The sequence below is a fragment of the Pan troglodytes genome, chromosome 1 (assembly GCF_028858775.2).
Source record: "Pan troglodytes isolate AG18354 chromosome 1, NHGRI_mPanTro3-v2.0_pri, whole genome shotgun sequence".
NCBI lineage: Eukaryota > Metazoa > Chordata > Mammalia > Primates > Hominidae > Pan > Pan troglodytes.
Window position 1 is genome coordinate 58,219,053 of NC_072398.2, and position 72,089 is coordinate 58,291,141.

The window sequence follows — 72,089 nt, forward strand, 5'->3', positions numbered from 1 at the left end:
TGATGACTGTTATTTGTCTGGTGTGTGAGCAGAAGAAGAAATTAAAGATAACATTTTGCAGAAGAAAGGGAGTGGGAAGCTTTTCCTCTTTATTTGGTACAAATTTCAGTGTGGTTCCCCTACTTATCAGATCTACTTATTAGAATGCCACTCATTTTTAAAACAATTAGCGGTTATTTTAATTGATAGGATAACAGTATTTTCAAATCCTTTATAGACGATTATACTTTTTTCGTCTTGACCATTTTTATTTTTTTCTTTATATTTTTATTTCAAGAATTCACGGGGTACTTGTGCAGGTTTATGACACTGATATATTGCATAGTGGTGGGGTTTGAGCTTCTAGTGTATCATTCACTCAAATAGTGAATATTGTACCCAACAGGCAATTTTTCAACCCTCATCCCCTTCTCACTTTCTGCCCTTTTGGAGTCCCCAGTGTCTGTTACTGCCCTTTGTAAATGTCCATATGTATCCATTGTTTAGCTACTACTTACAAAGGAGAACATGTGGTATTTGCTTTTCTGTTTCTGAGTTATTTCGCTTAGGATAATGGCTTCCAGCTTCATCCATTTTGCTGCCAAAGACATGCTTTCATACTTTTTTATGGCCAAATGGAATTCCATGGTGTATACATACCACATTTCCTTTATCCAGTCATCTGTTGATGAATACTTAGGTTGATTTCATTAGTTTGCTATTATGAATAGTGCTGTGGTAAATATACAATTGCAGGTGTCTTTTTTACGTAATGATTTATTTTCCTTTGGGTAGATGCCCAGTAGTGGGTTTGGTGGGTCAGGTGGTCTTTCTATTATTAACTGTTTGAGAAATCTGTTTTCCAGTGAAGTAGTACTAATTTACATTCCTTTTTCCTCCCATCCTAGGCAACATATGTTAGTTTCCAACTTGATTGGTGTGAGATGATATTTCATTATTATTTTAATTTGCATTCCTCTGATTAGTAGTGATGCTGAGCATATTTTCATGTTTGTTTGCTACTTGTATATCTTCTTTTGAGAAGTACCTATTCATGTCCTTTGCCCACTTTTTAAAAGGGTTATTTGTCATTTTCTTTTTGAGTTGTTTGAGTTCCTTGTAGATTCTAAATATTAGTCATCTGTTATAATAGATGCATAGTTTGCAAATATGTTCTTTCATGTGGTAAGTTGTCAATTTACTAAGCTGATGTATTTTGCTGTGCATAAGCTTGTTAGTTTAATGAAGCCCCACTTATCCATTGTTGCTTTATTGAATTTGCTTTTAGGGTTTTAGTCATTAATTCTTTGTTTCAGCCAATGTCCTAAAGAGGTTGTCCTAGGTTTCTTCTAGGATTTTTTGTAGTTTCAAGTCTTAAGTGTAAGACTTTAATCCATCTTGAGTTAATATTTTTATGTGGTGAGAGATAGGGGTCCAGATTTTTTCTTCTGAATACGTCTGTCCAATTTTCCCAGCAGCATTTGTTGAATCGGAAGTACTTTCTCCATTGTATATTTTTGTTGACTTTGTTGAAGACTGGTTGGTGGATGTATATGACTTGATTTCTGGGTTCTCTATTCTCTCCATTCTGTTCCATTCATCTATATGTCTATTGTTATGCTTGTGCCATGCTGGTTTGGTTACTATAGCCTTGTAGTATAATTAAAATCAGGTGATGTGATGCCTCCAGCTTTATTCTTTTTGCATAGGATTGCTTTGGCTATTCAGGCTCTTTTTCTTGGTTTCATTTTATTTTTAAGATTGCTTTTTATAATTCAGTAAAAATGATGTTGGTAACTTCATAAGAATTGCATTGAATCTGTAGATTTCTTTGGGCAGTATGGTCATTTAAATAATATCAATTATTCCAATCCATGAGCATGAGAGATTTATCTATTTGTTTGTGCCATCTATGATTTCTTTCAGCAGCATTTTGTAGTTCTCCTCATAGAGATCTTTTACCTCTAGTTTTTGTGTGTGGCTATTGTGAATGGAATTGAGTTCTTGATTCTCAGCTTGAACATTATTGTTATATAAAAATGCTACTGATATTTGTTGATCTTGTATCACTAAGGTCATTTATTAAGTACAGAAGTCATTTGGATGAGTTTTTAGGGTTTTCTAGGTATAAAATCACAACCTCAGTGAACAGAGATAATTGATTTCCTCTTTTCCTATTTGAATTCATTTTATTTCTTTCTCTTGCCTCATTGCTCCAGTACAATGCTTAATAGGAATGGTGACAGTGGACATCTCTGTCTTGTTCCACTTCTTAGGGGGAATGCTTTCAACTTTTCCCCATTCAGTACAAGGTTAGCTGTGGGTTTGTGGTGTATGGCTCTTATTATTTTGAAGCGTGTTCTTTTGATGAATAGATGGTTGAGGGTTTTTATCATGAATGGATATTGAATTTTACCAAATGCTTTTTAGTTATCTAATGAGATAATCTTATGGTTTTTGTTTATAACTCTGTTTATGTGGTGAATGACATTTATTGATTTGTGTTCGTTGAACCATCTATGCAGCCCTGGAATAAAACCCACTTGTTCATGATGTAGTTATTATTTTTTTGATGTGCTGCTGGATTTGGTTTGCTGGTATTTTGCTGAGGATTTTTAATCTATGTTCATCAGTGATCTCTGCCTAAAGTTTTCTTTTTTGGTTGGTGCTTGACTGATTTTCATACCAGGGTGATCTTCCTTTTTTTAGAATGAGTTAGAGACTCATCCCTTCTCATTTTTGTTGTTGTTGTTGTTGTTGTTTAATTTCTGTAAGGCTGGTATAAGCTCTTGTTTGTATCTCTGGTTAAATGTAGCTATGAATCCATCTCATCCTGGGCTTCTTTCTTTGGGAGATTTTTGATTACTGTTTACATTTCATTACTCATTATTGGTCTGTTAAGGGTTTTTGCTTCTTCTTGGCTCAATCTTGAGAGGCTGTATTTTCCATAAATGCCACCTATTTTTGTATGGTTCACATGTCTGATGACTTTCTGTTTGTTTTCCATTTGCACATTTTGATGATCAGAAAAAACTCAAAAGAATAATAATATTTTGTGACACATAAAAGTTACGTAAAAGTAATGTCAGTATTCATAAATTAAGTTTTATTGTAACACAGCCATGCTCATTTACTTAAGTATCATCTATAGCTAACATTTGTGTGACAATGTCAGCATTCAGTATCTGTCATAGAAAAGATGTGGTCTGCTAATTTTGAAATGTTTATTACTTCTACTTTTATGTAAAAAGTTTGTTAATTCCTAGATTGCTGTATAAAGAGGACTTTGCTATCTGGACATTCTATTTGCTTTGCAAAAACAGAATCAAATTGGATCAAGCTAAAGTTGGAGTACATTTTAAGGATACAGGGATGATTAATAAAATAGAAGGAAAAGAATAGGGTTGTACTCAGAAACATACCAGGATCTCAGTTTAAATGGCCATATAAAAACTCTAGTTTGTAACTTCCGGTTCATCAACTCCATTTCATTTACTCTACTTGGAAAAGAGTCTCCTGTTTCTTCAGGCAACAAAGTTTTATGTATATATATATAAAACTCATACCTCACATACGTATACACTTTCTATATTCAAGCTTCTAAACTTATGTATTACTTGGTCAAGCTACCCAAGCATATATTGTTTCTTGGCCTCAATTCACAATTCCTGGGAAGATTACTCACTGGATAAAATGCAGTCAGGGTTCCTCCTATAGGTCAAGTAACAATATCTAAGGAAGGTAGTCATATTGTAAAAACATAGTTGGCCATAAATTTCTCCATGTCCACATCATCATGCATGTGGAAGGTGGAATTCCTAAGATTATCATTATGTGGTAGATAAGCCATTATATTAATCTAACAGTAAAAGTAATATTGGACACGATCATTACACATATTCCCACACATAAAGTTAAAAGGTATAATGAAGATATCAAATTATTTTGGGTGGACTTCAACTCTTTCTCTTTTGACATCAGAAAGAGAGAAGGAAACCCTTTCTCTGTTTATTTCCCAAAGGGAAGTCAAATAGACAAAATTATGAATATGCAAAATACACTTGATCAAAACAGAAGCACACAGAGTTAAACAATAAAACTACATGTAACTACATACACAAAAAAATCCATGGCAGCAATAGTAATAGTTTGTAGTGTTTATTTGTCTCTCACATTGTACAAATATTTCTAAATATTTGTTTTGTATTATATATTTCATCTAACTGTTACAATAGACAATGGGGTAGGTAATATGAGGACCGCCATTGATACATAAGAATTATCTGGCTTAGATAAGTCAAGTAACTTGACTCAGGCTGCACAACTGTAAATGTGTCATGTCTGAAAACTAATACTGCCCCCTTCTCTACTAATCTATTTTGCAGGATGGAAGAATTAACAGAATTTTAATTCATCAAATATATATATATATATATATACACACACACACATATACACATATATATACACATTATATATACACATACATATACATATATACACATATATATACACATGTGAATTTAATAATTTTATCTTGGGATACTAGTTTCTAAAATGTTTACATAAAAAAGGTAATACTAATAATATATACTTGTTTCAACTAGACAATTTTATCAAAACTGATTAGAGGGCCAGGCACGGTGGCTCACACCTGTAATCCCAGCACTTTGCGAGACCGAGGAGGGTGGATCACTTGAGGTCAGGAGTTTGAGACCAGCCTGGCTAACATGGCAAAACCTCATCCCTACTAAAAATACAAAAAAATTAGCTGGACATGGTGTCAGGCGCCTGTAATCCCAGCTACTCAGGAGGCTGAGGCAGGAAAATCGCTTGAACCTGGGAGGTGGAGGTTGCAGTGAGTCAAGGTTGCACCACTGCACTACAGCCTAGGCGACAGAGCAGGACTCTGTCTCAAAAAAAAAAAAAACAAAAAACAAAACAAAAAAAAACACTTGTTAGAGAACAAATGAAATTCTGCATGCAAAAATTATTACTGTATCTGTGAAGGAAAAACTAATACTTTTAGTGTGACTTTTTGTTTCCTCAGTCAAATTTAATTCAAAATGAATGAGAAACGTTGCAAATTTCTGAATAATATTAAAGTAATTTAATATAATTATTGATACTTAATATTAATATTGATAATAATAGTCAGAATGTTCCTAGACTGCTTCTTGTTTTGCAGCTTAGCAAACTAAACAATATATATTTTAAAGTATAGTTTTTCTAATATTTTAAATTAGTCGTATATTTGGTAAATCACATACCTTTAGCCTTGTTTTTTTTATGATTCTGAACACATTTTTCACCATTTGAATAAAATTTAGCTCTTCCTCAAATTTACATTTGCCTGAATGATTTCTTTCAATTAGAGAATTGCATACGGTTCTCTCAGTTTCATTTCTGGGTTTAACACACTTGACAAACTTCACCTTGGCAATAGTTTAGAATTTGGTTTATTTTGACAGAAGGATATATGATCTTGGTGAAGAAATCCGCTGCCTTTCAGAGTAGTATAACTAACTATTAAAAAGATGTATATCAAAAGATGTTAATGCCTTAATCAAAATGGTGCTTACTCTTGATAAATTGTATGCGTAACTTTAAATACACATACAAATATATTTATTGAAGTTTTATGCAGTGTCATTCAATATTGTTATTTTAAATATCTGATGAGTTTCTCATGCAGCAAGAAAAAAAGGAAATATTCCCATAGGATGCCTAATATATTGAAATTCAGAAAGATAAATTTATTTTCATAAAACATTATATGAATGGAAACTTTATAACACCCCATGCTATTCATAGAAGTGTTTACTAGACCACGATGTGCCTATGGGTATTATCATTTAAAAAACTTTCCTTACTTCTCCTACTATATTATACAAAAGCCGTTCCCAGAAAATACAAATTTGATGAATAAATTTAGCACTTTATATATTGTTTTAATATCTGTTTTCTAGAACCAGATGTTCTTCTAATTTATTTTAGGCCTAATGAGCAAAGGCTAGAGGTATAGCACATGCTATAGAGCAATGGCTTTAAAAATTTTTGTCTACAACTCATAGTAAGAAAATGTATTTTACATTATGACCCAAAGTACACACCATTAGATATGTATACAATAGATATGCATACATATCTAAACAAAGAAAAAAAACTGAGATGGATTAGATGTGATACATTCTCATTTGAATTGTATTCTATTTCATACCATCATTTTCTGTTCTATTTTATTTCACTTTATAATGTTGTTTGAGGCCCAATAAGTAGATTTTGCAAAACACAGTTTGTAAAACACTACTCTAAAACCATTTATCTAGAGGCCTAGATACTGCAACCTCACTCCCTCTAGTGTGAGTATTTAATACTGGTTTCAGTTTATCTGCTATTATGAGTTGTTAAAATTTCAAGAAGAGAAAGAAGTACATAAACTTACTATTTGTAGAGAAGACTGTCATCCATACAGTGGTCCAGAATATTGTAAGTGTGTTATTTGAAAGCTAATTTATTAAATCATTAGAGACTTTAGAGACTTGAGCCAACCAACCTAAAATGTTGACAACTCTATGCTCCTCCAAGAAAAAGATGAGTGACATTTTTCAGTAGTAGAATTATTGGCATAGCTCATCTCTAAAGCAGATACAACTCAGAGAAAATCAGTTACTCCCATTCAACTATGAAGAATACAAATTTTAATAAGAAGTGAAATTTCACAGTCAAAAATGAGGGGGAGTGTAGTAAGAAGGATATTGCTAATTTATTAGACCTGTCACTTACATGTCCACTCACGCGATGACGTCCTTTTAAGTCTCAGTGAAGTATGAAGATGAAAGACTTTTGAAGTCATATCAAAGAAAAATAAGTTCTTGGACATAGAATACAGGTGCCTGAATTTAATGTCTTTTCAGCTTTCACTTTCAATACTCATTCATAATTTACCAATATAAACTAGTACAATTAATGATAATTGTGGTAGCACTTTTCAGGAAAACAATTTTAATTACTAAACCATCCCTGATTCGGTTACTGAATGCAAAAGTGATCTATTTAACAAATGAAACAGATAATTTTAATGTTAAAAGTTTAAAATCATTCAATAAAATGTACATATTAAGTTGAAAGTATTTTGATATCTATACATAGTTAAGATATATAAAATTGCAATCTCTAGACACATTAAATTTCTTTAAAATTATATGTTATTTAGAAAAAATCATATATATAAAATTATTATGCCTTATTTTTTAATCATTCTTTGAATTTTATTTGTTGCAAAGAAAAGCATGTTTCCCAAAGTTCATACCCTTCTAAATGACTGTATACAATGGTAGAGGGAGATTATTTTCATATCCACTTTTTTCCCTCCATATATTTGCTTCAATAATTATCTATAATAAATAGATAATGCTGTATAATTATGATATATTTATTTTAATATTACTGAGAAAATAATTTTACCTTAGGATGCTTGACTATTGCTTGTTTCAAGGATTTTTCCCCAAAAAAACTGCTTTTGTCGAATATCTTTACTGAATATTATTTCCTGTTTAATCTGTTAATTTCTGACAGAGAAATGTTGATGTTGCTCACTATAGTAGTGGTTACATCTCTTTTTTCAATTCTAACGTTTTTTTCTCATATATTTTCACGTTATGTTTTTAGATGCATGTATTTTTTTTTCCATTGTTATGTCTTGTTTGATAATTGCACTGTTCATCATTATCTTAGGTCAGTGCAAAAGTAATTGCAGTTTTTGCTATTACTTTTAATATAACATCCCCCCTTTTTATGAAATTAATATTGTTATTTTAGCATTTTTAAAATTAATGTTATCATGGCATATCTTTCACCATTCCTTTATTTAAATTTATCTGAATGTTTATATTTAAATCTGACTTATTTTGGACAACATATAGTTGGATCTCTTTTATTAATCCACAATTATGATCTATCTTTTAGCTGATATATTTAGACTCTACATATTCAGAGTAATTGTTGATATAGCTAGATAAATGATGACCATGTTTGTGACTGTTTACTGTTGTTTGCTTTTGTTCCTTGTTTCTTATTTTCTCTCTCATTTTTTGACTTCTATGATTTTAATTGAGCATTTTATATCATTTTATTTTAACTCCTCTTAGCTTACCAATCATACTTAAAAATGATCATGGTTGCCCTAGCATTTACGATATCCATTTTTTAAGTAACTAATTCCTTGTTCAAATAACACTGTACCACTTCACATAGAGTATAGGTATCTTATAACAGAATATCCCCAAATTCCTACTTTCTGTCCCTTGTGAAATTCCTATCATTCACTTCATGTATTCGTATACTGGAATCATTCAATGTATCACTTCCATTATTGTTTTTAATAAACAATTATCATTAGATAAATAAAGAACCACAAAATTACTTTTTAAATCTATTCTGTCTTTGATGCTATGCAATCCTATACATAGATTCATTTATGGCCACTCTTATTTGTCTTCAGCTAAAAAAACTGTTAAAATTTATTGTGTGGCAGGTCTGCTAGTGATAAAGTTTCCTATTTTTGAGTGTCTGAGTAATTCTTTATTTCTGCTTCACTTATGAAGAATAATTTTATTGGCTATATAATTCTAGGGGCTTTATTCAAAATATTAAATATTTTCTATGTATTTTTCTAATTTTTGACAAGAAATGCCTTGTAGTTCTTATATTTGTTCTCTTTTAGTAAAGTGTCCTCCCACCCCTGGCTTGTTACAAGATTTTTTTCTTTGCCTTTGGTTTTCTGCAACTTGAATATGGTATGTAGTTATAGGTTAAATTCGTCCCCCCCTTCCAAGTTTGTATGTTTAACCTATAAACCCCAGTACCTCTGAATGTGACTTTATTTGGAGAAAAAAAATTTACAGAGCTAATTAAGTTCGAATGAGGTGATTCAGGTGGGTTGTAATCCAATATAATTGGTGCTCTAATGAGAAGGGGGAATTTTAAAAGACATCAATAAAAAAGGATAATGTGAAGACACAAGGAGAAGCAAGCTGTCTGTAAGCCCAAAAGAAAGGCCTGGAACAGATCCTTCCATCATGGTCATCAGAAGGAACCAATCTTGCCTTTATTTCCAGAACTCTGAGAAAACAAATTTATGTTGTTTAAGCCCCACAGTCTGTGGTAGTTTGTTATGCCAGCCCTCCAAACTAATACATACACCAAGTTTTGATGTTTCACGTTCATTTTGCTGTTTATCCTGCTTGTTTTAGAGACAGCTTTCTGTATCCATCATTAAATTTGGAAAGCTTTTAGCCATTATGAATCAAACATTAATTCTGATTTATTTTCTGTTCTCTTTCTGACATTCCAGTTACACCTTTTGGAACTGCTCAATAGTTCTTGGAGGTTCCATTCTTTCCCTCTCCCCATTATAATTTTTAATTTTGGGAATTTTCCATTTAATTAATTTTGGGAATTTTCTATTTGAACTTCACTGATTCTCTCTTCAGCCATATTAAGCCTACTGCTGAACCCATCAAAGGTATTTCTTCATTTCATTTCTGTTGCAGTGTTTTGGTTGCTAGTACTTCTTTTTGATATTTTTCTTAGAATATTCACCTGTCTGTTTACCTTCCCCATCTGTTTTTTTATGTTGTTTACTTTGCCATTAGTTATTTTAAATTTCTTATTTAATTCCAAATTATGTCTTTTACAGTAGTCTGATTCTGATGTTTGGTCTATTCCTACACTGTTGGTTTTCTTGCCTGTTGGCATTCTTATAACATCTTGTTGTAAATGACACATATGTGTAATAGGAACTGAAATTAATTGGTCTTTTGTGTGACAACAATGCTAATACGGCTATCAGTGGTCTCTGTCTAATGTTTCCGATAGCTGTAGTTGTCACAGACTTAAAATTCTTTCAGTACTTTTATTTTTGTCTTACCTGTTGACTTTGGGCACCCCTGAATACTCCTCCTTGGAACAACTATTGCAGGTGCTTCCACCATAATCCACTGTTATTGTAATGGAGCCCTGTTTGTGTAATGATAAGGTATGGAGAAATGAGTACATTCTGTAAACTTCCAATTAAAGCATCATTTTTTTCATAGACTTATTTTTGGAATTGTGATCTTCAATGGTATTTTGATAATTTTTGGAGCAGTGAGATTCTTCTTTATGGTACTACAATGGTAGTTAAAGATCACTACACATTTGTCAAAACCCACAGAGTGTACAACTCTAAAAGTGAACCTTAATGTAAACAATGGACTTTGGGTACTACTGATATTAATACATCTTTATCAGTTATAACACATATACCACTGCAATGCAGGATGTTAATAATGGAAGAGTTGTGTATGTGTAGGGGCAGGAAGTATATGGCAACTCTGCTTCATTTTGCCATGAACTTTAAAATGCTCTAAAAATAAAGACTTTTAAATATTTTTAAACCTTTACTTTAGTAATATAGTTGTTGATTTTTCCTCCTAACCCCTGCATTTTCCCAACATATTTATTTGGCCACATTCCCAATATATTTATTTGAAGCTCGTACCCTTGTCAATTATTTTCTCCCTTTTAGATAATATAGGAAGGCTGGAGGGTTTTAATAGGAGGGCTTTTCATCTCCCTAACTGGGAGAAAGCACTGAAAATTCTTTTCCCCAGAATAGTGGGCCTTCGCTATAAAGAAGTATCTGTTGTATTTTGCAATGATTTATCCTCCCCTTCTCCTGCCAGAGCTGTAAGAGAGGTCTTCAGATTTGAACCATAGGGACCAGGTGATATTCCCGGAAACAAAGTCTAAAAAGTGTTGCCCTTCCCTAAGACCATGACTTTCAGGAGTTTTTTTGTTTTGTTTTCTTTGTTTTAATTCTCATGCTAGTATGCACTCAAGCTCCATAAATGTGTCAAAATTTCAATTTTACTCTTTCTACCAGTCTGTAGCTTGAGGTACTTTGTCCCAGGTAAGATTATCTTGGTTGTGACTCTCAGGAATCTAGTGTGCCCTGTAGCCTCAGTTCTCTAAGTGGTCCAAGAAAAGTCATTGATTTTAGTTTGTCCAATTTTCTCTTGTTGTAAGAGTGGGAGTGATGAATTCTAAGCCCTTCATATGTTGCAGCTAAAATTATAAATCTCCACTTCTGTAGAATATATAAATATGATCATCTCAGAAAAAATTATTTTTTAAATTACTAGATTTTTTTTATCTCCTTCAACCCTCCACTCTCAAACTCACCCTGAGCTAGGCACATGGTAAATATTTGAAAAATGTATGAAATTTGGTTGAGTGAATGAGTAAATAGTTAAATAACAAATTTCAAAATAAAAAATTTCATAGTAGAAAAGAAAGACTTAAAATACGAATTTGTCGGGTTTGGGGTGTCACTTGCTTAAAGTTCAAACTCAAAGATGGGCCCTTTCTCTCAGCCCACATCTTGAATTCAGTACATCACATTTTACCAGTTTAACTTGTAACAGGAAGTATGGGAGAAACAGCTAAGTTAAAGAAAAGCCTTTATAATAAGAGGCTGAATTTGAAATTCATTTAAGCTGCCCACACGATGGCTCCTAATTCTGCTGCAATGAGTTCCAAAGGTTTTAGTAATTCTCAAGTTAGGCAAGTCCTCTTAAAGAGTGTGGCAGCTCATGATGAAAAGCACATCACCTACAAAGAGGAGGAGTGATCCAAAACAAGGCTGTATGTTGAATTTTATTTCGGCAGAAGCTCAGCCTTTGCAGTATCACAGTTTAATTACATGTTTTTTATTATCCATTTGTGCCCTTGACTCATGTATGACAACAATTTTTGTGATAAAACCTTTGGAAAAAATGGAGCGTCAGTAGAGTGTGTCCAGCCAACGTCCTATGCCTTCCAAATAATATTACATGCAGGTATCAGGGAGAATAGGTTCTTCAGGAATAATTAGATTCAGGAATTCCTTAGCCATACTTTTTCATTGTTTTTCAAACATGACAAGAATTCCCTCACCTCAAGGCCTTTTAATTTTCTGTTTCCTCTGCTTAGTATGGTATTCCCTGTATATAAATATGGCTTATTCCTTCACTGTTTTAATATCAACTTATTATAAAGGACATTCTCAATCACATTATAAATAATAGTACCATGCTTACACAAATCATTAATATACTTCAATACTTTCCCCTCTCATGATACCTTTTTCATTATAATGTTATCATCATCTGGCAAACTATGTATTCATTTTTTCGTGTTTGCTATATCTCCTTCAACTAAATTATGCATCTCAAAGAAAAGAAAAGGCTTCATCTTGTTTCTCACTGATGTATTTGTATTACCTAAAACAAACCACATATGTTGATATAAAAAAAGACACGACTAAAAATTGTAAAACTTAAGTGCTACCTATTTTTCATACCAATAAAAGATGTAGAATGATGTAATGTATGTGGACCCCTAAGGCTAGGGTAACTAGAAAGAATATGATTTTTCATTTTGGATGAAAAATACATTTACTTTTATGGCAATATTGCTTGGGATATTTTCACAAATCAAGGGCATATTCCACCTGGTAACCCTCATTTTTATTTGTCTCTTTGTTTATAGAGATTACTGCTTCTGGACGGGTTTTCTGTTTTGCCTAGGGAAGACAACACAAGGAGTTCTTTCTATTTGTCTCTCATTTGTAAATAAATAATATAGTTAACTCACAAGTCAGAAGCTATGTTTAAGATATTGATCTAATAAGGTTCACAAAAATATAGGTATGTTAATTTTGTTTGAGATTTTTGCAAATAGGGATGCTTTTGCAAATATTCATTCATGATGATCTTTGTTATACTTGTTCAGTGGGGTCCAAGTGAGATACAGAATAATACATTTTCTTAGTTTATCTTTTCTAATTTTTATGTTCTGATTTATTTTCTTCAGTATGGTGATATATTTCCAAAATCATTTCAAATTCTGTGGATGATGGAATAACTTTTATTTTACTTCACCAGGGTTCTCACAGGCTAGTTTTATGTGCGTACATTTGAATACAATGCACACTTCCATGAACTCTGATATAAATCCCGGGTCTTCTGATTGCTGCTCTTGAATTTAAATGAATTAAAATCAAAAAGAAACACAACTATGTTATATATAATTTTTTGGTATAATTGTTTTTACCAACAAGTGCCTATTTTAATATATGGTATTATACCCTTTGTGGCTATTTGGATTACATTTTTTGAGTCTCCATGAATCTTTTGTACTCATTACCATAGTGACCCCTATCCCCTGAACACTGTCCTCAATGAGAAATAAGTGTAAATGCATCAACTGGCTATTTTTTATTATGCTATTTTCCTTTTAGCCTTTGTTGCTGAAGGACATGCTGACCTATCTACTCAAACAGAAAAAAAAAAAAATCAAAAGAAAGAAAGATGAGAAAAAAAAAAGATCCTGAGGCAAAGGGGACTACATGGTCAAACATATTAGTTTTGGGAGCTTGAACCCTAGCTTCAGGACAAGTTTTTATATCCTTAGAGATTCCAATTTTATCATATGTCACGATAATTATAAAGCCAGTATCCAAAGGAACATTTACTTCAGTAACTTGAAAAAAAGAAAAGAAAGAAACCAAGTCAGTGTCAGAGATCAGAAGAACCTGTAGCCAAAATGTAAATAGTTCACTAAGTACTCCTTACCAAGGACTCTAATTTTCAACATTGTTGTCCTTGACCTAGAGAGCACGTATCTAAAAATGTATGAAAAGCTTTGCTCCAATGCTGACCAGAGCAGAATAATGCCTCTAAAACAGTTTCAAAGTGAAAAGAAGAAAGCAATAAGCACAGTGGTTGGTAGATTGGAGACTGTGGGAATATACACTCAAAGGAAAGCCTTCGTATCCAAATGAAGAGAAATGAGGAAACAGCACTGCACACAGGCCCGGGTGTAGCTAGATCTGTTTTGACTCAGCTTATTTTCCCCATCACTGAGAAGGGGCAGCTGTACCATCAATCATAGTCAGATCATTTTTTCTCCGTTAAATAGACAACTTGTCAGGTAGGTAACTAAATGGATGTTATGCTCCAACAATGTCACTTAGGAACAGAATCAACACTGTGAGTGTGACTTTCACAATACAACATTTCATTACTAAGACGGTAGCAGTTCCAAATAAAGCTCCGAGGGCAATTTCCCAACAGCCATTCAGTGAAGTCAACATCAGTTGAACTTTAGCAGAATGGAAAATGTTACTTCAACAAAAAGTCGACCTGATTGAAATAGTTTCCCTAGTAGCTTATTTATTCACACAGAATACTTATTAGGGGTACCCTGCATTGTTTTAAGAGGGTCAGAATTGAATCCATACTTTAAACATAAAACTAAGCTATTAAAAATCAGATGGAGTTTGAAATTAGTATTGAGTTTAAACTGTGTCATGCCAGCAATGTGTTTCTAGGGAGAGGTTTACATTAAAATATATTTTGCTGCCTATATGTGTCTTGAGAAATGACTATTTGATTTTGTTACCAATTTTAGAAGTAGAGCATCTTCTATGGTACAACTCGTAGTGGGGCACTTCAAAACTTCTTCAAAGAGACTTTCTTGAATGAGTAGATGATATCTTGAGCTATTTGGTGTACTTTATAGTTTTGAAAATTGCAAATATTTCAGAAACATTTTTATTTCTAAAGGAAAAATAAAACTGTGGCATTGACTATTGCATCGAAATATATTTATCTGTTAGGAAGATACTATGCAAGGATGCTAAAAATCTCCAAAGGAAACAACAGTCATGTGTATTTAACAATGGGGATATGCTCTGAGAAATGCATCATTAGGCAATTTCCATTTCATTGTTCTGCAAATAACATAGTGTTTACTTACACAAATCTGGATGATATAGCCTAGTATATAAGTGGGCTGTATAGGATACCCTATTGCTCCTAGGCTACTAGCCTGTCCAGCATGTTACTGTAATAAATTCTGTAGACCATTGTAACACAATGGTAAGTATTTGTATATATAAACATTATCTAAACATAGAAAAGGAACAGTAAGAATATGGTATAAATGATTTCAAAATGGTACACTTATACAGGCTATTTAACAGGAATAGAACTTGAAGGGCTGTCAGATGCTCTGGGTGAGTCAGTGAGGGAATGTGAAGGCCTAAAACATTGCTATACATTATTGTAGACTTTATATGAACATTGTACGCTTAGACTACCCTAAATTTATTTCTTAAAAATATTTTTCCTTTCATAATAAATTAACCTTAGTTTACTGTAACTTTTTTACTTTATAAACTACTTAATAATTTTGACTTTTTGGTTGTTTTATAACACTTAGGTTAAAACACAAACATATTGTTCAGCCATACAAAAGCATTTTTTCATATATCTTTATATGCTATTTTCTACTTTTAGATTTTTCTTTTACTTTACTTTTTTACTTTGTAAACTTTTCTGCTAAAAACTAAGACACAAGCACACACTAGGCTTACACAATAAAACAAAGCTAGGCTTACATAAGCAGTAAGAATCATCAATATCACTGTCTTCTACCTCCATATCTTGTCCCACTGAAAGGTCTTCAGGAGTAATAATGCACATGGAACCATCATCTTCTATCATAAGAATACCTTCTTCTGAATACCTCATGAAGGACCTACTTGAGGCTGGTATAGAGTTCATTTCTTATATAAGTAGAAGTACACTCTAACCATAAAAAGTGTAGTAAAGTAAATACATAAACCAGTAACAGCCATTTATTATCATTACCAAGTATTAGCTATTGTTCACAATTACACGTGCTATGCTTTTATATGACTGACACCTAGTAGGTTTGTTTATACAGTGTCACCACAAACACATGAATAATGCATTGCACTACAACATTATAGCATTTATGATCTCACTAGGAATTTTTAAAATATAAATTTTTCAGCTGTATTTTTAAATTTTTTAAACTCCTATGTTTAAAATTGTTTAAATTTCTATTTTAAAATAGAAAATGTTCAGCTGTATTATAATTTAATGGGATCACTCTCGTATATGCAGTTTGTTGTTGACTGAAATGTTTTGTGGTGCATGATTGTATATGTTATAATCAAGGCATCCGCCAACCTTTTAAAAATGATACATTACCAGCCTTTTACATCAGTTAATTAAACAATAATAATGACCTAAGATGCTCAGTAACTAGATGCTCCATCAATTGATACAACAAAATCTGACAGTATTCTTAAATGTTGTTTTGTGAGATTTTAAGGAGCAAATTTGATTCTGACTAATAAGCATAAGCTTAGCATAAGGGACATGTTTAGATCACTTGATATTTGGATAACATTCTTTCTCTCTCCCTCGCTCCAAAGACATTGAAAGAGAAGACAGGATTTTGTAGACAATGATGTAATCAACACACACTTCCTACCAGAATTATAATGTTTTAATATATGTATGTATCCATCCATCCTTTGATTCATCTACCTATCACATAATGCATCCTTCTGTCTACCTTCTTGTCATCTTTCTGCTTAAAACCATGTGTTTCCTTTCTTCTGTGTTTAAGTTGTAGATGACTTTACCAACCAATTGTTCAATTAAAAATATCTACGGTACTCTTTTGGTTTATGCTTATTGTCCCCCTAATGCTTATTTCCTAATGACAATAAACAGTCAACAATGAAAGGGACATATTTTAATGTATATAGAATTGTCTTATTTAATTTGTATGTAAACATTGTTTTTATTAATTAAATCATATACTGAGTACAATAAGTCAGTTCTTGAAAAAAATCTTTGCTATGGTCTGAACATTTGTATTCCCCAAAATTGATATGTTAAAATCCTCATCTGTCCACATGATAATATTAGGAGGTGAGGGCTTTGGGAGGTGATTAGGTTATGAAGAAGGAGTCCTTATGCATGGGAGTCGAGCCATTATAAAGGAAGCTTAGGAGAGCTCCCCTGCCCTACCATGTGAGGATGGAGTCAGTATCATCTATAAGAAAGTAGGCACTTGCCAAACACTGAATCTGCTGACACCTTAATCTTGGACTTCCCAGCCTCTAGAACTGTGAGAAATAAATGGTCACTGTTTATGAACCATAGAGTTTATGTTAGTTACAGCAGCCCAAGCCGACTAACTTGCTCGCAATGGAATTTTTTAGTAAGAAAAAAAAAGGGGGCTTAATATTTCTGATCAACCCATGCTTCCATAATTTGGAATATTTAAATCTTCATTTTTAATACAGTGGGTTATTTAATTAGTAACAAAATACAAAGTGTAGGTTGAGTTTCTGCTACTAAAAAATTACATTGCACACTTGAGATAAACAATAATAAAAGAATAATATGTGGATACTGTCCTCACATTTATAATGTAGCTATGAAGAAAAAAACAAATATACAAATATGAGTATGAATTCATATTAAACAAATTTTAAAATTCAGACCCTTTTAATAATCATCTAGACTTTAATTCTTTCTCCATGATTTTGCTCAAATATTTTGTTATTACTATAGACAAAACTGCCCATTGTCTAAGATAATAACTACCATTTAGCATGGTACATAAAACCTTTCACACACTTGAGTTTCCTTAATTATACCTTGAGCATATTTTTAATTCCTATTTTCACTTTGAAGGAGACAAACTAAAGCACTTTTTATTCCTGCAAAGTATTATGGCTTTGAAAGTGTCCTTGACTTGAAATACCCATTCATATATCTTTCTTACTTGTCCTTATATACTAATCTCTTTGTAAGGAGACAGTTCCCTGACTTCCTCAGGCAAATCTAGAGACTCCTTTGTGGGTTTTCTGCCTCTCTTATCTATACCCTACATTATAACATTACAGTGTAATTTGCACCTCTAGTCAATAGACTGGATGTTTCTTGCTGGCAAAGACAACGTCTAATTTGTTCACTGCTCTGCTATTTACCGCACATTTCATGCATAGTACATATTTAATAAATATTAGTATTGAATAAATCATTCTACAGACCATTTTTGCCAGTAAAATGTCAATTGAGAGAGGAACTTACAAATTTTTCTACATTTCAGTAAGATACTGAAGTATGATGCATAGCAGAGGGCACGTTTAGTAATCCAGAGAGCTGATGCTTTGTAAAGTTAAACTGGTCTATTCTAAAAAGTTTATGCAGGGGCATTTTCATAGTGATCCTATCATTATACCATTCCTAATGCTCAATGTGATTCAGCACAAGAGAGGACCTGATTTTCACAAGGGTTCTCATTTTATGCAAGCTCAGAATAGTAACGTATAAAATTATCATATCATTTTTTTCTTTGTCTTGGGAAATATAATTATTTCAACAGACCAGAAAACTAAGCAGTATGATTAGCATATTTTTTTAAAGTCAGAAACAGTAGGAAGTCAAATAATAAGCAAAAAGTGACTTGACGAGTGTGGAATCAGTATAATGTTTGAATGTTGAATTGCATTAAGCTAATCCATGCTATGCTCGTCGCCATAATACAGTTATGAATGTCAATGGCACTATAATACCCAACGATTGGCTGAAACTCCTTCTGACCTCACATGTGCTTGGATGATTAATATGTACATTTGTTCTGTAAGTATTTGTGTCTCACCAAATTTTCTTCTGATTGTCTCATCTTTCCTTAGTTAATGAAAATTAATCAGATTTTAATTAAGTATAACACATCTGAGAAGATTGCTAACATTGATACAATATGCTCCACTTTCTCTCTCAAGGTATAAACAAGCCAGGAAGTTCAAAATCTGCCTTGGTTCTGTGTCTTGCCTGCTGTCAAACATCATTTTTAATTTCTTAAAGCAAAACGAATTTTTTTACAATTAACATAAAGCAATAAAAGTAGCCAATAATGTATATAGATATGTTAAATGCACATATTTAAAATATCAAAGTATCTCCAATATTTTTTCTTCTATATAAATACAGGTAGGGTCAGGCGCAGTGGCTCACCACTGTAATCCCAGCACTTTGGGAGGGCAAGGTGGAGTCAATCACTTGAGCCCAGAAGTTCGAGACCAGTCTAGGCAACAGGCGAGACCCCATCTCTACAAAAAATAAAAATATTAGCCTGGCATGGTGGTGGATGCCCATAGTTCCAGGTACTTGGGAGGCTGAGGACTACTTGAATCCAGGAGGTCAGGGATGCTGTGAGCCATGATTGAGTGACTACACTCCAAACTGGATGACAGAGCAAGACCCTATTTCAAAAACAAACAAAATAATAATAAATAAATAGACAAACAAATAAGTAAATACTGGTAACTCATTTACAATGAAACAGAACAGAGAGCCCCAGAATAAACCATGAATATATGATGAATTGATCTTTGATAAGGGTGCCAAAAGTACACTATCGGGAGAAGGTGATTTCTTTAAGAAATGATATTGAAAAAACTGGACATCTACATGCAAAAATAAACAAAAAAGGACCTCTATACCACACACATAATTGAATCAAAATTAATTGAAGACTTACTTAAATATAAAACCTGAAACTGTACCACTTCTAGAGGAAAAGTTTCTTGGCCTTGGCAATGATATTTTGAATGTGTCACCAGAAGCAAAGGCAACAAAAGCAGAAACAGTCAAGTGGTACTACAACTAACTAAAAAGAAAGAGAAAAATCATCCTAAAGAAATTAATCAACAAAATGGAAAAGTAACCTATAAAGTAGAAAAACATATTTGGAAATTATATGTTGTTAAGTTGTTAATTTGCAAAATACATTTAAAAAGCCTAGAATAGCAAAAACAACAAATAGCTATATAAAAACTCCTATGCTGAATAGCAAAAACAATAAAAGGCAACAACAAATCTAATAACCTAATTAAAAAATGGCCAAAAGGTTTGAACAGAAACTTCCACATACAAATGGCCAAAAGGTACATAAAAACATGCTCCAGGCCAGGCGCGGTGGCTCATACTTGTAATCCCAGCACTTTGGGAGGCTGAAGCAGGTGGATCACCTGAGGTTGGGAGTTCAAGACCAGCCTGGCCAACAGGGAGAAACCCCATCTCAACTAAAAATACAAAATTAGCTAGACATGATGGCACATGCCTGTAATCCTAGCTATTCCAGAGGCTGAGGTAGGAGAATCGCTTGAAACTGGGAGGAGGAGGTTGCAGTGAGCGGAGATCATGCCATTGCACTCCAGCCTGGGCAACAAGAGTGAAACTCCTGTCAAAAATAAATAAATAAATAAATAAATAATCCGGCTGGGCACAGTGGCTCACGCCTATAATCCCAGCACTTTGGGAGTACAAGGCGGGTGGATCACAATGTCAGGAGTTCAAGACCAGCCTGGCCAAGATGGTGAAACCCCATCTCTACTAAAACTACAAAAATTAGCTGGGTGTCGTGGAGGGCACCTGCAGTCCCAGCTACTCAGGAGGCTGAGGCAGAGAATTGTTTGAACCTGGGAGGCAGAGGTTGCAGTGAGCCGAGATCGCGCCACTGCACTCCAGCCTGGGCGACAGAGTGAGACCCCGTCTCAAAGCAAACAAACAAACAAACAAAAAATAAATAAGTAAATTTAGAAAAAGCTCCAAATTATTAATTATCAGGAAGATGCAAATCAAAACTGCAATGAGATACCACCATACTCCTGTTTGGATGGCTATTATCAAAAAAGCAAAGGATAAGCTGAGAATGTGGGAGAAAGAGAACTCAAAAACCATTAGTGATAAAGTTTAATAATGCAACCATTGTTAAGGTTCCTCAAAACATTTTAAATGAATTACCATATGATCCAGCAATTTCTCTTTTGAATATATACCCAAAATAATTCAAGTCAGATTCTAGAAGTGATATCTGCACTCCCGTATTTATTGCCACATTGTTCACAATAGCCAAGATATGGGAAACAAAGAAGTGTCCATCAACAGATGAATGGATAAAAAAAAATGTGAAACATGCAGTCAATGAGAATGTATAATAGAATATCATTAAGCCTCAAAAGGGAAGAAAATTAGCCATTTGTAGCAACAAAGGTTAACTTGAAAGGCATTATGCTAAGTGAAATAAGCCAGTCACAGAAGTATAAATAGCGTATGATTCCATTTTATATAAGGCGTCTGTAATAGTCAAACTCATAGAAGCAGAAAATATAATAATGACTTCCAGGGACTAGGAGGTGAGAGAAATGGCCAGTTGTGGTTCAATAAATATAAAATTTTAGTTACTCTAGATAAATAAGTTCTAGAGATCTGTTGTACAACCTAGCACCTATAGTTAAAAATATAGTATTGTGTACTTCGAAATTGTAAGGAGAATAAATATCATGCTAAATATTCTTGCCACATATAGACACACACAGAAAAAGAGAAAAGAAAAAGGAACACGAAGAAAATATGGAAGGTGTTGGATATGTCTAATGCCTTGATTGTGGTGATAGTATCACAGGTGCTTGCATATGTCCAAACTCATCTTTAGCATAAATGCATTAAGTATGTGCATTTCTTTGTACATCAATTATATCTTAATAGCAAGTATGCATATACTTAACATATGTTGCATTGGATTGTTAATACGCATGAGTGCCTTTATGGAAATTTTATCCTTCTTCATGTTTTCTCAAATAACAGTTAATATTCAGCTGCTATTTCATAAATGACCTCACACACTGAAATGTAAGTGAAGTGGCAAACCAAGATAGAGAATAACTCAATGTGCTAAATGAAGTGTGAGCAGACAGAAGAATTATAAACAGGTTTAATAGAAGGTGCAGAATATGTAGGAGGAAAGACTTTCTATTTTTTTAAAAGTGCTGCAGCCTTTGAAAATACATTATATGTTCAACTTACATACATAACTTTATATCAATTTCTCTCTGAAAATTTTGAAAGTAATTTTTATTTCTTATTGACATTAAAAAATCATGTTTTAAGAATTTATCCTATTGTGATCGTAGTCTATTATGTGTTTTCTAAACAATTCATTTATGCACTCTTAAATAGTAAGCATGTTTATGCCATTTTTTCTATTAGCAATTACCATCACCTAAATTCAATTCGCAAGCTGTTCAGAGAATACTTTGTTGTCTCTGCCTTTCTATTACTGCTCCTCAATTTCCTCCTTAAAAGTTATGTCTTAGATTATGAAAAATTGCATGATGTATAGGTGATTCTTTATAGCAGATTGGTATCTAAGGGAAATAAATAATGCAAGACAATGCATCAGATCCACCTTTGCATTCAGAAAAAAAATTGACTTGAGCCAGGATTCATGAATTTAGCATTTTCCCTTCCCAGCTACACCAGGAAGTTCTTGTAACCTCTGTAAGATTTCAATTAGCATAGAAATTCCAGGCTTGTAATATGGTACCCAAATGAGTTTTTTGAAAGGGTAAGAAAAAATAAAGTGTTACAAACATAATTAACACCCAATGCTAATGGGACTGCTATTTGCTCTCATATTACTTATTCCTTTGTTTATTATATGAGATGAGTTATTAATTATATATAGATGAGTTATTAAGGGACTATCAATAGATTAGTTTCCTGTAAATTATTATTTTTCTTAATGACTTTTTTAAGGAAAAAATAATAAAATTTGCCTAAGTTCTTAACTATACCTGCAGTCACAGAGTAAAATTCCTTATAAATATTTTCAATTTACAACGGAATGATCAGTTTTCCCAATTTTAACTGTGCCTCTTGAACTAATAAAAAATACCACATTTTAAAAATGTACATAATATCTTATTTGGTAATAACACTTAACATGAGATCCACCCTCTTAAAATTTAAGTGTACAGTACATTATGAACAATAGTTACAATATTGCACAACAGTTCTCTAGAATTTATTCACCTTGCTTGACTGAAACTTTAATTTATTGAATAATAACCCTCCCATTTCCCACTCCTTACTGCCACTGGCAACAACCATTTAACTCTTTGATGAAATGAATTTGACTATTTTAGATATCTCATCTCAGTGGAATCACACAGTATTTGTACTAATGTGACTGTGTTATTTCACTGAGCATAATGTCCTCAAGGTTCATTCATGTTACTGCATGTTTCAGAATTTCTATTTTTAGGCTAAATAGTATTTGTGTGTACATACTACATTTTCTTCATCCACTCATCTGTTGATGGACATTTATGTTTTCATATCTTGACTGTTGTGAATAGTGCTGCAATGAACATGGTAGTGCTATATTTTCAATACTCTATTTTTAATTATTTTGGTTAAATACTCAAGAGTGGGATTGTTTAGTCATATGGAAATCCTATTTTTAATTTTTTGAGAAATTTCCATATTGTTTTCTACAGTGGCTGGAACATTTTGCATTCCCAATAGTGTGGAAGGGTTTTCATTTCTCCACATCCTTCTCAATATTCGTAGTCTTTTGTGTGTGTGTGTGTGTGTGTGTGTGTGTTTCAGAATAATAACCATTCTGATAGGCATGAGGTGATATCTCACTGTGGTTTTCATTTACATTTCCTTCAGGATTAATGGCATTGAACATTTTTCATATAAACTGGTTCATCATTTGTATTTCTTTTGAGAAATATCTATTCAAGTTATTAGTTCCTCTTTAAAAATTGGAGTAACTAGGTTTTCTGTTTTTTTGCTATTTAATTGTAAAAGTTCTTATATAATTTGAAGAGTAATAGAAAATTATAGTATTGGTGTAATGACAGTTATATAGACCAATGGAACAGAATAATGAGACCAGAAATAAATCTATGCATACACAGTCAACTGATCTTTGACAAGAATGGCAACAACACATAATAAGGTAAGGGAAGTCTCTGAAAAATTGTTGTGGAAAAACTGGATATCCATGTGCAAAAAAATAAAATTGGAACCTTAACACCATACACAAATATCAAATTAATGTAGATTAAAGACTTAAACATAGATCTAAAACTGTAAACTCCTAGAAGAAAACACAGGGGAAAAGTTTCTTGTTATTACCATGGGTAATAATTTATTAGGTATGACCCCAAAAACACAGAGAGAAGCAAAAGTAAACAAGTGAGATTGCAGCAAACTAAAAAGCTTCTGCACTGAAAAGGAACCATTAACAGAGTGAAAAGGCACTTCATGTCTATATAAACGGGAAAAATTTGCAAATTATATACTCACCTTATTAAAAGCTTAAAGTCAACCTTTAATACACACAGGCTTTCAAAGAAAGTTGAAGTCTTCACTTAGTAAGATACACCACTGAAGAAGAAATGAATGTTGTACGCTAAAGCAACTACTAGTCCTACCACAACTAAAGGGTGTGCGTTCACACATACATACCTATAGTTTTCAATGTGGATGTTATTAACAATCACTAGGAAGAAAATGAATCCTCATAACAAATCTGTGTGAAAACACCTTGAAGCCTGCTGTACTGATTGCAAGGCTGCCTTGCCAAAAGCAAACACTGCTGTGAGAAGGGGAGCAAGCTCTCTATCATTTCTTTCAGTTTGTTTTCATAAATTTTAAATTACTCCTTCTCAAAAAATCATTAAGTTTTGTTTGTCAATTGTTGAAACTTATGTTGGAGAAAGCTGTTATGCCCCCAAATCTTTCTCTCCAAATGTACAATGTTGTACTTAACAGATGGGATAAAGCAATTTACAAATAATTCCAAGTTACACTGTGTTTGCATGGTACTTAAGTGAGACATTTCACAAAAATAAAATGCTGCATTTTGATTAGAATCTAACCTATTCAAGACATTTTATGAATAGCTGTATTGAGAGGATCAATATGTTCATTTTGGAGGAGTATAAGTTTATATTAGACAAATTTTTAATGGTAATGCAAAACTATTTTTTATCTTATAGCTGTGAGAACCAGTCATCATGATACATTTGATCATTTTAAGCACTGTTCTCAAAAAACTTATCTCTCATCTCATATTATACATTTATTTATGTTAATAAATGAAGTAGTCTGGACCCATATTCCAGTATAGTATGATACTGGCAGCTTCCAATTGCATATTTCCTCAAGAACCTATGGCCTTTGAGAACTTATCAATCTTTTATTTCTCATTACATTTTATTAAAGATTATTGCTGATTTTAATATTTTATTCAGCATTTCAATGATATATATGTGATATCAATCAAAATGTGCCAATATCACTTTTTACTGACTGATATGAACAAAAATGTGCTCTACTTTTTAAAGTCTTTAAAGCAGAACTTCTATTAAACTTCACATGTGTTCCCTCTATCACCCAGCACATCTTTTACAATAGTAGCTTCAATGAAAATTCACTGAAGGTGTTCAACTGGCCATATAAAATAATGATACGAAAGTAATACATTTGTGACTTAGTAATATTGAACTGAGCATTAATAATTTTCAAGGCATTGCATATGCAGTACCTTGTTTAATTATGTGAAAACCTTATAGAGCTGCTATTTGTTAGTTTTTTTTGTTTTTGTTTTTGTTTTTGTTTAAGATGGAGTTTTGCTCTTGTTGCCCAGGCTCGAGTGCAATGGTGCGATCTTGGCTCACCGCAACCTCCACCTCCTGGGTTCAAGTGATTCTCCTGCATCAGCCTCCCAAGTAGCTGGGATTACAGGCATGCACCATCATGCCTGGCTAATTTTGTATTTTTAGTAGAGATGGGGTTTCTCCAGGTTGGTCAGGCTGGTCTGAACTCCTGACCTCAGTTGATCCGCCTGCCTCAGCCTCCCAAAGTGCTGGGATTACAGGCATGAGCTGCCACACCCGGCCTTGTTAATATTTTAATATTGATTTTTACAGGTAAAATACATCAGTTTAGAGAGACTAGAATTAGAGTTTTTGAGATAAAAAAATAAATCTTTTTGAACTGCTGTTTCTTTAGTCTCTGTAATTTTTTTTCTATAAAATAACTTCCTCTTCTCTCCACTTTCCAAGAAAAAATACAGCTACTCTTAAAGGATATATTTCCACAATATAATTAGTTCATTATGCAGAATTTTTTATTCAGCGTTAACCTCATGTTTTCAGGGCTGAGGTCTAATTGGCTCATTGTAGCTTTTCTCCTGTGACAATAAACTATAGTGTATGTATATGCTTGTGTGTCTGTGTTTTAGGGAGAAGAGCGTCTTACTGAATTAACAAAGCAGATAAGAGACCATTCTTGTTCAATAGGGTGATACTATGGCAGTAGGTCTAAATGTCAAGAATGTTTCAATAATGAGTAGAATTGAGTTGTTACAGCCTCTAAGACTTTCATTTTTTATTGAGATACAATTTACATGTAACCAAATGTAATGATCTGAAGAGTTTGATTTGATAAGTTTTGATAGCAGCATATATCCGTGTACCCCAAACCCGAGTGACGTAAAGATATATAGTGAAGATAAATAACATTTCCACAAACGAGGAATTTTTTTGGCTGTGCACCTTCCAGTCATTTTCTTCCCAGGCTTTGAACCAAGCATTTTCTTTTTTTTTTTTTTTTTTAAATTATACTTTAAGTTTTAGGGTACATGTGCACATTGTGCAGGTTAGTTACATATGTATACATGTGCCATGCTGGTGCGCTGCACCCACTAACTCGTCATCTAGCATTAGGTATATCTCCCAATGCTATCCCTCCCCCCTCCCCCCTCCCCACCACAGTCCCCAGAGTGTGATATTTCCCTTCCTGTGTCCATGTGATCTCATTGTTCAATTCCCACCTATGAGTGAGAATATGCGGTGTTTGGTTTTTTGTTCTTGCGATAGTTTACTGAGAATGATGGTTTCCAATTTCATCCATGTCCCTACAAAGGATATGAACTCATCATTTTTTATGGCTGCATAGTATTCCATGGTGTATATGTGCCACATTTTCTTAATCCAGTCTATCATTGTTGGACATTTGGGTTGGTTCCAAGTCTTTGCTATTGTGAATAATGCCGCAATAAACATACGTGTGCATGTGCCTTTATAGCAGCATGATTTATAGTCACTTGGGTATATACCCAGTAATGGGATGGCTGGGTCAAATGGTATTTCTAGTTCTAGATCCCTGAGGAATCGCCAAGCATTTTCTTACTTTTATCACTGTAGGCTCTCAGTCCTAATACTTCATATAAATGGAATCATACAGTTCTATTTCTGGTTTCTCATATCCAAATTAATATTTTTGAGATACATTCATATTTTGTCATTTAGAAGTAGTTTATTTATTTCTATTGCTAGTAGTATTCCATTGTATGACTGTTACACAAAATTGCTTATGTATTGTTTGTGGACATTTTGTTTGTTCCCAGGATTATCTCTTATGAATAAAGCTGTTGTGAACTTGCTTTTACAGCTCTTTTTGTAGACACAGATTTTCATCACACTTAGAACAATTGCATGATTCTCACTGCAGACTAGCAGCAATGAGTACAAAACATTAATGCTTTTAGCTAAATATAAGAAAGATCTTGGGAAATAGCTACAGTTATTCAAAAATGTAATAAAATATTCCATGATCCAGCTATTTCTACAGGATTTAAAAGGTTCAAGGAGAAACTAAAAAAAATCTTAAGTGTTAGGAGGAATTTTTTGCATTTCTGGAAATTAGGGATGTTACCATCTTTGTACTTTTTCAACTCCAGCATTCTAAAATGACATGATTATGGTATTTAGTAAATTTAGTAGATTGAGTATATCTAGTACATTTACTTGATGTTTTAAAACAGGTAATTTATTTAATGCAAATCATATGTTTTTTAAGGAAAGTAAATTGAGACATAAAAATAGTTAAAGAATGTAAGTAGAATGTTAACCATACTGAGAGAAAATTTATACTTGCATCATTGCATTTGGGGAAAAATAGTGATTGCTACATTGAAATTAACTTATACAAGATTTTGCACAGAGAACAATTTTTGCAATATTCAGATTTTTTTTACATATGGAAATGCAATTATTTTTTAATGTTAATAGATACTCAGCATCAGTGAAAAATGCTGTATAGTTGTTAGAGATTGCCAAAAATTTAATCTTGAAGAGAACATTTTACAAAGCCGACAATATCTGCATATATGCAAGTCCTCAGGGCATTTGTGCACACAACTGCTAGCATGCATATACAAAGCTCTTATATTTGTGTTTCATAGTAAGAAAAAAAGTATTCCCAAATGACTATAAGGCACATAAGTAAAAATTAAAATTTATGAAGCTGTTGAACCGTGATTTACTAAACTTGAAGTTTTTATTTTTTCTCATTGTACCAAATTTTAAAGAGTGTTATTTAACAAAGTGGCTTTGGTTTGTGTGAGTGTCCTTTCAACATATTCTGGTAATCTGACTTAGCAGCAGGGCTTTTGCCATTGACTCAAACTACTGCAAAAAAAGAAAAACTCTAAGAAACGCAATTGTTCTGTGAGAGTCCTCTGTGGGAAGTAGAAATGAACAATGTGTTGAAATGTAAATTTCCTTCAGATTCTTACAAATGCTGATCTACAGGGATTTCACTTTTCAAGGGAATCTTCTATATTTACTACTCTACTTGTTAAATTTTAACTCCCTGGGCCAGGATTTGTCAAATGATCAGAGAACTGTCACCACAGGGCTAATTCAGGCATGTTCCCACACTTGTTACACTGCATCCATTTCTGTCTAATAGTAAAAGACTGTGTCTGGAAAGTGGTGTGAAAGAGATTTTAAAAATGCAGCTTTTAAAATATTTCCATTGCCTTAATATCATAAAAAGTTAATAAAAGGGGCCATTTTTGGGACTTAAGGTAAAAGCCATGGATACATCCTACTGTATGTCATTCCTCTCCCCATCCACAGCTTAATCTAATGTGTTTATAACGATTAATTAAATAAGTGAAGCAATTTTGAATTTGAAAATAACTTGGCAAGTTCCTTAGAAGATTCCTAACTTGTTCTCAGCTGCAATGTCCTTGTAGAGGTAATAGACTGCTGCCAGGAACCGTATGAACTTCAGAGATATTTCTTTTGAGCATCAGATTCTGTAGATAATTTTATCCCCTACTGGATATATTCACTATATAGTATGTGTACTCATGACACTTTAGGTTAGTAGATTTCTTCACGTGTTTTCTACATCAGAAGCTTTTGGTGATGAGAAGGAGGATTTTCTGTCTTGCCAATACCATTCCCTCCTATCAACCAGAACATCTTGTTAATCTGCTTTGATCTGATTCCTTATAGTATTTCCAGGTAAAAAGAGAATTGTATAGTGAATATATACATATATACTATACAGGCACACGTGTGCATGTGCACACACCCACACACCCCAATTGTATATGAGTTTGCCATTAATATCCCAACTACAAACTTGTGTGAGCCAATCTCTCTGATATTTCATTATACAAATAGGAAGGTCTCCAATTACAGAGAAAAATGTCTATATCTTTATTGACGTCTACATCTGTGAATCTAGCTATAAATGCAGCTTAGATTTAGCTTATTTAATTATAGAAACTGTCATTTCCTTTTGTTGTAATGAATATGCATCTCTTGTTATCTATCTCTGGTGTCTGCTGCACACAATATGGGAAACCATGGAGCATTTTGAGAAGCTGACATAATCTGATTTATAGTATAAAGTTACTATTCTTGGCCACTGTGCTATAAATATAATATAGAGTGCCACTTGTAGAAGCATGGAAAACTATTGCTCAATTAGCTCAACAGTATAGGTAGGAATGACAGTAGATTGAATTGGCAGTTACGAGCAGTAGTTAGGTGATGCCAACATTTTAAAAGAAATATTGACTAACTAGATTTCCAAAAGATTAAATATGGCATGTAGCAGCACTGAACATACCATTAGTTAAAACTGTATGGTACATACATTGGATATAAAGTAAATAGAATTTGTAGGTATGATAATTGCAGGATGGGAGGGCAAGCAACAGAGTAGAGAGTCTCTGTGGAGGATAGTCACATTAACTGAGACTGTAGAAACTAGAAAAACAGTTTTGAAGGAGAAAGTTGTTTGTAATGAAATATTTACCTACAAATCTTGTTGTTAAGTCTAATAAATTAGTGATTCTACTGTTTTAAAAACTCCAAACTCAACGGTTTAAATTAACATTTTTAAAATAAATGACTATTACAGGCTCATCAATCCTGAGGTAAGAGTCAGGTAATACTGCCTAGGCTCAGGTCAGCTGGACTGAATCGCATCTGAGGGTTGTTTGCTGGTACATTTTGAAAACAGCAGCTTGGCTTGCAATAATGGAGCAGGTCCAAAGTAAAAACCAGCAAGTTTAAGAAAATAACAGTAAGTAAAGAAGAAGTAAAAGAGTCAGAAAACAATGCAACATATATTTTTTGCATTCTTGCATAGATTCCAGAAGACCTAGGTAATTAAAACATGTTAGACTCTATTTTTAATAGAAATACCATTACTTGAAGTTTATATACTTAATATTCAAGTGTAGCTCTGTTGCTTAAAATATAGCTTTGGGGAAATAAACGCAATAAAAATTACATTCTATGAAATCCCCAGAAGACTGAGAATATTTTATGTTATATTCTTAACTCTATCCCATGGCTATGTTTAATTAAGAAATAACTAGTGTGTTTTAAAAATAAATTATACATTCTAAACACACACACATGCAGACATGTGCACACACACACGCACACACACACAAGCACTGAGAAAGGCTCAAGATTTGTATACCCCTGGATAGAGCTTATATAAATTAAAAAAGTAGAATACATTATCAAAAATTTAAAATAAAAAATTGGTAAAGATACATACTTTATGATTATTTCCTTTTTCATTATACTTTAAGTTCTGCGATACATGTGCAGAATGTGCAGGTTTGTTACATAGGTATACACGTGCCATGGTGGTTTGCTGCACCTATCAACCCATTATCAACAACATTACATATTTATCCTAATGCTATCCCTCCCCTAGCCCGACACCTCATGACAGGCCCCAGTGTGATGTTCCCCTCCCTGTGTCCATGTGTTCTCACTGTTCAAAATGAAAAATGTGGTGTTTGGTTTTCTGTTCTTGTGTTAGTTTGCTTAGGATGATGGTTTCCAGCTCCATCCATGTCCCTGCAAAGGACATGAATTCATGCTTTTTATGGCTTCATAGTATTCCAGGGTGTATATGTGCCTCATTTTCTTGATCCAGTCTATCACTGATGGGCATTTGGGTTGGTTACAACCCAAATTTGATATTGTGTATAGTGCTAAAATAAACATATGTGTGCATGTGTCTTTATAGTAGAATGATTTATAATCCTTTGGGTGTATAACAAGTAATGGGATTGCTGAATCAAATGGTATTTTTGGTTCTAGATCCTTGAGGAATTGCCACACTGTATTCCACAATAGTTGAACTAATTGACATTCCCACCAACAGTATAAAAGCATTACTATTTCTCCACATCCTCTCCAGCATCTGTAGTTTCCTGACTTTTTAATGATCACTATTCTAACTGGTATGAGATGGTATCTCATTGTGGTTTTGATTTTCATTTCTCTAATGACCAGTGATGATGAGCTTTTTTTCATGTTTTTTGGCCGCATAAATGTCTTCTTTTGAGAGGTGTCTTTTGATATCTTTCACCCACGTTTTGATTTTTTTTTTCCTGTAGAGTTGTTTAAGTTCCTTGTGGATTCTGGATATTAGCCCTTTGTCAGATGGATAGATTGCAAACATTTTCACCCATTCTGTAGGTTGCCTGTTCACTCTGATGATAGTTTCTTTTGCTGTGCACAAGCTCTTTAGTTTTTTAGTCTTTGCCCATGCTTATATGTCCTGAATGATATTGCCTAGGTTTTCTTCCAGGGTTTTTATGGCTTTAGGTCTTACATTTAAGTCTTTAAACTTTCTTGAGTTAGTTTTTGTATAAGGTGTAAAAAAAAAAAGTCCAGTTTCAATTTTCTGCATATGGGTAGCCAGATTTCCCAACACCATTTATTAAATAGAGAATACTTTCTCTATTGCTTGTTTTTGTCAGGTTTGTCAAAGATCAGATGGTTGTATATATGTGGCATTATTTCTGAGGCCTCTGTTCTGTTCCATTGGTCCATATCTCTGTTTTGGTACCAGTACCAAGCTGTTTTGGTTACTGTAGCCTTGTAGTATAGTTTGAAATCAGGTAGCATGATGCCTCCAGCTTTCTTCTTTTTGCTTAGGATTGTCTTGGCTATACGGGCTCTTTTTTGGTTCCACATGAAATTTAAAGTAGTTGTTTCTAATTCTGTGAAGAAAGTCTTTGGTAGCTGGATGGGGATAGAATTGATTCTGTAAATTACTTTGGGCAGTATGGCCATTTTCATGATATTCATTCTTCCTATCTATGAGCATGAAATGTTTTTTCATTTGTTTGTGTCCTCTCTTATTTCCTTGATCAGTGGTTGGTAGTTCTCCATATAATTTCTATCATTTTTTAGTTGAAGAAAAATTAAGTCCTCCATATTTTCCTCTTCAGTATATCCTTCTCTCTTCTATCCTCCCCCAAAACTTAGTGATTTCAAAGAAGTATTTATTTAGCTCATAATTTTCAGGTTTGTAATTTTTGGCTAGGCTCAGCTGGACAATTCATCTGGTTTTGACAATGGGACCCCTCATATCTGTGGTCAGCTGTAAATGGTAGGCTAGTCATCTCTGCTACTCAGTATTGGCTGACTGTTTGCTGAGATGCTTTTATTCTTCTTCATGTGGTCCCTCATCCTGCAGCAGGTTAGTCAAGCTTGTTCTCACAGCAAAAGCAACTCTATCATGAAAGCAATTAAGATTGCAAGCAGAAGCATACAGAGCCATCTTAAGGTCTCAGCTTAAAACTTAGAGGTCTAGGCTTAAAACTAGCACAACATTACCTCTGTAGCATTCTATTGACCAAATTAATTGTAATGTCAGCCCAGAGCTAGAATGGGTCGGAACTACACAGTTCTAGATAGGAGATATAGATACAGAGAGACTACCATCAATGCATTTTATCTAACAGACTTTCCACAGTGCAAGTCAGATTCTCCATAGGAGTTTGTAGCTTTAAAGAATTCAGGCCAGGCACAGTGGCTCACGCCTGTAATCCCAGCACTTTGGGAGGCTGAGGTAGGCTTATCACGAGGTCAGGAGATCGAGACCATCCTGGCTAACATGGTGAAACCCCGTCTCTACTAAAAATACAAAAAAATTAGCCAGGCATGGTGGTAGGCACCTGTAGTCCCAGCTACTTGGGAGGCTGAGGCAGGAGCATGGCATGAACCCGGGAGGCAGAGCTTGCAGTGAGCCAAGAACGCACCACTGCACTCCAGCCTTGGTGACAGAGTGAGACTCCGTCTTAAAAAAAAAAAAAAAAAAAAAAAAAAAAAAAAAAAAAAGAATTCAAAACAAGTATGAATTCTGCTGTATTTTGTACCTTTTAGAGTTAAGGAATATTTAGAACCTGCCTAGCATATTGCAAAATATGTACACTTCAGAATCAGATAGAGCTGGCATTTGAATCTCTACTTGGACATAGTTATGTACTGTTAAGACCATTTTATTTTATGTAAGTTATAGAGAATAATGCAGATTTTCCAAGGTATTGGGGGGATGTTTTAAAGCATCTACCTCTTATTAGGTACTCAATAGATTCTACTTAATTTTATTACCGTATGTCTAATTTTAGTTCCTCATGGTGGAGTATTAGTCCATTCTCACATTGTTATAAAGAACTTCTTGAAAGTAGGTAATTTATGAAGAAAAGAGGCTTAATTGACTCATAGTTCTGCAGGGTATACAGGAAGCATGGCTGGAAGGCCTCAGGAAACATTTATTCAAGATGGAAGGGCAAAGGAGAGAAGCAAGTACCTTCTTCACATGATGGCAGGAGAGAGAGAGAGAGCAAGTGGGGAAGTGCCACACACTTTTAAACCATCATATCTTGTGAGAACTCACTATCACAAGAACAGCATGGGGAAAATTCACCCCCATGATCCAATCACCTTCTACTAGGTCCCTTCCCCAACACTGGGAATTACAATTCAATGAGATTTAGGTGGGGACACAGAGCCAAACCATTTCATTCCACCCCAGCTGCTCCCAAATCTCATGTCCTTATCACATTCCAAAACCAATCATGCCTTCACAGCAATCCCCCAAAGTCTTAACTCATTCTAGCATTAACTCAAAAGCCCAAGTCCAAAGTCTCATCTGAGACACGGTAAATCCCTTCCACCTAGGAGACTGTAAAATAAAAAAATGAGTTAGTTACCTCCAAGACACAATGGTGGGGGTGGCGGCACATGCCTTGGGTAAATGCTCCCATTCTAAAAGGTAGAAATTGTTCAAAACAAAGGGGCTAGAGGCCCTATACAAGTCTGAAATCCAGCAGGGCAATCATTAAATCTGAAAGCTCCAAAATAATCTCCTTTGACTTCATGTGTCACATCGAGGACATGCTGATGCAAAAGGTGGGCTCCAAAGTCCTTGGGAAACTCTGCCTCTGTGACTCAGCAGGATATAGCCTCTGCAGCTGTCTCACAGGCTGGCATTGAATGCCTGTAACTATTCCAGGCACATGGTGCAAGTGTCAGTGGATCTACCATTCTGTCTGGAGGACAGTGGCCCTCTTCTCACAGCTCCACTAGGCAGTGCCCCAGTGGGGACTCTGTGTGAGGGCTCCAACTCCACATCTCCCCTCTGCACTACCCTAGTAGAGGTTCTCCATGAGGATTCCACCCCTGCAGTAGATTTTTGCCTGGACATCCAGACATTTCCATACATCCTCTGAAATCTAGGCAGAGGTTCCCAACTTCAGTTCTTGCCTTCTGTGTACCTGCAGCAGGCCCAACACCAGGTAAAAGCTGCCAAGGCTTGGGACTTTCACTTTTTGAAGCAATGTCCTGAGTGCACCTAAGGCCCTTTTAGCCAAGGAGCTAGAGCAGCTGGAGTGCAGGGTGCCATCTCCCAAGGCCACACAGAGCAGCAGGGCCCTAGGCCTGGCCTACAAAACCATGTTTCCTCTTAGGCCTCCAAGCCTGTGATGGGAAGGGTTGCTGTGAAAGTCTCTAAAATGCCCTAGGGACATTTCTGCCATTGTCTTGGCTATTAACATTTGGCTCCTCAGTAGTAGACTGAGTAAAGATCATCCTCAGCAATGCAGTGGGCCTCATCTAATCCAGTGAGGACCTGAATAGAACAAAAAGGTGAAGAAAGATAAATTTGCTCTCCCAGCTTCAGTTGGAACATCCATTTTCTCCTGCCTTTGGACATCAGCACTCCTGATTCTCGGGCCTTAGGACTTGGTCCTGGACTCACACCGTTGGCTACCCTAGTACTCAGGCCTTTGGGTTTGTACTGGAATCATACCACCAGCCTTTCTGAGCATACAGCTTAGCAGAGTATGGGACTTTTTTTTTTTTTTTGAAACAGAGTCTCACTCTGTCTCCCAGGCTAGAGTGCAGTGGCATGATCTTGGCTCACTGCAACCTCTGCCTCCTGGGTTCAAGTGATTCTCCTGCCTAAGCCTCCTGAATAGCTGAGATTACAGGCACCTGCCACCACACCTGGCTAATTTTTGTATTTTTAGTAGAGCCAGGGTTTCACCATCTTGGCCAGGCTGGTCTCAAACTCCTGACCTCGTGATTCACCCACCTCGGCCTCCCAAACTGCTGAGATTACAGACGTGAGCCCCACCATATCCAGCTGAGTGTGGGACTTCTTAGCTTTCATAATCATGTGAGCCAGTCCTTTGTACTAAATCTTTTTTCAATATATCAATATATGCACTATTAGTTCTGTTATACTGAAGAACCCTGACCATTACACTTTCCACCTTTGTAGGTACATTCTGTTCCCCTTTTTAAGAAGGGGAGTATGCTTCCCCTTTTCTTAAATTTAGTTTGGTTTTATGAGGTCCTTTAACCAGCAAAATATAATGGAAGTGACGATTTGTCAGTGGGCACTAAAAAGACTGGCAGGTTCTGTTTTCACTCTCCTGGATTCCTGATGCATGAAGAATTCTAGGTAATTGTATGCAGAGATTATTTGGAATAGAACTGAGATTCTTCAGCTAATGGTCAGTCCAAGCTGATCTTCCAGGCGAATGCAAACATATGGGTGACCCTATCAGGCAACATGTGGAGCAGAAAACTTCTGAGCTGAGCCCAACCAAACCAAAGAAGTATAAAAAAAGAGTAAATCATTTTTGTTTTGGACCACTAAGTGTTGTGGTGGTTTGCTATTCAGCAATACGTAATAAAAATGTAAATTACTATATAGAATTGGGGTGCTGCCATAACAGAATTCTAAAGCACTGACTTTGTCTTTGGGGCTAGGTGGTGAGCACACGCTAGAAAACAGAGAGAACACTGATAGGGAAAGTTAGAAAAGCAGAGAGATGATGGCTGCTGGAGGTTTTGGAAAATGCGACCATTTTTAGGTAGTACTTCTCATTTTGTACCTTTTAAAATGTATTTCTTGAGTTTTCTCAGATGTAAGTTAGCTTTTAAACCTTCTTTCTTTGGTTCTCTTGGATTTCCTGACTATTTTAACATTAGTCAAAGTGAAGATATTTTAGTTTGCTATAATGAGTTTTAGAGATGATTTTTTAAAAAATTCCCTAACTGTCCTCCTTGTGTATGTTAGAATAGTTCTTTCACATTTAAAAAGGAAGTATGGCCAATCAACTTTTAAAATACGAGTTCTGTGATCTTACATCTCAATGCTCTAGAACATTTTTTTCACAGTATCTTTGGTTTAATGAAGCAGCTAAATATGGGGCTACTTCTCTTAAGTAAATTTGCTTTTGATCCAACCTGAAAGTTTAGATATGACCATGTGACTATTGCTGGTCTTATTCCAGGACCATGACCGAATGTAATAATAAAAGAGCACTATTTAATGAAGGTGGCCAAGAAGTGTTAGTGAGGCTCACTCTGTCAATGGTTTATTATTTTCTTCTCAAGAGTGCTAGATTGCTGTTCCCTGAAGCCTTGTAGAACACTGGCTTTCAAATGCTTTAGGGCTTCTGATGAAAATAATTCAAAAATGTCCAATGTGGTTTATACTTATTTTTTATTTCTTATAAATAAGTGTTATCATTGGGTTTTCCCCAGGATCTATATTAAATATAGGTTGTATGGTGAAATGTAAGAGATAAAAGTGAAGTGGCCACCAACCAGTATGCTTTCAAGGTTGATGTGGAATGGCAAGCTCTGGAACTCTCATACATTGTTGCAGAAGTTCTGGCTTACTTTGTTGGTATGGGCAGCAACTGGCCACTTAGCTCTTCTGGCTCTCACCAGATCTCCACTTTCAAATTATCTGAGTCCTAAGTGCAAAACATGAGGAGCTCCATGGTAAATCATGCTAGCTCCTGCTGGTTCTCTACATCATCAAGGTTGGAGGCAATGAGAGACTGATGTGGATCCCAGTGTGTTCTCCTGGGTTCCAGTTTTTCTTGACTTTCACCTCCTTCACATCCAAATTTTCATTCCCTTTAATGACCTTTATTGATCTACAAAACTTAAGGCCCAGTATCAGATGTAACAGTCATATGTAAAGTCTTTGATAGAATTATTTACCAACTCCCACCATTGCCTAAAATCTAAAGTATAACTTTCCCTATAATAAATTCCTAGTTTCACATCACTCATAACAATTATGTGTCCTTCATAAAACTCTAATGTACAGGGAATACACCAGAATGATTAAAATAAGGACTCTAGGATTTAACTTTTTGAGTTTGTATTCAAGTGTATCCTCTTCCTGGTTGTGTGACCATGGACAATTTCCTTAGCTGTTCTGTGCCTCAGTTTTTGCATTTGGAAAATAAGAATGACAATATTACAACCACATTGCCTTGTTGAATCAGTTAAGACTTAAACTATAATTAGTAAATACTGGTAATCATTAGTATTTACTTCTTATATCATAAAATTATAAACTATTTTGTTTCAGGAAAGATATTAATTCATCATTACTGTCTTCATTCAATCAGTTTAAATATTCCTGATATTTGTATAATGAAAATGTATCAAATCTTTTTTTCAAATCTCAATGAACATTGTTTCCTGTAGGCTCATATTCAACTATGTTTAAATTAGGTTCTGAGATAGAGAGATGTAACCATCCTACATGAAGTAGCTATTTAACCAAAAATCAGAAAATTTTTTTTCTCTAGCATTTAGCACAGTGCCTAGCACACAGTATCATTCAATGTGTTTTTGAATGAATTAATAATTGGTTGTATTTGAACTATGAAATAATTAGCATTCTTATAATTAATAACAATTCATACCCCCATTTATGTTTAAGAATAATTGTGGAACCATTAGAAAAATCTTTTTCAAAAACAAAGTTTAATAATCATTACTCACTACCCTAAGAAATAAAGAGTTGCTGTGTTTGTTTACATCTTTATATTATTCTCTTCATTTATATCGTACTTTATGCCTTTGAAAATTACTTGAGGCACACTTCAAATTCTGTAGCACAGCTATGAAAGGTACAGGGCTTCCTGAATATTGCATCTGAAATCAAGGGGGAGAATAATTATGTTCCTGTTTACAGCCCAAGTTATCTCCAGAAGCTCAGTTGACTAAATTATAGGTAAATTTCAAAAGCTACTTATGGAAGTAGCTACAAGTTATTCCAAGTCAACTGGTCAGCTGGACAAGATTCTAGTTCTTTTTTTTTTTTTAGTCAGAAAACTGAATTTAATTACATACATGTATGAATATTGGAGAATAACATCTAATATACAATATAGTTTTTCTTTCCGTATAGAAAATTAATTTCTTATCAGTTTATTTTGGATACTCCATCAATTATTTTGAGGAACAGTTGTCCTGTAATAGGGCCATAATAATATCCTTCCTGACAGAGGAATTACAAGTGAGGGTAGGTCAATGATTTAATATATCACACAACAGAAGAAAAACTGAAGCTTAATGGATTAATGAGTAGATCACTGAGTTACTATAATGAGTGGCAGCTATCTAAATATGCTTTGGTTGTTATAACATAGACTAGGTAGTCTCTTTAAAAAAAAATAATAACTTCTCACAGTTTAGAGGCCGGAACGTCCAAGATTAAGGTGCTGCTGTTGGATTCGGTATCTGCTGAGGGCTCGTTTCCTGGTTCATAGATAGCTGTCTTTTCCCTGTGTCCTCACGTAGCACAAGGGGAAAATGAGCTCCCTGGAAATCTCTTTTTAAAAGGCCACTGCTGCTACTCATGAAGGTTCTACCTTCATGAGCTAATCACTTCCCAAAGGGACTACCTCCAGATACCATGACATTGGAGATTAGGGTTCAGCATATGTATTTGGAGGATGGGGGTTGGGACACAAAAGTTCAGTCTGTAGCATTTTGTCTCTACACCACCTTCTGCCCCCATTCAAGTTCTGCTCACATACCCTCAACTCAAAAGTCTAAGTCTCATCTGAATATCAGCTAAATTAGATATGGGTGAGACTCAACATACAATTCATCCTGAGGCAAATTCTTCTCCATTTATGAACCTGTGAAATCAAACAAGTTATATGCTTCCAAAATACAATGGTGTGACAGGCATAGCAAAGACATTCTTATTCCAAAAGAGAAAAAAAAAAAAAAAAGGAAAAAAAGAAAGGAGAGACAGATCTGAAGAAAGTCTAAAACCCAATAGGGCACATTTCATTAGATCTTAAGGCTAAAGAACAATCCTTTTTGACTTAATGCTCTGCCCTACAACTCCAACTTTCTGGAACTGTTGGTGTGGAGGTCCCACCTACCAGACCCACTGAGGTCGGGATCCTGGTCCCATAGCTTAGCCAAGCAGGGGTTGGGCCCCCAAGACACTGGGCATTCTTATTGCCCTGACTTTGAGTGGCCCTGCCTTCATAGCTTGGCTAAATGACCCCAGAATTTCTCTCTGTCTGTGCCCCACCCCCATGGTTCCCCAGAAGTTTGGTTCCATCCCTCTACATCTAGGCGGAGGCAAACATGCTCCCAGGGCTCATGCCTTGCACACACAGGTGCAAGGCACCATAGGGACTCTGCCAAATTTGCTGACTATATACCCCAGAGAGGTAACCACTGTTGCTTATGTCATACCTGGACTCACCGAAGCTATACTTAGGGTGACCAAGAAGTGCAGCTCCTGAGTTCTGGGAGTGGATCCTGTGATGCAGCATGCACCTAGGTCCTGCAGTGCTGGTTGGCATCTCCTTTGCAATTTTCCATTGCTCCTAGCTTTTGTTGAGATGGCTAATCCATACTATTTTCCCCCATGTCTTTGATAACCCCAGAGGCTCCTGTTGAGATGGCTGACTATTCCCTTTATCAAATGACTGTTTGGCCACACCCTTAGTGTTCTCTCTCAAACCAGCTTTCTCATTCTTTACAATAATGATATGCTAAGAATTTTTCAAAGCTTTAAGTTCTACTTACTTTCTGGTTAACAATTCCATTTTATGTCATTTCTCTCTTCTTACATTATACTATGCACAGTATGAGAAGTCAGCCCATTCCATACAACAGTTTGCATAGAAATTTTCTCTGCCAAACATCCAATTTCATCACTTACAAGCTCTACCTCCCACAAAATGCTAGAACAGAAAAACAATTCAGCCAAGATCTTTGCCACTTTATCACAAGGTTGACTTTTTTTTATAGTTTGCAATAACATGTTCCTAATTTTTATTGAAGCCTTCATCAGAATGGCAGTTACCATCCATTCCTCTGCTAACATTCCATTCAAAGGCACTTAGGTATTCTCTAAGAAGATTGAGTCATTCTCTATAGCTCTTCTCTTTTCCTTCTTGGCATTCAACAGACTCACCCTTAACAGTCCATGTGCTGCAATGTAGGCTTTTATTTTTTTATCATGCAATTCAAAACTCTTCCAGCTGCTACCACCTATTACCGAGTTTCAAAGCTGCCGCTACATTTTTGGTTATTACAGCAGCAATCCGATTTTCAGCACTATTGTCCCACTGTTTATATAGGGGTTTTGCTTTAAGCCATGTTGATCTCTCCTATTTTTGGCTATGTAATTTATGTATAATTAACCTACCTCTGATAACAATAGAAACGCTAATGACTTAAGCCAGGTTCTCACTGATCACATTGTTTTATTCTGGTTTAAATATTTTCCCCTTTCCACAATAAGATTGAGGCAAAAAACATGGCTGTGTTGAGTAGTTGAGAATACTTTCAGCATATTTGAGTTTTTGGTTGGTTGGTTGTTTTTTATTGTGTTAGAAATGAAGCAAACCTGAGGATGTTTTCTCACCTGGAGAAGCAGAGGAGAGAGATTCACTTCCACATAGAGTTGCCACTCTGATGATGCTGCTGGCCTCTGATTCACTTTGTCTGGAGCCACTCTTCCTTTGCACTCTGTAAGATCAGGAAGAACACCTAATGGATGCTGGGCTTAATACCTAGGTGATGGGTTGATCTGTGCGGCAAACCACCATGGCATATGTTTACCTATGTAACAAACCTGCATATCCTGCACATGTACCCTGGAACTTAAAAACAAAGTTGGGAAAATTTATTTTCCTATTTTAGTGTATTTGAAGTATTTTGTAACTTTTATTGTCTTTCTTTTACCAGTTTGAGTGAATTTTTTTCTTACTAGCTATGGTAGGCAGAATAATAGCTCCTCAACAATATCATGCCCTAATTACTGGAAACTATAAATATTACCTTATAATGAAAAATGGGTCTTTGCAGATATAATTAATAATCGAGATAAAGAGATTTATCCTGGATTATCCAGGTGAGCCCTAAATGCAGTCACAAGTTTCCTATAAGAGAGAGGCATAGAGAGATTAAACAGACAGGAGAGGAGAAGGTAATGTGAAGACAGAGACAGAGATTGAATGATACAGCCAGAAGCCAAGGATTGCAGCAGCCAATACAATCTGGAAAAAAGAAGGATGGATTCTCTCGTAGAGACTTCAGAGAAAGTGTGGCCTTACACACAATTTGATTATAGTCCAGTGATAAAAATTTCAGATGTATAGTCTGCAAAATAATGAAGCAATACATTTTGGTTTGTGGTAATTTGTTAGAAAATTAATTGTAATTGTTGTGGCAGCCACAGAAATACAGTGCACTTATGATTAAAATATTTCTAATTAAAAGTCAATAATTAAACACAAGTCTATTTAATGCCAAAGACTTTTTTCCAAAATTAATCATTCATGGAAATAGGATACAGACAAAAGGGAAAAATACTATTTAAAAACATTTTGCCTTGTATGTGTTTTGTGGTGTGTGTGTGTGTGTGTGTGCATGTGTTTTGTGGTGGTGATGTATTTGTGTGTGTGTATGTGTGTGTGTGGAGAGAGAGAGAGAGAGATTTCTCTTGAGAGAGGGAGAGATTGAGAGCAATTCTTAGAAATTCTCATGCTCCTGACAAAGAGATTTATCTATTTCTCATTTTAAAAAAAATAGAGAAGGAATATCTGAGGTCAGTAAAGTTGTCCGCATAAGCCTCATGCTGAATTACCTTTATCAGTTAGATAATTTGATGTTGTACTGTGTCATTTTAAAATTTTAATATTTTGTTTTATTCCATCTCATCTTTGTTTCTGAATGCTCATACTATAGTTCTCACTTTCTTCAAAATGTGTAGCTCTCCAGATCCCTAAGTTATCAAATGAGTTCAGTGTTTATTTACATCTCAATAGCAGTCTTTCCTGGACACCATTCTTGATGCTGCTGCATGTGCTTGAAGCATACTTCATCTTCTGTAAAACAAGTGTGAAGTAGAATATATTTACATAAAAAATAAAATAGAAATTCAGCACCGCTCTATTTTATTAAAGTACCTGCACATAAACTGATTTTTGTTAAATTTTCATTAGCATTTTCAGTACATATTAATTATATTTTTATATAAAATTCGAATGGACATTTAATATACTAAATTTCAACACTACGTTTTTGTGAACTTTTTCAATTTATGTATCACATAAAAATACAGTGAAAATACATTAAAACACATTTAGATTTGAGGAAAACAAAATATCAAATTGTTTCACAAAATAAAAGTCCTTGTGGTTAAAAATAAGCTGTGCATCTTATAATCCTATTATTATTTTTTACAGAAATTAATATATTCTTGTGTTTGTTCATAAATAATGATGATTTTACATTTAGTTTATAATTTCTAAAATGTGGCATGTGATCATTAAAGTCATACCCTCCTTTTTTGATTTCCTGTTTTTTGAATACTTCTTACGTATCCTTCTCAAAACCATTGCAATTGCAGTGTAATTGCTGTTTTCTTCATCTAAACTATCTTCCCAAGACTCCCCTTTAATCTTCTCTTCACTTATGTAAAGTCATCTTACCAAAAAGATCTTCTCTGAACACTGTCTGCAATACTTTTCATTAATTCTTCTAACGTATTCTTCTCACGCATTCTTCTCAGAACCATTGCAATTGCGATGTAATTGCTGTTTTCTTCATCTAAACTGTCTTCCCAAGACTCCCCTTTAATCTTCTCTTCATTTATGTAAAGTCATGTTACCAAAAAGATCTTCTCTGAACACTGTCTGCAATACTTTTCATTACATTCTATCTTATTTCTATCCCATTTTCTTTTCACTGACTATCTAACATAGTACATGTTTGTTATGTTGTTAAGTCTGTCTCCTTACCCGTCCCAAACCCCCAACAACATTCTGTACTCTCTGAACCATATACACTACTGTACAGAGCAAACAGTGACTGTTTTACATATTTATACCTCTAGAACTTAAAACATAACTGGGACAAATTGAGAACTCAATCATTTTTGTTGAATCAATAAAATAACAGCTGTCTGCTAAATGTATTAATATTTAATAAATATTGTAACATGAATTGGTGTATAAAGATCAAGATAATGAAGACTTATTTACTCACCACCTTCAATTTTATCACTTCTTCACATCAGTATTACAGTTGGTGTTGAAGCTTACTGGGTAGACTGCCCATGTAACTATATTTCTCCATGGTAATAAATACCATCATTAATTTTATGTTTATCTTTTTGTGTATGTTTTTGTAAGTTTAATACATATTTCTGCATCCTTACAATGCATAGTACTGTGTTGTATGTTTTTCACAATTATAGAAATAGCATCCTACTGCATATGACATTTTATTCTTCATTCAACTTTCCTTTTTCCTTCAACATTTTTAGACTATATCAGATGTTTTTGAAGGCAGTTGTATCAGTGTATAACACTACAAGTTCCTTTTGTTTCTTTTTGTTACTGTCAGATTTCAGTTTTGTCTATTTAGTAGATGTTAAGTGACAATTTATTGCTTTTTAAATAGATTTCCCTAAATACTGCTGAAATAAACATTCATGTTCTAATTGCATTGAACTTCTTCTTCTGAGATGTAGCTGAGAATCCACTATATGCTTGATCATTTTATTATTTTTTCCTTATTTATAAGTGGTCTTTAATATTCTGAGTAATATGTTTTTATTGTAGTAATCACTGTAAAGAGTGCACTGAAATTGTGTTTTTCATTTAATTCTATTTATGGGATCTCTTATTATGCAGAATAATTTAATGTTTCTAAATATGTTCATAACTTTAAAAAACTCAGATTCTGCCTAGCAGGAGAATTGCTTGAAGCCAAGAGCTCAAGATCAGCCTAGGCAATATAACAAGACACCATCTCTACCAAAAATAAAAAATTAAATATTTAGTAGGGCATGGTGGTGCATGCCTGTAATCCCAGCTACTGAGGAAGCTGAAGTGGGAGGATTGTTTGAGTAAGGTATAATTGCACCTCCTCATTTCAACCTGGGTAGCAGATCAAGACCTTTTCAAACAAAACAAATATTTAACAATTAAAAAAAATAAATTGGGATCCTTTATGATATGCTCAAAAAATTCTTGCCATCTTAAGAGTCAAAAAGCTATTCTCATGTACTTCTTCTAATATTAGTTCTTTTCTTTTCAGTTTCTTCATTAAAGTAGACTTTATAGTTGAGTTTAATGTGAAGTAGGGAAACTCACTTAGTTATTTAAAATGAGGACAACTATTTGTCTCAGCAAAATTAGTCAAAACTCATTCATTAATTTATAACAAGTAATTTTGCTTTGGAAATGAATCAAATTTCCATACATGTGTTAATTTGTTTCACTGTACTAATTTTATTCTAATAGTTGAAGTGTGTATCCCTCTTTTAGTATTGTTAGACTTAAATGCTATAACTTTATAGTATTCCTTGTGAGTCAAGTTCCACCATCTTTTTTTATTATTATTATACTTTAAGTTTTAGGGTACATGTGCACAATGTGCAGGTTAGTTACGTATGTACACATGTGCCATGTTGGTGTGCTGCACCCATCAACTCATCATTTAACATTAGGTATATCTCCTAATGCTATCCCTCCCCCCTCCCCCTACACCACAACAGGCACCGGTGTGTGATGTTCCCCTTCCTGTGTCCATGTGTTCTCATTGTTCAATTCCCACCTATGAGTGAGAACATGCAGTGTTTGGTTTTTTGTCCTTGCAATAGTTTACTGAGAATGATGGTTTCCAGCTTCATCCATGTCCCTACAAAGGACATGAACTCATCATTTTTATGGCTGCATAGTATTCCATGGTGTATATGTGCCATATTTTATTAATCCAGTCTATCATTGTTGGACATTTTGCTTTGTTCCAAGTTTTTTCTATTGTGAATAGTGCCACATGGTACTGGTACCAAAACAGAGATATAGACCAATGGAACAGAACAGAGCCCTAAGAAATGATGCCACATGTCTACAACCATCTGATCTTTGACAAACCTGACAAAAACAAGAAATGGGGAACGGATTCCCTATTTAATAAATGGTGCTGGGAAAACTGGCTAGCCATATGTAGAAAGCTGAAACTGGTTCCCTTCCTTACACCTTATACAAAAATTAATTCAAGATAGATTAAAGACTTACATGTTACACCTAAAACCATAAAAACCCCAGAAGAAAACCTAAGCAATATCATTCAGGACATAGGCATGGGCAAGGACTTCATGTCTAAAACACCAAAAGCAATGGCAACCAAAGCCAAAATTGACAAATGGGATCTAATTAAACTAAAGAGCTTCTGCACAGCAAAAGAAACTACCATCAGAGTGAACAGGCAACCTACAGAATGGGAGAAAATTTTTGCAATCTACTCATCTGACAAAGGGCTAATATCCAGAATCTACAATGAACTCAAACAAATCTACAAGAAAAAAACAAACAACCCCATCAAAAATTGGGCAAAGGATATGAACAGACACTTCTCAAAAGAAGACATTTATGCAGCCAAAAGACACATGAAAAAATGCTCATCATCACTGGCCATGAGAGAAATGCAAATCAAAACCACAATGAGATACCATCTCACACCATTTAGAATGGCAATCATTAAAAAGTCAGGAAACAACAGGGGCTGGAGAGGATGTGGAGAAATAGGAACAGTTTTACACTGTTGGTGGGACTGTAAACTAGTTCAACCATTGTGGAAGTCAGTGTGGCGATTCCTCAGGCATCTAGAACTAGAAATACCATTTGACCCAGCCATCCCATTACTGGGTATATACTCAAAGGATTATAGATCATGCTGCTATAAAGACACATGCACATGTATGTTTATTGCAGCACTATTCACAATAGCAAAGTTCCACCATCTTTTTCTCCACCTTAAAAAATTATCTTGATTATTTTGTTCCACCAGTCTTCCATGTGGCTTTTAAAAGTTGCATGAAATTCCATTTAATTTGAAATTATATTAAATGTTTGATTAAAATGTTAAAACACTTTTTCTTTCTATAAGATACTATTTTTATTCATTTAAAAATTATTTGATAAAACAATATAATTTTTTCCATAGATTTTTTTGTCAAGTTTTATCTTTTATCTTTATACTAAGGTAGTGAAATCAAAAGTAAAGTTTCCGGATCTATACAGAATGTGTTCAAATCCTAATTCCGGCACTTTAACCTTAAAAACTTACAATCACTGAACAATCGATACATCATTTGGAAAATCCTAGGAAATAGAAACAGCAAACATATTGACTTATATGGTTGCTGTGATGATTAAATGAGTTAATAAATGTAAATTACTTAGATTATCACTTGCCAATATAAAAATAACTCAGTATTTATAAACAATTATTGGTCTTTGCTAAAATTTAGATGGTGTGATATTTGTAAATAATAATTTATTGTTAAGGATGTATATACAGCATGTATTATTTTGTGCTGATCTTTAAGCAAGTAATCATGAAAATTTATCTTGTTAATTATTAAAATCTACCTATAGATTCACTTAGATTTTCATGACAATATTCTATATCTAAAAATATGGGCAATCCTGACTCTATCAATTTATAGATTGCTAATTCATCTATTCATTAATTTTTCTGGGAATATAGTAGGTACAATTTCTAGTATAATATTTAATCCAGAATACAAAATATTTTTATTGACAATCGTCAACATGTTGTACCATAAATAGCTAGATTTATTCACTTCACAATTTATACATACTTCAAAACATCATGTTGTAAGTAAAAAATACATACAATTTTATCTGTCAATAAAAGAAAGAAAAGAAAACTAATTAGAACATTGGTAGGAAACACTTTTCCTCACTTCAATGCATATGTGAATTAATATGTTTTACGCAGGTTTCAATAGATTCACTTATGTCCCTAGATTGCACTTGTATTAGTCCATTTTCATACTGCGATGAAGAAATACCAGAGGCTGGGTAATTTATAAAGAAAAAGAGGTTTAATGAGCTCACAGTTTCACGTGGCTAGGGAGGCCTCACAATCATGGTAGAAGGTGAAGGAAGAGCAAAGGCACATCTTACATGGCAACAGGCAAGACAGTGTGTTCAGGGGAACTGCCCTTTATAAAACCATCAGATCTTGTGGGACTTATTCACTATCACATGATTCAATTACCTCCTACAAGCCCCCTTCCACGACATGTGAGGATTATGGGAGCTACACTTCAGAATGAGATTTAGGTGGAGACACAGCCAAACCATATAATTCCACCACTGACCCCTTCCAAATCTCATGTTGTCATAATTCAAAACACAATTGTGCCCTTCCAACAGTCCCCTAAAATCTTAACTCATTTCAGCATTAATCAAAAGTCCAAGTTCAAAGTCTCATCTGAGACAAGGTAAGTCTCATTAGCCTATGAGCCTGTAAAATAAAAAGCAAGTTCCTTCCTTCCTAGACACAAATGGGGGTACAGGCATTGGGTAAATACACCCATTCCAAATGACAGAAATTGGCAAAAACAAGGGTCTACAGATCACATGTGCGTTTGAAATCCAGTAGGGCAGCCATTCAACCTTATATTTCCAAAATGATCTTCTTTGACTCTGTGTCACTCATTCGGTCACACAGATGCAAGAGGTGGGCTCCCATGGCCTTGGGCATCTCCACCTCTGTTGCTTTGCAGAACACAGCCCCCCTCCTAGCTGCTTTCATGTGCTAGTGTTGAATGTCTGTGGCTTTTCCAGGCTCACAGTGCAAGTCGTCAGTGGATCTACCATTCTGGGATCTGGAGAATGGTGGTCCTTCTCACAGCTCCACTAGGCAGTGACCCACATTTCCCTTCTGCATGACCCTAGCAGAGGTTCTCCATGAGGGCTTCACTCCTGCAGCACACTTCTGCCTGGACATTCAGGGATTTCCATGCATCCTCTGAAATCTAGGCAGAGGTTCCCAAATCTAAATTCTTGACTTCTGTGCAACTGCTGGCCCAACACCATGTGTAAGCTGCCAAGGTTTGGGGCTTGCACCCTCTGAAGCAATAGCCTGAACTGTATATTAATGTTTTTCAGCCATGGCTGAGACACAGGCATCATGTCCTGAGACTGCACAAAACAGCAAGTGCTTGAGCCCTGCCCATGAAACCATTTTTCCCTCCTAGGTCTCCAGGCCTGTGATGGCTGTGATGGGAGGGGCTGCCTTGAAGACTTCTGACATGTCCTGGAGACATTTTCCCCATTGTCTTGGCAATGAACATTTGGCTCCTTGTTATTTATGCAAATTTTTGTAAGTGGCTTGAATTTCTTCCCAGAAAATGGGTTTTTCTTATCTAACGCATTGCCAGGCTGCAAATTTTCCAAACTTTCATGCTCTACATCCCTTTTAAATATGAATTCCAAATCTAAACAATATCTTTGAGAATGAATGATACTGAATGCTTTTAAGAGCACCCAAGTTACCTCTTGAATGCTTTGCTGCTTGGAAATTTCTTCCACCAGATACCTTAAATTATCTCTCTCAAGTTCTAAGTTCCACAGATCTCTAGGGCAGGAGAAAAATGCTGCCAATCTCTTTAGTAAAGCATAGAAAGAATCACCTTTATTTCACATCCCAACAAGTTTCTCATTACCATTGGGTATTACCTCAGCCTAGACTTCATTGTCCATATCACTGTCACCATTTCAATCAAAGCCACTTGAGCCTCTAGGAATTTCCAAACTTTCCCACATCTTCTATCATCTGAGACCTCGAAGTATCTAGGAAGTTCCAAACTTTCTCACTTTTTTCTATCTTCTTTTGAGCCCTTCGAACTGTTTCAACCTCTGTCTTTTGGCCAGGTCCAAAGTCGCTTCCACATTTTCATGTATCCTTATAAGCAGCACCCCAGTCTACCAGTACCAATTTATTGTATTAGTCAATTTTCATACTGCTATGAAGAAATATCCAAGACTGGATAATTTATAAAGAAAAAGAGGTTTAATGGACTCACAGTTTCACATGGCTGGGGAAGCCTCACTATCATGGCAGAAAGTGAAGGAGCAAAGGCACATCTTACATGGTGGCAGGCAAGAGACTGTGTGCAGGGGAACTGGCCTTTATGAAATCAGCAGATCTTGTGAGACTTATTCACTGTCATGAGGACAGCATGGGAAAAACACGCCCCCATAATTCAATTACCTCCCACTAGGTCCCTACATGACAGGCGGGGATTATGGGAGCTAAATTCAAGATGATATTTCAGCCGAGGACACAGCCAAACCATATCAGCACTTATAATTATGATTAAATTCAGTTTTGTCTAATGTTCTGACTTCACTTTCTGGTCTGTCATGTAAGGAGCATAGAAATCACCACTCTCACTCCATTCTAACACATATAAAGCTGAAAAAACTGAAAAGTCGGCAACTATTTTTAGACTCATAAATGATGTCATAGAGCAAACCCTTGACCCCAAAATTGGAGAGAAAGGTAGGCAAATACAGAGAATCACAACTTAGCAGAGCAGAATCCCATGAGCAGAAACTTCTGCAGGAAACAGTGGCAAGGTAGAAAAACCCAAACTGTAATTGATGAATGGCTGGAGGCTCATTGTAGACAAGTCTGAAAGCCATAAACCTCAGAATGGCAGTAATATGAGGAGGTCCCTACACTTCTGTTTTACCTCTAGGAGCTTAACCAGGTTTCTCACAGTAAATTTTAGAGAAAAATCACCTTGTGTTCTGTCAAGGGGAAAGTAAAATAAACCATTTTGAAATACACTAAAGCATTATGTTTTTCTTTAAAAAGTGTGCCCCAGAAACTATTTAACCAGAATCTAACATGCTGGAGTTTCATCAAAACCTAACTGCACTGGGGAAAGAGAAATATCCAACTCCACTGTAATCATCCTGTTTCACCTAATTGGGAGCAAATAGAAAAACAAAGAAAAAGAAAAGGAAAATGAGGCCTTCTATGTTGCCCAGTCTGGTCTTGAACTCCTGATCTCAAGTGATCCTGCTACTTTAGCCTCCAAAAGTGCTGGGATTAGAAGCGTGAGCCACAGTGACCAACCCTGAAAATTCCTATTTCAGTCTTAAGTTTTTTGTCATGCAAACCTCATAGAGCTAAATATTCTATATCATATCACATCTTGAACATCATGTACTCATTTTTCATTTTTCATGTGGCTATTTAAAGAAATTATTCATTAACTTCACAAATATTTATTGAGTACATACTTTATGCTGAACTCTGTTTTATGTGCTTGGAATGAGTTAACAAGAATAATGTAAATCTCTGCCTCATGGGATTATAGGCTGTTAGGAAGGTTAGTGTTATAGATTTTTAAAAAGAAAAAATCAGAATAGGTTATTTTCCTGGGATGTTAATAGAAAAGCAGTACATTTGGATTATTTTGGGCAGTGCTATTGAAAGTGTGTTCCATAAACCAAAGCCAGTCCATGAATTATTTAATATAAATTTGTAATAATTATCTGTCCCAACATTAAGGCTGTGTGGCAGATCATGCAAAAAGCAAATGGTTAAAGACAACAAGAAGTCAGTTGTATAGTCTGATGATCTGATCCGGGTTTGATTCATCTTATCTGAACTTGCTCATGAATTTGCTAGCAGTTTGATGTGGTTTGTCTGTGTCCCCACACAAATCTCATCTTGAACTGTAGTTCCCATAATCGCCACATGTTGTGGGAAGGACCCAGTGTGAGGTTATTGAATCAAGGGGCCGTTTACCCTGATGCTATTCTCATGATAGTGAGTGAGTTCTCACAAGATCTGATGCTTTCATAAGGGGATTTTTCCCCTTTGCTCAGCACTTCTCTTTCCTGCTACCCTGTGAAGAAGGTGCCTTTCTTCCTCTTTGACTTCTGCCAGAGCTGTAAGTTTCTGGATGCCTTCCCAGCCATTCAGAACTATGAGTCAATTAAACCTCTTTTCTCTATAAATTACCTAGTCTCAGATATTTCTTCATAGCAACCTGGGAACAGACTAATACAGTAAATTGGTACTGCTAAAGTGGGATGCTGCTATAAGGATACCCAAAAATGTGGAAGTGACTTTGGACCTGGGTAACAGGGAGAGGTTGGAATATTTTGGAGAGCTCAGAAGAAGACAGGAAAGTGTGCAAAAATTTCAAACTTCCTAGACACTTGTTGTAAGGTTTTGACCAAAATGCTGATAGTGATATGGACGATGAATCTAGACTGAGGTGGTGTCAGGTGGAGTAAAGGAACTTATTGGGGACTGAAATAAAGTTGATGCTTGCTATACTTTAGCAAAGAGACTGGCAGCATTTTGCCCCTGCCCTGGAGATCTGTGGAACTTTTAACTTGAGAGAAATGATTTAGCGTATCTGATAAAAAAATTTCTAAGGGGAAAAGCACTCAAGATGAAGCAGGGCATAGACGTTCAGAAAATTTGCAGCCTGATGATGCAATAGAAAAGAAAAACCCATTTTCTAGAGAGAAGTTCAAGCCAGCTACAGAAATATGCATGTATAATGAGGATCTGAATGTTAATTTCCAAAACAATGGGGTAAATGTCTCCAGAGCATGACAGAGAACCTTGTGACTGCCCCTCCCATCACAAGCCTCGAGGCCTAGGAAGAAAAATTACTTTCCTGGGCCAGGGTCAGAGTACCCCTGCTTTGTGCAGCCTAAGAAGTTGGTGCCTTGTTTCCCAGCCATTGCTAAAAGGCACCAAGGTACTGCTCAGTCCATGGCTTCAGACAGTGCAAGCCCCAAGCCTTAGCAGCTTTCATGTGATGTTGAGCCTACAGGTGCATGGCAGTCAAGAACTGAGGTTTAGGAACCACTGCCTAGATTTCAGGTGATGTATGGAAATGCCTGGATGTCCAGGCAGGAGTTTGCTGCAGGGGCAGAGCACTCATATAGAACCTATGCTAGGGCAGTGCAGATGGGAAATGTGGGACACTGCTTAGTGGAGCTATGAGAACAGGGCCACCATCTTCCAGACCCCAGAATGATAGATCCACTGACAGCTTGCACCATGCACCTGGAAAAGTCATAGACACTGACATAGACACTGGACCTCAGCCCATGAAAGCAGCTATCATCAAGGCTATATACCCTGTGAAGTCATGGAGTGGAGCTACCCAAAGCCATGGGAAGCCATCTCTTGCCTCAGCGTGACTAGAACGTGAGTCATGGAGCCCAAGGAAATTATTGCAGAGCTTTAGGATTTAATTACTGCCTCACTGGATTTTTGACTTGCATGGTGTCTGTAGCCCCTTTGTTTTGGCCAATTTCTCCCATTTGGAATGGATATATCCACCCAATGCCTGTACCTCCATTGTATCTAGGAAGTAAATAACTTGCTTTTGATTTTACAGGCTTATAAGCAGACGGGACTTTCCTTGTGTCAGATAAGACTTTGGACTTGGACTTTTGGATTGATGCTGGAATGAGCTAATAATTTAGGAGACTGTTGGAAAGGCGTGATTGTGTTTTGAACTGTGAGCACATGAGATCTGGGGAGAGACCAGGGGCAGAATGACATGATTTGGCTGTGTCTCCACCCAAATCTCATCTTGAATTAGTCCCCATAATCCCCATGTTGTGGGAGGGACCTAGTAGGAGGTAATTAAATCATGGGGGGAGTTACCCCCATGCTATTCTAGTGATGGTGAATGGGTTCTCACAAGATCTATTGCTTTTATAAGGGGCTTTTTCCCCCTTCGCTCAGAACTTCTCCTTCCTGTCACCCTGTGAAGAAGGTTCCTTTCTTACCCTTTATCTTCCACCATGATTGCAAGTTTCTGGAGGCCTTCCCAGCCATGTGGAACTGTGAGTCAGTTAAACCTCTTTTCTTTATGAATTATCCAGTCTCAGGTATTTCTTCATAACAGTGTGAGAACAAACTATACACGGTTGGAAGGTTGGCTAGGGTCTGACAGATCTAAATCAACTGGGGAAACTAAACTCTTATAATGTTTTTTATATATCTGCAGGAGTCTACCACAGAGTATTCTGATAACAAAGACAGAAGAACAAGAGAGAAAATTAAAATGTGAAAGTGCTTATAAAGCCTCTACTTGAATTATTTTACTCTTGTCCCCCATCAAATAAGTCACTTGTCCAAGCCCAGAGTTGATATGGGAAGGCATTACCAAATGGCATAAATAAAGTCATGGTAATCTGGTTAGGAAATCCACCTTTTAAATTAAAAATATAGGTCATAAAGTACCTGAAAGTAGGGTCATTACTAGGATGCTATCGTGTCAATGCAAGTTAATAAAGAGTAAATAATTCACATGAGCCACATGCTTAAAATAATTATAATATAGTGGTACTAATGTTGATAGACATAAGAATCTAATTTAATTTCACATTTATTTATAAATATTTATTAAGTGATAAATATAGATGTACAAATTGACATATTTATTATAATAAGATAACATTTTTTGAAACAGAGCTAGCAAAATTTTTTTTTTCAGAAATAAAATTATGGTGCTATGATAGAGTCTTAGGATTTGGTGAGTGATGGAAAATTAATCCCAATGGGTGGTCTTAGAAAGAAAGTAGGAATTGAGAATTTCCTTGAGAAATAGTATATACTCCTTGAAAGTCATCTATTTAGTGCACATTAATGTTATATTGCTTAGAAAAAAAATCATATTTTTGTTCAGAGCAAAAACAAAAATAATAAAACAAAAAGTATTCCTGTCTGTACAGAAGGCAATGTGTGACATAGCCTTACCAAAGAGGTGGAAGTGGACCTCTACAGCTCTGGGGCTTCAAGTTAGCTATTGATTTTCAGTTCAAAAGGAACCAACAATTTCATTTACAACAGCATCAAACCCAGTTAAGATTAAACTTAACAAAAACCATGCCTAGATGAGTTCACGTAACTCCATAAATACAAAGGCTTGTTGGCCCTAACCTTTTCATTGGCTTTCAGTAAGATTACATATGCAACCATCCCTATTCCAGGGAGAATGATCTCCAGATCACCTAATATCAAAAGGAGCAGATATCAAGCACACAACAGGTGCTCTTAATGCCTGGCTCAACCATACTCCCATGGGAAAAAGCAGTGATACAAATTAAGCAATAAACTGAAGTTTGATTAAGCTATACTAAACTATCAAGGTTGGCAAATTTTCCGTCAGCCACTGTGGCCACATAATTTACCCAAACTAATAAAAACCAGAGTTAAGTGCTCTTCACTGAAAAATAGAAAAGTGTGCTGAGATAAATTGAATAATATCTAATTAAAAAGAGGCCTGCCAAGTCCATGTATTGGAAGAAAAAAATTAAGATATCAGTGCTCCCAACATTGACCTATAAATTCAATACCAATGTAATAAATCCCTATAATCCATTTATTTATACAGATTAATGTTTGTTATAACATGTATATGGTGCAGTAAATAACCTAGAATACCTAAATAATACTGAAACAAGAAGAAATTCACAGTTTATAATTTTTGCAGAAAAATTTAATAATCTAAACAGTACATTATTGGTGAAATACAGAAAAATAAATCAATGGATTATAACAGAATTTCCAGAAAATGTACACATATTCATGGTCAAATTATTTTTGACAAATTTGCAAAGGAATGTCTTTTCAATTGAATAGCTGAAATAACTGAATACATATATAAAAATAATTAAATATATATAAAAACTGAATAAGTATGTGTGCATGTATATATATATATATAAATGTACTGCCACATCTACCTTACATCAGTCCGATAAATTAATTCAAGTTATATACAAATATATTGAAACTGTAATATTTCTAAAGGAAAATGTATGATAATATATTCACAATTTGAAAAAGTCAAAAATTTTATGAAGACAAAACTATTAATATAATATATCACACATACATCTATACTATATAATTAACCTTTAGACTCTTCAGTAAAATAACATGGACAATAATATGAAGAATGGCAAAAAGACACTTCACAATGAAGATGTACAAATGGTCAATATGCACATGAAAATTTGTGCAGCCTCGTTAGTCATCATAGAAATATGAATAAAAGCCACAATGGCACACTGTTACATTCACAAAAGAATGACTAAAATTACAAAAGCTAAAATAGTAAATGTTAGTGAGAATGTGGAAAACTGAAATTCATATATTTCTGATTTGACTTAGGGAAGATTGATACTTTCATTAAAAGGACAGTAAATAGAAGGACCACAGAGTTGCCATTATGGGAAAATTTAGAGAACTACAAATTTATTTCCTAAAAGTGAGCACTTTCAAAACATAAGTTATAAAATTATTCAATAAATTTCCTAATAGTCAAAATAAAATTCTAAGTAGTAACAATGGCCCATAATGTCTTATGCATGTGAATCCCCTTTTAGTACCCTTATCTGCTATCACTCTCCTCTTCACTTGCTGTATTTGAGCCACACTGATCACTATTTTCTCACACACACTCATCTTTGTCCTGACTCAGGGCCTTTGAATGTCCTGTATTCTCTGCCTGTTTAATACTTTTTCCTCAGCTCTCCAAATGGCTCAGCCTCTGATTGGATTCATCTGTCTCTGTAATTCTCACTTTTAGAACAAGTACTTCTCTGACTTTTTTTACACTATTTTGTAGTTATTCTATATACATATGATCAGTGCTGCTATCTATTATAAAATTTGTTTTGTGTCATCTGCTTCAACTCATTAGAATATGAGCTCTCTAAGAGATTTTGAGTCTTTGGTTCACTGTTGTATTCCTAATGACTAGAGTGATGCTTGGCACATAGTAGTCACTCAATAGGTGATTTTTGAACAAAGGGATGGGTGAAAATTTAGATGGCACATCTGAGAAAATTTGTCTTTTAAGACGTATGGTTAGGGTTCTGTAACTATAAATACCTTCTATTTTTAAAAATTATTTTACATCTGATTAAAAAAAGATTTGTCTTCCTATTAATTAACAATATGGCAAAAGTAAATTATTATGAGGTGGCATATGGACCAATTGTTATATTTTAAAAATCATGAATATGCAGCTATCTTACAAGGTCCTTAGTTATTCTTAACAAGTGTTCGCAAAACAAAGTTAAACTTTTCTATGTCATAAATTTGGAATTTTATGGCAACCCAAACACTATTGAACATTAAGAGAATATTGAATACTCATATGAATGGCTGTAGCACTTAGAGCTATATCTACATGTATTCAGAATAGTCAAAACATCAATTACTACTGACTAAATTTAGGCTAATATTCCAGAGACATACTACTTCTTAGAAAAAGTAGTTTACTCGTAAGAAATTATGTTCTGTTTACACATGGAAATAACATTTCCACCTGTAGAACATTTTATAACATTAAGAACATAGCATTTGTAAAAATTATACACACACACACACACACAAACATGTAAATTTTTAGTTCTTAGTAGTAAAAGCTAGGTGATTTGTGCTGATAAAACAGTAAAGAACTTCCTAAAAGGATATTGAGTAGCTGCAGAAATGTTGGGAGAAATGAAGCACCAGGCTCATAACTAAGCTTCAGTTACAATGTCCCAAATTCTGCTGCAGATTCAGCCTGACAAGAAACCTGGGAGGTGATGGATATGTCTATTGCCTTGATGGTGGTAGTGGTTTCGTGGATGTATACCTACTCCCAAACTCATAGAGATGTACACATTAAATATATATAGCTCTTTACATGTCAACCATACTTCAACAAGATAGATTAAAGACAAACCACTAATGCTGCTATAGAAAAAACCTCTCCTTCAGCCCCACTACTGAAAACTTCTACCATTGCTAAAAGCTAGAGGCTTCCACTTCAACCTCTGTCAATTAAATGGCTTCTAATGGAAGCTTCCTTCTTTTTCAAGAAGTTTACTTCAAATGCAAATCCTTGCACAGGTAAATACGAATGGTGGACTCAGGACTCCATTAGGTGACTTGCCTACCAAAAACATGGTTCACATGTTTTCTAAATTTTGTTTTTGAGAGCAAAGGCGTATGGTTCTAGAAAATACTCCAAATAAAGCAAAAGTCATAGGAAGGTAGAAAACCACTATGATGGTATCCTTTTTTCTTTATTACAGCATCTGTACAAAGTCTTTAAAATATGTGTATGTTAGAATAAAGTACACATGCTATTCTGATCAAAGTTTATTAATAATGACCTCCTCAAATTTTTGGTAGTCATTATGGCATAGTCACTGTGCTGGAAACAAACTGTGAGATGGGAAATTGCATGCTCTCAGGAGATATATCCCAAGGAAATGAAGAAACCAGATCAGGCAGAAGGACACTCTAATCCATAGTGAGGTAACAGTTGAAGACTGATGATCTTTCAGGGAACTCTGAAGATTGAGTTTGGAACCTTCAGAATGTTCCAAATTGAGCCCAGAAGACTGGGCCTTTGTATTCATTCATTATTAATAATTAGTAGCCAGCTGCTTTCTAAAAGATGACATACTTTTGTGCAAGGGAATTTCCAGCAGCAGAGAGCAGTATCCTGGAGAGACACAGCTGTGGGGCTTCAGCCAGGGGTAATCTGGACCAAGCCCCAGAATGTACTACACTCATTCTTAATAATAAATTTTCTTCATAAAAATAGATGATGCAAAAAATTTAAATCCCATATGTGCAAAGGCTCAACTTATATTTAAAGAATCTCACCCCTCTACCTTTCCTTTACTGAAAAAATGTAATGGTAAGATTTTTGAGACCATGAAAATATATTTAGAATCCAAACAAGTTGCCATGTTTCTATTTCTAAATTACAGTGGAGAATTAATATGCAGAAAATACATGGCTACATAGCAGAATCTCTGTGCAGCTAGTTAGGACAACACTAAAAGTGCAGCTAAGTGTCAATGAGAAGACCATCCAGTATATGTGAGCTCCAGTAGCACTTTTTCAGTAGCTCCCTGGCGCACAATAAGTATGCTTTCCAAATGAATGTTGTAGTGGATTTCCAGGTGCTGAAGCATTTTACTAACCTATCTCAAGGCAACACAGCACTCAACATGCTTGGCATTAGTGGTGCATCCGGGGATTATAGCCAGACCCTGTCCCACTATAGCTGTTCTGCAAGGAGCCCAGGAGAAAGCTGGTAATGCCTTATCTGTTGGTTGTTCTTTACTGTAGTATTGATGATGTAGTATACTTATTATAAAAATAAATCTTTGTGTTTACTAACATTTTATATCATAACCTCAGACCATTACTTAATTTCAAATTATAAAATGCCATATGACTTTCATCTTTACTTTTAAAAACAGAAATATAGGTAATTGCCTTTTCACAGATATTTTGTATTTAATAGGTGTTGTACACAATAAATCAATTACAAGAGTAAAGAAAATCTCCTCTTAAAAACTGTGGTGGTTTCATACCACACATAGATATATAATTTATTGAAAGTCTTATTTTCAATTTTTCAAATGATTATATCATTACATTTAAGTGTTTCTAATCATTGCTTTGGAGTATTTATTTAATGTTTCCATATTGATATCTGTGAAATAATGGACAAAATGTTTAGAGAAAGACTTGCCAGGAAGAGGAAGTTGAGGCTTACCAAGATGAAACACAAATATAAAGAGTTTTCAGCCCTGCAACGTACTCTAATAAAGCACTCTGGAAGTGATTACCTATGGGAAACAGACTCAGTCACCTCCTCACCTCATCTAGCTTTACCACTGTTCAAAATTTTACTGGAATAAGTATGTTTGAAGCTATTATTTATCAGAGTGAAAGTAGATTTATTTCTAGCCATTCAGGGTCCTTTCTCAATACCCTTGAAGATAAAAATTTAGATGACAAAGGGCCTACTAAGAGATGAGATATCAGAAAACATATAGGCTTCTGAAAGCAAAATGGGACAAGCCAAATATTTAAAGTAATGCTGAATGCTTTATAAACATAAATAAGTCCATGAGGTATATACATATTTTCTTTCTGTTTAAAATCACCAGAGTGATGCTGTCAGGTAAGATTGTAAAAAATAAACCTGGAACATGTAGAGTTTAGAAAAACATCTCATAATGTTAAAAGCTTGTATTGAGATGGCAGGCATTCTATTCAATAACATTTATTACAGTTAAAGTGATTATTTTATTTTATTTTTTATTTTTTACTAAAATAACCATTTTAAACCATTCAACTTTTGAAAAATAATATGATGTGATCCCTCATAATCTGTGCTTGCTTGCTCCTAACAGAATGCAACTAAAATAAAGCTATTAATCAAAGGGAAATAGTTTCAGGCTTGACTTTATTTCTATTCCTGATACAACAATGCACCACTTAATGATAGGAGTGCTTTGAGAAATGTGTCATTAGGCAACTTTGTCATTATGTGAATATTATGCAGTGTACTTGCACAAACCTAAGTGGATAGCCTACTACATCCCTGGGCTATGAGGTACCGTATGTTGCTCCTTATATTGTAGCCAGTGTAGGCTACAAACTTGTGCCTAATTTTACTGTACTGAACACTATAAGCAACTGTAACACAATGGTAAGTATTTATATACATAAACATTATCTAAGCATAGAAAAGGAACAGTAAGAATGTGGTATAAATGACTTAAAAATGTTATGCCAACATAGTGCACTTATAAGGAATGGAATTTGCATGACCGAAAGTTGCTCTGGGTGAGTCAGTGAGTGAGTGGTGAGTAAATGTGAAGGCTTAGGAGATCACTGTACACTACTGTAGACTATAAATATTGCACATTCAGGCCTTACAACATTTATTTTAAACTTTTATTTAATAATAAATTAACCTCACCTCACTGTGCTTTTCACTTAATAAACTTTTTTTTAACTTTTAGAGTCTTTTACAATACTGCTTAGCTTAAAACACAAACATTACACTGCCGTTTAAGAATATTTTATTTCATTATATTCTTATTCTATAAGATCCTTTCTATTTAATTTTTACATTTTAAAAATATTTTTGTTAAAACCAAAGACACAAACACACATAGCCCATGCCTACACAGCATCAGGATCTTCACTATCACTGTCTTCCACATTGACATCTTGTTCCACTGGATGGTCTTCAGGGACAGTAAAATACATGGAGGTGTCCTCTTCTATGATGACAATGGCTTCTTCTGGAATACCTCAGGAACTAGTTGAATCTGTTTTACAATACACTTTTTTAAGTATAAGGAAAATATTGCAAAATAATAGTAAAAGGTACAGTAAATACATAAACTAATAATATAGTCATTTATCATTATCAAGTATTATGTACTGCACACAATTCCATGATACAACTCACAGTGAGCAAGTAGGGTGGTTTACACCAGTATTGCCAGCATCAGAATAACAGTTTGGAAGCCATTTATTTATTTCTCTTGCCTAATTGCTCTAGCTAGAATTTCCAATACTATATTGAATGAAAGAGGTAAAAATGGGCAACCTTGTCTTGTTCAAGATCTTAGAGGAAAAACTTTAAACTTATTCTTGTTTGGTATGATGTTAGCTGTGGGTTTGTCATTTGGTGTTGTGTTCATTGTATTGTGTTTATACACAAATTTTTGATCATTTTAATCTTGAATTGATATTGATTTTACTGAATGCTTTTAAAGCATCTATTGAAAAATTGTATGTTTTTCCCTTGATTTTGCATTTATTGTTTTATAAATATTGAACCATTATTTCATCCCTGGAATAAATCCCACTTGATCAGGGTAAATAATATTTTAATGTGCCACTGAATTAGGTTCACTAGTATTTTGTTGAGGACTTTTGCACTTACGTTCATCAGGAATATTGACCTGTGGTTTTCTTTTTCTGTTGTCCCTTGTCTGGTTTTGGTATAAGAATAATTTGGCCTTCTAAATTAGAAAAGGAATATTCATTCCTTTTCAATTTTTTGGAATAGTTTGAAGAAGAATTGATATTAGTTTGTCAAATGTGTAGTCAAATTCAGCAGAGAAGCTATAAGGTCCTGGGCTTTTCTTCTAATAAGAAACTTTTCAATACTTCAATCTCATTGCTTATTATTAGTCTGCTTAGGTTTTCTATTTCTTTATGAATCAATCTTGATAGGTTGTATGTGCCCAGAAATGTATCTGTTTCTTCTAGCACTTTTAATTCATTCACACATAGTTATTCATAATAGTCTCTTCAGATCCTTTGTATTTTTGTGACTATCAGTTTTAATGTCTCATTTTTCCTCCCTGAGTTTATTTATTTCAGTCTTCTCTCATTTTTTCTTAGGCTAGTTATGGCTTGACGATTTTATCTTTTCATAAACCAACTCTGTTTTGCTGATCTTTTATATTGTTCAATTAGTCTACATTTTGTTTGTTTCTGCTCTGATCTTTATTATTTCTTTCCTTCTACTGATTTTAGGCTTAGTTTGTTCTTATTTTTCTTGTTCCTTGAGGTGTAATATTAGTTTGTTTATTTAAGATTTTTGTAATTTTTGCTGTAGGCATTTATGACTTTAAGCTATTGCTATATCTCACAGCTTTGGGTATGTTGTGTTTCCATTTTCATTTGTCTCAGGAAATTTTTTAATTTTCTTTTTAATTTTCCATTCACCTAAGGTTGTTTCTGACCTTGTCATTTAATTTTCAAGTTTTTGTACAGTTTCCAATGTTCCTTCTATTATTTATTTCTAGTTTTATTTCATTGTGGTGAGAAAATATAATATAACTTACATTTTTAAAAAATTGTTAAGACTTGCTTTGTGGTCTAACATGTGGTCTATCCTGGAAAATATTTCACGTGTATTCTGCTGCTGTTGGATCAAATTTTTAATAAATGTCTATTAGAGCCATTTAGTTTGGAGCACAATTTAACTCCCAGGTTTATTTGTTGATTTTCAGTCTGGAAGACCTGTCTATTGTTGAAAGTGGGGTGTTGAATTCTCCTATTATTATTGTATTGCAGTTGCTCTCCTTTAAGTCTATTAATGTCTATTAATATTTTCTTTATATATTTAAGTGCTCTGTTATTGGCTGCATACATATTTATGATTGTTATATCCCCCTGCTGTAGTGACCACTTTATTATTATATGATAGCTTTCTTTGTCCTTTTTAAAATCATTTTTGATTTAAAGTTTATTTTACCTGATGTAAGAATAGCTACTCCTGCTCTTTTTTGGCTTACTTTTATGTGGAATATTTATACTATGCTTTCACTTTTAGTGTATACATGTCTTTTTAGGTGAAGTCAGTTTCTCCTAGGCAGAATTTAATTGGAATGTGATTTTTGTATTCCATTTATCTACTCTGTCTTTTAATTGGAGAATTTAATCCATTTACATGCAAGATAATTTTTGATAGGTAAGAACTTACTAATGCCATTTTCTTAACTGTTTTGTGGTTGTTTTGTAAGTCCTTTCTTCCTGCCTTACTGTCTTTCTTTGTGGTTATGTGATTTTCTCCAGTAGTATGTTTTGATTCTTTGCTTTTTTACTTGTATGTATTATAGCTGCCTCCCACTGAAATTTTTGGGGGCACGAGGACACTGTAGTTGTTCAGTCAAGGTTCAGGGTAGGACTTCGATCTGTCCCACCAGAGAAGCAAATTCCCACCTGGTGCCCGGTTAAGTCTAGAAGCTCCATCTATTGCACCAGACTGTAATCAGGGGCCACAGCATTCTGACTACCCTTGTGTTTTTCTGTGACAGGACTGTTAATGGTTTTCAAGGCAAAGTTTCATGCACACATCCCTTTTCTCCTCCCAAGCAGACAGTGTGTCTGTGCTGATTGGGGTTCAGGGAGGTGTTGTGCAGGCAACATGAAATTTTCTATTCTCATCAATGCATCTTTTCTTGTTATTAGGCTGTAACAAGGTACTGTGGTCACTCTCCTTGTTCCCTTAGCTCTTGTGAAGGTATTTTGTTGTGTGAATGGCTGTTCAAATTCATATTTCTTTTGGGGGATGATGACTGGATGATCCTAGTCTGCCATCTTGCTCTGCCTCCAAATGGAATCACTTCATTTTATGTTTTATACATCTGTTACAGGTGATTGCATTGTGGTAACCATGAGGCTTATGATAAAATGTCTATTCTAACAGGCTATTTTAAGCTGTTAACAACTTAACTTTTTAAGCAGTGAACAACTTAACTTTGATCACATAAAAATAACCTACACTTTTACCTTCCCTGTCATTTTTTTTCTGATTTCCATGTCAAAATTACATTTTTGCAATTTATATTCTTTAACAAATTATTGTAGCTACAGCAGTTCTAAATACTTTTGTGTTTTAGCCCTCATAGTAGAGAAAAAAATTGCTTTACACACCACAATTATAGTACTAGAGTATTTTGAAAATGACTATGTATTACATATGTTGTTGAGCTTTACACTTTCATAGGTTTTATTTCATTAATTAGTGCCCTATTATTTGAGCTTAATGAACTCTTATAGCAATAATTGTAAGGCAGGCCTAGTGGTGATGAACTTCCTTAGCTTTTGTTTGTCCATGAAACTTCTTATTTCTCCTTCAGAAAGGAGAAATAAGCTTTTCCAAGTAAAGTATTCGATAGTTTCATTTGTTTGTTTGTTTTTCAGCACTTTGAATATAACATCCTTCTCTCCTGGCCTGTAGGGTTTCTGCTGAGACATTTTCTGCTGGTCATTGGATTTTCTTGTATATGATGTTTCTTATCTTGTGAAGGTTTCAGAATTTTTTTTGTCTTTAATTCTTGATAGGTTGATTATGATATGTCTTGAACAAACTCTTCTTTAAGTTGAATTTGATTGGAGACCCAGGATGTTGGCATCTTTCACCAGATTTGGAACATTTTCAGCCATTATTTCATTAAATATGCTAATTGCCCTTGTTCTTCTCCTTATGAAACTCCTATTATAAGAAAGTCTGTTCTTTTAATGGTGTACCATAATTCCCACAGGCTTTCTTTGCTCTCTTTAAGTCTTTTTCATTTTTGCTCTTCTGACTGAATAATTCCAAATGTTTTGTCCTTGAGTCCACTGATGCCTTTTTCTACTTAATTGTGTCTGTTATTGAAGCCTTCTATTACATTTTCAGTTCAGTCATTGTACTTTTCATCTGTAGGATGTCATTTGGGGTTTTTTATTATTTCTATTTCTTTGTCAAAATTCTCATTTATTACTGTACTGTTTTCCAAGTTTCATTTAATATTTTATCTTTATTTTGTTGTAGCTTGCTAAACTTTAAGAAGATTGTTTTATGAATTCTTTATCAGTCCTTTCACAGATCTCTACTTCTTTGAGGTCTATCATTAAGGATTCATTGTTTTCATACAGTATTGTCATAATTTTCTGCTTCTTCATTGCTTGTGTTCTTGTGTTGGTGTCTGTGCATTTGGGGATACAACCACTGCTTCTGGACTTTACATGTGTTTTTTGGCAGGGGTAGACCTTCACTATTTAGTCTAACCTGGCTTCTGGTTAGGACAGCTGATACCAACCACAGGCAGGCAGTTTTCTGTCAGGTTCTTTAGTTGGGTTGGGCCACTGCCTTTGCTCTCATGTCCAGGGGAGTTGATGGCTGGGCACTGTGATCATCTCTAGTCAGGCAGTGTTGCAGGCTATATCCCCTTCCTGGTAGTAAAGCTATTTTAATTCTTCAGTTAGGCTAGGCTGGGTGCTAAGCTCTGAGGTTAGGTGGAATTGCTGCTTGAGATGGGTGGGTTCAGAGGCTATATTCCATAGAAATGCATTATTGAGGATTGCCTCTCTTCTTAGGCAAAGCTTTGGGGTGGACTCTAAGGCTGGGCAGGGTGGCTTCTTGGTTAGGGATTCAAGCCAATGGAGCTTCCCACGAATTTCTGGGTGTGACCAGAGTGGCTTTGTGGATAGGCTGTGCTATTGGTGCATCTCTGATTGGACACTACTGCCACCAGGAACACTGAGCTACCACCAAGATCCATGTGCTGGTCCCTGTGAGCCCCACCCCTTTCTTTGTTTCCTGACTCCAGGCAGTCTAGTTTTACAGTTTCTACCAGTGTTCCCTGTGAAGTGAAGCAGTATTGGGCCTCTTAAGAAGTGCCCCAAAGTGCTGGGAAAGCTGAATGTACCATATTGGGTTCTCTTTTCTAATGATGGAAACTGTGATCTTAGGGGAATTATCTCCGTGTGGTGCATTGTTGACGCAGAAGTGGAGCAATGGGCTCAAACTGAGATAATTTCTCTTAATCTTTTAATGCACTGTTTTGGGTACTGTGGTCCACGTGGGTGTCTCAGTTTCATTCCCAAGTTTTAGAATTTTCACAAAGGTACTTTTATCTGTTAAGAGTTACTACTTGGACTTTCTGTGGTGAACACTGCAGCCTGCGACCTCCTATTCTGCCATTTTGATGATGTCCAAAGCTGAGATCTTATTAGATTTTCTTCTAAAAATACCCTGAATTGTTCTATAATTAAAGTTATAAAATCTAAGAATAATAATTTTAAATCTCCTTGTGTGCCCTTTGATTCTCTACCCCATCCTGCTGAATACAAGATTCTGTGAAGATAGAAATGTCTATAAATTTGTCCTCTCCAATATAATAGCCACTAGCCATATTTAACTATTAAGCAATTGAAATGGAGATAGTGTGATTAAGTAACTCAAGTTTTAATTAAATTTAATGTTAATTAATTTATGTTTATATTTAATAGCCAATTGTGGCTGGTCATTACCTAAGTTGCCTGATAAGGGCACAGTGTGAGTTATATCATCCATGTAGCCTAATCTGAGTCATTTCACATATGGAAACTAGGTATTGATTATAAAATATATTTAGAAAGAGAAAGATAGTGAATGTAACCTGTTTTAGTTTGTTTTCATAATAAGTACCATAAACTGGGTAGTTTAAACAACAGAAATATATTTGCTTATAGTTCTGGAGTCTATAAGTTCAAATTAAAGCATGGCAGGTTTGGTTTTATTCTGCGGTCTCTCTTATTGCCTTTCAGATGGCCCTATGTCTTCACATTGTCCTTCCTCTGTGGTAATTGTGTCCTAGTCAACTTGCCTTATAAAGACATCAGTAACCTTAGAATAGAGCCCACCCTAATGACGTCATTTTACATTAATTACCACTTTAAAGGTCCTATCTCCAAATACAGTCACATACTGAGGTATTTGTGTTAAGGCTTCAACATAAAAATAGTGAGGGGGCACAATTCAGCTCATTAAACAACCCGTATCATGTAGCTATTGCAGGATAGCAAGGCACCACAAAAAAACAAGCACTTATCAGGCAAGTATCTACAGTTTGCTTTACTGAGGATGGGTTTAGCTTGACATTTCTGACTGCGAATATGTAGGCACTTCTGTGTTTGGCTGCAGAAGTTGGAATGATTTTGGTTCCAGATTTCTCTCACCCTCGTCTTGGGGCCATGGGTCTAGAAGAAAAATACTCTTCTGGCTGTGGAGTATACATGAGAAGGGAAGTGGGAAAACAGGAGTACTCCTCAAGCTTAAGATGAACTGGCACATTGTCACTTCCATCCAATTGTCATTGGCCAAAGCAAGTCACATGACATAACCCCAAAACTAGGGGAAGTGTACTTCGTCTATGATGGAGAGACAGGTTAAAGAATTGGAAGCACTATTGCAACTTAACCAAAAGCCTTTATATTTTGTGAATCTTGTGTGGTCAAAGACAAAAAAGCTGAATTCCATCATTAAATAAAAAGACAAGATGATATGCATAAAGAAAGGCAAAATACAAAGATCATGGTGGAAATAAATATGGAGGGAAATTAAGCAGGCACTAGGACAATTGCTGTGAAGGGATTCACACAGCAGAGATGCAAGTTAGACATTTACATATTCAAGAGGGATTCGTATAATTAATGATACTGGATTTGGGGAGGATGGGAAAGCACTTGATTAGGAGCTATCTGTGGGTTCTGGTTCAGTTTTATCACTGACACAAACAAGAAATAATTCAATGCTGCTTTATTGACCGATTGTTTTAGATGATTTCATTTTAGATCATTTTACAAAATTAAAAACACAGAGGGCATTTTTACTTTACATTGGAGAAAAGTGGCCACGATTAAGATCTTTTGGAATCATGCATATCCCTAATCTTCATGAATTAGGTGGCATAGAATATTTACATAAGACTATATTTATGATGCTTCTTTATGCCTGTGTTTGTTTTTCACTAATTATGTAAGATCTCCGAAAACCAGCTAAATCCCAATGTGCTGCAGGCTGCGTTCCAAAATTTTATTTTTATGCGTAAGGTGCACAATGGGAAAGCCTGATCCTGAGGAAAGTATTTAATTCAGTTGTTACTGAATCAGAGAACACTATTCCTCCAAGTCTCTCTGTCTTTACTATTGCTGAAATCTCATTATCATTGTCTCAAAATCCAGTGTTATTTATACTTTATTTGTATGCAGAAATATATTAGTATTTATTAGAGCCAAAAACAACTTCGAGAACAAAGTGGACTAAGTTTTTAAGATCAATTTTTTTTCTTTTCCAAGACAGTTTTTTGCATGTTTTAAGAAAAGTTATGGGCAATATCTAAAGTATCCTAATTTTACTTAGATTACCAGTAATTTTAGTACTACTAATTTTACTACTAATTTTAGTAGACTACCAGTCAGTTGATAGGGACATTTTAAATTGGAAGGATGCTTTGAAATATATTGTAAAGCGGCAGTGGCAGCAAGAGCTACACATAAAAAGGCACTTATGAACAATTAAACAATATAAGCTAACAGGAGCCATGAAGCAAAAAGACTACAGAGAATGGAAGTAATAGGTGATTGCAAAAGAACAAAAAGATGAGATAGAGCTAGAGACAGAGAGAGAGAGAGAGAGACAGACAGAGACAGAGAGAGAGAGAGAGAGAGAAAGGTTGAGATAGGGAATTTAAGACATCATGATGATAGTAGATTAACAATATCTAAGATAATAACAATATCTAAGATAATAACAATAACTAAGAAGACAACAAAATGGAGACTGAAGCTAGGTTCCTATAATTTTTCCAATACTTGAACTGTTGCAGTTGTTGAAAGAGGTGACTGAATGACTATTCCAGGGTATGTGAGAAATTTAAGATACCTTTCTTTTAATAAAACTCATTGTTTTAAGTAGTCTGAGTGGATATAAATCAAAGAGTTCACAGAATCATGACAAAGGATCTGCCTTACTTAAAGGGCATAAGGTCTGTATCTCCACTTTGGGAAGTGTCAGGAAAGCATGGAAATGAATTAAATAATTGAAATCTATAAGGGTTTAAAAAACCATTATATCAGCACCATCTGTGATATAGGGATTATTACTTGCACTTTAAAAGTGAGTTTCTCTCATATTCATTTTTATGACTAGCATAAAAAATAAATAACAAGTGTTGGTGAGGATGTGGAATAATGTGAAGGCTTGTATACAGTTAGTGGGAATGTGAAATGATAAAGCTGCTATGGAAAATAGTATAGCATTTCCTGAAAAAATCAAAGTAGGATCATTATATGTCCCAACAATTTAACTTCTGGATATGTACCCAAAAGAATTAAAAGCAGGGACTTAAGGAGATATTTGAATGCCATTATATGTGATAACATTATTCACAAGAGCCAATTCACAAGCAACTCAAATGTGCACCAAGAGATGAATGCATAAACAAAACAGGCTGTATATACAAAATAGAATATCATTCAATTTTTTAAAAAATTATGACACATGTTACAAATTGGATGAACTTTAAGGACATGTCTTAAGTGAAATAAGGCAATCACAAAAGGACAAATACAGTATGATTCTATTTACATGAGATAACTGGAGTCAAAGTAATAGAGACAGAAAAGTAGAATGCTGGTTTCCAGAGGCAAGGGGAAGGAGGAAATGAAGAGCTATTGTTAATGAGTATGGAGTTTCAGTTTTTCAAGAAGTTCTGGAGATGGATGGTGATGATAGTTGCATAACTATGTAAACGAACTTAATGTCACTGAGCTGTACACTTAAAATGGTTAAGATGTATTTTATATGTATTTTACTGCAATATTTTTAAAAAGTGAGTTTCAGCCAGGCGCGGTGGCACATGCCTGTAATCCCAGCACTTTGGGAGGCCAAGGCGGGTGAATCACCAGAAGTCAGGAGTTCGAGACCAGCCTGACCAACACAGGGAAACCCTGTCTCTACTAAAAATACAAAAATTAGCTGGGTGTGGTGGCAGGTGCCTGTAATGCCACCTACTTGGAAGGCTAAGGTGAGAGAATTGCTTGAACCCGTGAGTCAGAGGTTGCAGTGAGCCTAGATCAGGCCATTGCACTCCAACCTGGGCAACAAGAGTGAAACTCTGTCTCAAAACAAATAAAAAAAAGTGAGTTTCAGAGTGGTTAAATAAAGTTCTTGAGCTTATAGAACTTTGAAATGCTACAGTGTGGCTACACATCCACTTTCTCTACTTGTAATTACTAGGTTCTTACCAAATCTTAATAAGTATGCAGGCCCCACAGTGAAGAATAACTGTGCTATGAAACCGAATGATACTTTATTAGATGGAATGATACTGTATTATCCATGATTATAAGTTATTTTGAAATGATAAAATGTTAAATGGCTTTAAGAACAGTCAAAGCAAATTTAGGTACAGCAACATTTACCAACACAGAGACTCATCTCATTATCTATTTATGGGCAATTTTCTTTTTAGTGTAAATAATGTGCAGATGTTAAGGATCATCACCTACCTATAGTCTGTAAATCCAGATGAAAGTATAGAGTTGTCACTTTGATCTTAACACAAGGCAGAAACGTCATGCTGTTCAGTGTCCAACCCCTCATTGGTTAAAATGTCACTTTGTCTAGGGAGGCAATCTATTTACTGCTTCTCTAATCCACATATTATATGAAACCTAAAATTTTCCTTGAGCTGATATAATTAAATGCTTACTTAGAAATACATCATATACATTTATGATGCCAATAATCATTTTCTTTTTAATGTGTACCTGAAGCATTTAAAAGAAGAGTCATTTCTTTAAAAATCCTACAAGCATTTTCAGGTTTTTCACTATTTTTAAAATGTTGCCATTTTCATATATGTTTTTTTTTCCCCAGGAAGGAGATGAAAAAGCATATGTTTGGGTGCCTTACTTAGTAGACAGATAAATCTAATTAGCATTGAATTAGACTACAATATCAGGGTTAGCCATATGTGTGTTTCAATTTAATTGGAGAAAAATACAGAGTTCATTCATCAAATTTGCTATGCAATATATGCAAAAGTTTGCAAATGGCAAAGGCTTGCAAATACCAATACCAGAAATCATGGGTCTACCCTCACACCCAGAAATTGCTTTTGTTCAACATATTTTTCCCTAGTTCCAGTGTCCATAACTTATCGTGAATTGTATTTAGTGACACAGGGCTACTAACATTTTGAACATGATTAACTTAATAAACAAGACATTTTGAATGTAATTTTAATGTATGATTTATGGAGAAAGATCCAGATACACCAGCAAATTAATCTATATTTCTTCATTAGTTTAACGAGACTTTTACAAATGGATTTAATATGCTGTGTTGGGGTCTTAAGGAGAATAAGAAAGATGTTCTTTGTTGTTTCTATATGTTACTCCTCCTTCCCTCTCCACTACCCTCTGACTTTGCTCAGTGTATGACCCCAGGCATGAATCATGACTTTTTTAAACTAACCATGACACTCTTATCCCTTCTGTCATATTGGTAACATTCCCTGCCTCTTCTGCAGCCATGGATGTCCAATTGAGCATGCTCTAACCAATGCAGTGTAAAAGCTTCAATGCTTGTGTGCCTCAGGGGATGAAAAATGCTTCTTAAAAAAAATGTGAGAGGCAATCAGAGAATGGAAAAGCTCTTACTCATGTGCCTCTTTTCCTGCTTGAGAAGTTTGATTGTGAGAAGTTGAAGTTATTCTATAACTTTCATGAGACTATATTTCCTGGACATTGGAATCCAAAGCAAGGGACTACAGAGTAATTCGACAGAGCATACTTGAGAATCGAATAAAAAACCTGGCATGTAACACCAGCCAAGATTTGAATTTGAACAGGTTATTTTACCTGATTTTGTCATCTGTAATTAAATAAACCTAAAAGAGTGAATACTTTGAGAACAAATCAAATAGACGTGCCACTATATGTTAAAAAATACAAAGATTACTAGTTAACAGTTCATCATATGGAATTTAACGCAAATATCTTGTGGCTACTTTAATTTGAAATATGTATAATTTGAACTGGATATATTTGTATGAAAAATATACAATGTACTTTCAGAAGATACACTACACTTGTTCAAACATTATAAACACTATATGTGTGTATATATATATATATATATATATTCGTTTCTAAATGTATGAGAAAGTTTAAAGAACATCGTAACAAAATAAACAAAAAAGCTTAAATGAGTCAAAATGCATTAATGACCAGAGTTACAATTTCACTGCAAACTATCTTTAGCTTTTCAGTTTATTAATGATAGAATATTAAGCATTATTTTCAGTTTAACTTTATTTAGATATGATAACCCTAAGCATGAAAAGATCTGCCTTCCTCTAACCTAAAGAAA